This window comes from Talpa europaea (genome assembly GCF_964194135.1).
Source record: "Talpa europaea genome assembly, chromosome: 9".
Classification (NCBI taxonomy): domain Eukaryota; kingdom Metazoa; phylum Chordata; class Mammalia; order Eulipotyphla; family Talpidae; genus Talpa; species Talpa europaea.
In genome coordinates, this window is record NC_140076.1 from 100,319,385 (window position 1) to 100,375,101 (window position 55,717).

General features: G+C 38.8%; 1 protein-coding gene across 1 annotated transcript; it reads left to right on the plus strand.

Moving 5' to 3' along the window:
• Positions 1–6,543: 6,543 nt before the first annotated feature.
• Positions 6,544–50,659, plus strand: PALMD (palmdelphin; the record flags this gene model as incomplete). Its single annotated transcript, XM_084243780.1, has 8 exons — positions 6,544–6,597; positions 19,412–19,492; positions 26,859–26,983; positions 42,576–42,690; positions 42,849–42,882; positions 42,992–43,105; positions 45,422–46,510; positions 50,616–50,659. Exons 1-8 carry the CDS (start codon positions 6,553–6,555, stop codon positions 50,657–50,659), a joined length of 1,647 nt encoding a protein of 548 aa, XP_084099906.1. The 5' UTR covers positions 6,544–6,552.
• Positions 50,660–55,717: the final 5,058 nt, after the last annotated feature.

The following is a 55,717-nucleotide window of genomic DNA, read 5'->3' on the forward strand; positions in this document are numbered from 1 at the left end:
GCAGGAGAGAGGAGAGAAAGATAAGGGGAGGAGAAAATAATGTGGAGAGAGAAGGAAGGAGAGAGAGAAAGAGATGTCAGAAGGAAAAAGGAAAAAGATTCAGAAAATTGAATTGCAACATGATTCAATTTCAAAAAGGCCCTAGAAAAACCTTTTCATAGGTTTTTCATAATAATAATAATAATAATAATAATAATAATAATTACACCCCATCTTAAAGTTCTTTCCATTTCTCCCCAGCCACCATTTTATTTTTCTGTGATTTTCAATCCAAAATCCATAATCTAAGCTTCTATTTTATACTTAACTTGGAACCAATCAAATTCTCATCCTGCTCTCCAATTCCACCCTCTTATTCAAATCTCGTTTGGGTTCCTCCTTTATATGTCATCCCCACTGCACCACCCTTGGGCTCTAGAACATTTGTATTAGTACCAAGAACGCCTGCTGTGCTTAGTCTGTGCTGCTTAGTCTGCCACTTCTTGGTCTCTGGGTTCAGACCTTGACCGTTAGAAAGAGGACCTGAGAGCTTTTTATGGAGAATTGGCAGTTTTTTACACTCTTTCCACAGGCACTCGCATTTCACACTTCCTACCTTCCAAAAATATCTTCCAATTAATATTTTTCTCTTCCTGCATCTTCTGAGACAAGTCGACAGTTTCATTCTCCTGAGATACAGCTTTGATTTTTCATTTCCCCTTCCCTAATTCGCTTTCCCTGGACATCAAATTCTATGTATGGATGTCTATTTCAATCAATTTGTCTAAATTCCAGAGAGGACAATCTCCTTTCTGGTCCTCTAATACATTGTTTCCCTTCCTCCCACACTTAGAATGTCTCCTTTTAAGCTCTGCTTTCTCCTTGCTATAGCATCCCCATAACTCATACTAACCATGATCCCTTCAACTCATTTTGCACTTTGTGCTTGTGTTACACACTATTACTCCTGCACCATAACATCCTACAAATACTACAATAGTTGGGACCGTGTTTTATCAGAATATTATCTTAATCTCCAGTCCTCTAATTGTTTTCAGTATATGTCTTACCTTTTCAACCATGTAGTAAATTTATTTTAGGAAGGGACACTATCTCAGAATCTTTTATATGCCTAATATAATGTGAGGTAATTGGTTGTAAGTTTTAACTCTTGCAATTACATTGCCTTTCAGACAATAAAATGTTTCATTTAGGGCCTCCCTGGTAGTGCAAGCACCACACTATGAAGCAATCCTCAGCCTCTGCAGCATGAGTTTGATCCCCAGCCGGCCAGGGAGCAACCCACATGACGCAGCAGACCTCTCCTGACTCACCTGCTGCTCCCCTCAGCAGTGTATTTCAGTCAGTCTGCCTGTTCTGTTCCCCACTCTGTCTCTGGTGAATCCTCTCACCTCCTGCATCTCTGGCCTGTACCTCAGCTCTTGTATGCATATATAAATCTTAAAAATAAAATAAAATAAAATGTTTCATTTAACAAGATGTGGTAGCGGATAGAGCTCTATTGCATATCTACTTGACAAAGACTGAATTTGGCCATGAATATGTACTTAACATATATATAACAAATGCATTTAAGTAGATAAATTCATAAGCAGATATTTAATGGACCGTAATTGACTAGATTATGCTGCTTTGTGGATTATAAGTCTAGATATTTTGTGACCCTTCTTATTTCCAGAGAAATAATAACTTTGATAAATTCAGCTGAGACTTCTTTCTTGAACTCCAAATTCATATATCTGTCTAATTGTCCACTCACTGTCCCCACATGTAAAACTAATCGACTTGTTCAAAAGTAAGTTCTTGAATTCTTTCCCTAAAAAAAAAAAAAAAATTCTCCAAATTTCATGTCATTTTTTTTATTTTTAAAGTGGATTTTAATTTTTTTTATTTTTTACATCACTGTTCATTTTTAAACAATATTTGCTTCCCCCACCCCCTCAGGTGTAGTCCCTATAGAATTACATTCACCAATGCACCCATGCACCATCACCACAGTCCCCTGTGCTCTGGGAATTTCCTGTCTTAATTGATGCAGTAACTTCCATTTGCTCAGTCCCACAGTCAGTTATTTTTTTTTAAATAATAAATTTTATTTTTATATTCCCCATACAATTGCAACCCCCCCCATTCTGACCCCAATCCCTCCCCTCCCGCCCTCCACCCCCCAAAAAGTGTCTCTGGTTCATAGTTTTTTGTTGATTCTGATTTTCACTTTCTTATAGTTATTCATTTTACTGGTCCCTTATTTAAGTTTTCTAGATTCCTGCTATGAGTGAGACCATCCGGTATTTTTCCTTTTCTTTTTGGCTTATTTCGCTGAGCATGATCCCTTCCCGCGCCATCCATGTTGCTGCAAATTGCATGTGTTTATCTTTTTTGAATGCTGAGTAATATTCCATGGTATATATGTACCACATCTTCTTGATCCAGTCATCTATTTTTGGGCATTTGAGTTGTTCCAAAGCTTAGCTATTGTAAACAGTGCTGCTATAAACATAGGGGTGCAGGTGCTCTTTGGAATTGATGTTTCTGTGTCCTTTGGGTAAATACCTAGGCGTGGAATTGCTGGATCATATGGAAGCTCTATGTTTAGTAGGTCCAGAAATCTCCACACAGCTCTCCATAGTGGTTGGACCAGTTTGCACTCCCACCAGCAGTGCAGAAGAGTTCCTTTTTCTCAGTTATTATTAATCTACTTTTTCTCCCATCAACCTTAGGGCCTATGCACAGGTTTTTCCTGATATGCTCTCCCCAACACTATCTTCATGGTTAACCACCCCCATTCAAGCATTTATTCAAATGCTTCCATTTCAATGCCATTACCTTAGCAGCCCTATTCTAAAGTGCATCCTGCTCTATTTTCTTTCTATAGCTTTTATCAATAGGACCTCCATGAGAATGTGCCTCTTGAACACCCAACTAAAAAGGCATAATCGACTAAGGGTCCCAGCTATTGTACTCTGAGATCCACCCTTGGACTTGCATTAAAACCTTGCCTCTCAAAATAAGGGGGGTGGGAATTGTATGGGGAATATAACCAAGATGAAAAAGCACACATTGTGCAAAAATGAAAAATGATGTAAAAAATATATAAAATAATAAATAAATAAAAAGATGCAGAGAAAGCTTTTGAATAACTGTTCATAATAAGCACTTTCAACAAATCAGGCATGGGAGAAGAATATCTTAGCACAATAAAAGCCCTAAAGATAAAAAAAAAAAAAACCAATCTTGCCTCTCAGACACCACTCGCAGTCAGTGATTGGGTATGGCAGGAATGCTAAGGCAGGGCAGTCCCTGGGAGACACAGAACCTCTCTGATAACTGACTTTGGCATCAGAACTCTCTGATGACCTTGCCATTCTTCCTCAGATTGCACTCTGAATTAAACAATTTCCACCTAACTTTCTCTTTCTTCCTCACTCAGATCAGACTTGCACCATGCCCTCTCATACCTTCCCAGCTTCAGGCTTTTCTGCCCACCTCACCGTTTTCTTTCATACAATTATTCCCTAGCAAAATACAATATATTTAAGCCATCTTGGCATTTGTTTCTCAATTAATATAATCATCCTCTCAGCTACAATATTTTGCATGCTTGTGTCTTTCATTGTATCCTAGAATATAAGAGCCAGGAGAGCCAGAATTTTGTTTGCCAAGGTATCCCATACACAGTGATAACACATCATAGGTGCTTAGTATATAGGTGTGGAATAAATGAATAGCAAATGCTTTAAAATATGAGCAATTACCAGCATTATCAGCTCAATAAATGAACAAACACGTGACAATAGCAATCAGTTGTCACGACTCTGCTTCCTCCTAAATTTCCGGATCTTTCTATTTTATCCAGTCCTCTCCTACACTGGAAAGCCCTTAGGTTTTCCCATTGCAGAAATGAAATCTGAGAGGTAAATTTTTTTTAGGAAAAGATCCAATCTAATAATTGGGTGACTGCCCATCTGTTCTGGGCAGCAAATACACAATTCTGATTGAGATATTTCTCACTACCACGCTCTTTAATTTCAGCCAGGATCTGCAGATAAACAAAATCAAAAGTTTTGCAGGGTTTTTTTTTTTTAAGCTTAAATATCCATCCAATAGTAATGAAACTTGGTACACATATGACCAGTTGTGCTATTCTCTAGCCGCCCAAAATGTGTCTTGGGTATATGGAGCAAGGACAAACTACTCTCAAGTATGATGTCAGATTCTTGAAACTGGTGGGTTTCCTCTTAGCGTTCAATGGTTGGGTAGCTCCAAATGACAATATGGAGAGATCTTCTCTGACTAGGGCCACTAAATTTATACAGAGGGGATTTCCACAGGGTTCTACATGAGGGGTTTGCATACAGCTGCAAGTATTCTCTGAAAAAGATGGAAAGGAAGATGGGAGTCCAATTTGTTCTCATAAAGACTGATCAGCCTTCAGCCTGTATCTTGATTTGCCCTGTTTCCTTGGGCAGGACTTGATGAATGGCTTTTATAAAGTCAGAGCCCACCTTCCAATCTTGGCATTGCTACTTATTAGCTATATAGAAAGTTAATTCTCTGAAGATCAGTTTTCTCATTTTAAAAATAGGGATATTCAAGGGGCCTCCCCAGTGGCGCAGTGGTTGAGCATTGGGTTGCAAAGCTGCCTGCAGTCTCTGCAGCACCAGTTCAATCCCCGGCCACCGGGTGAGGGTCCCACCTGGCGCGCAGACCTCTCCTGCTGCCCACTGCTCCCCTCAGCAGTGTACTTCGGTCCTTCTACCTGTTCTGCTCCCCGCTCTGGCTCTGGTGAATTCTCTCACCCTCCCCCACTTCTGACTGTACCCAGTGCTTGCATAAATAAATAAATAAATAAATAAATAAATAAATAAATCTATCTTTAAAAAATAAATAAATAAAAATAGGGATATTCAGAACAGGGAAGGGGAGAGCACAGAGACTATGATGACAGTTCATGGGTGACTTGTTGGTGGGAATTCTATGGGGATTACAACTGAAAGGAACAACAATATAATATATATATATATAAATAAAAAATAATGAAAATTAAAAATAGGTATATTATATATATGATATGATGAATATTAAATAAACTTATTATGGCAACCATTTCATAAGATATGAATATCATAAGATATCATATCATAAGATATGAATATCAAATCACCTTAAGCTTACACAGGGCTGTATGACAACTTTATCTCAACAAAACTGGATCAACATTGGGATGACAGCACCTTTCAGAGCATTTTAAGATAAATAGGATTCAAAGCCTATAGAAAGTGCTCAGCAAATATTAGCTGTTATTATTACTGACATCAGCAATGTGAAAGAAATTAAACCATATGTTCAGTGTTTGAGTTGTCCTTTTAACCTCTTCAGCTGAATATTGATAGGAAGATACTTGAGAGCATCAAGGACATAACAATGCGGTAATTAGGGTTTACTACATCAAAATTTAATTAAAGAAGTAGTAGAAGAAATAAAACAGAGTCCAGCATTCAGGTTTCCCAACGTCTGCTTTGACCTGCGAGTATCACTGGCCTTGCCTTCTTTTTCCCAAAGAACAAGGGAAGAGCCACACCGTGTCAGGATGTGTGAGTTGTAACTCACTTTCAAAGGCTCGCTCCTTTCTCTTGCATAACTGGTGAGGTCAAAATGGGCACCTTCCTGAAAGCCAAGAGTGTCATTTCTGAACAACGTCCAAGAAAGAACTACATTCCATAGAAAACCCAGACAAGAAATAACAGAGGGTGGCACTTGACATTTAAACCACACTGAACACTGCAGGTGGGCCAGCCTCTTAATAGGGTCATATTAACACCTTTGATTTCTCCATGACCTAAAGATTCCAAAGTTAGTAACAGACCATGGGAGTGGGCGGGAGCAGAGGAGGCAGGACAGCCTGATACAAATTTATCTCTATATTAAGTTCCAAAAGTAACTGAAGAATTTTTTTTTATTATCTAAAGCCAATCAGAGGAAGAAAGGCAAGCAAGTGACCTGGCCTGGTCAAGGTGAGGCTGTCTTTGTAAACTGTGGAGCAGAGTATAGGTAAACTTTGCACACACACACACACACACACACACACTGGGATGGCTGTGTGTGGCTGGAGCCAAGGCTGATTCGCCACTCAGCAAGTGAGCTCCCTGTGCCTCTCCTAGAAAATAAGGAATTGGGGAAGGAACAGTTAATAAGAAAATGTGCCTTGCTAACTGTGCACATTACAACAAAGAGCTGGCAGCTCCTGAAGGAAAAGGGTTTGTGCCGCTGCCGTTCAAACTTGTCAGTCAACTCGTGCCAGCAGCCTCAGCGTCTGCCTCCCCAGCACACCCTCATTACATGTGTCTGTCTGGCCTGATCTGTACATCTGCTCAGAGTCGCTCCTGCCGAGTTGAGTCGAGTCGGGGATTTCTGCATTTCTCACTGGTGCCAACAGCAGATTTCTCTATCTGCTGCTTCTCTGTCACCCCGGCTCTCTCCCCCAAGGAGGCTCTCCGGCTTTTATGATAGCTTTGGACTTCCTACGCTGTCTGCCTGTCCCTGACTTCTAGAATGGAAGAAGCCGAGCTGGTGAAGGAAAGGCTGCAGGCCATCACAGTAAGTGTGCACACAGTTCTCAGTATGGGGGAGGTTGCTGAGGGGAAGGGCAGGCAAGGTGCCGGCTGCCCCTGCTGCTGAGCCCCTCTAAGTGGAAAAACAGAACTGTCATCTTCATGGACATGTCTCTGCGGCTCTCTTAACCCTTGTCAACCTCTGTAAACTCTCAAGCTTCGGAAACTGAGTACAGAGCAAATGTTCCACAACAACTATGCGTATGTTTTAAACAGCAATTAGAAGCTTTTAATTTTGTTGGCTGTCACTCACCTTCTATATATCTCAAAAATGAAGTTTTTCCTTAAATTAATGCTTGACAGACAACAGATCTGAAAACAGATCCCCGATGTGGAAACTTTCTGTAACATTAATATACAAAAAAGTTAAAATCTTCTAAAAGGGGCAGAAAAAAATAAAAGAAATGGCTTCAAACTTTTTTATTTGTAGTGTGGGAATATGTTCCAGAAAGTCTATTAGAATGAAAATGAATGTTGTTGCACTTAAACTAAGCATTAAGCAAGAGAAAAGTAGGTAAAAGCACGTATCAGATTAATTCGAAGGTATCCATTTCCAGCAGAGTCACAAACTGAATAAGATCCTGATAGAGGAATGTAATGCATGCAATGCAAAGGATTTGGAAAATATTTCATTAATACTAGGAAAGAAAATAGTGCAATTTTTTATGTTTGTTTTGGGAAAAAGTCAACGCAAGAAATGAATTACTTTCCTTAAATGATCCAGGCTTTTTTTTTTTTAATTTTGTAAAATCCTCTATTTGGCAGTAACCTAGAAGTCGTTTATCATTAGCTACAAATTATGACATAATTTTTTTTAAGGAAAGAAACTTTGGAAATCAACATTCAATATCTCAACATTTCTGCCACTAAAATGAACTGTACTTTTTAATAACTAATACAAAATGTGGGTAGGATATTTTTCTTTGCTCTTCAAATTCCCATAGCATAAATAATGACACTAGCCCCAATTTAGGATTTTTATTAATGGATACAGTATCACACAGTTCCTTACAGAAAGGATTCAGTAAGTTAAATTATTTTCTCAATCATTTAAAGACAATACTTTTGAAATGTCTAACGTGTACTCAGTACATTTCCTTTCTTCAGAAAACTTTGGTTTGGGTTGTTGTTTGTTTTGCTTTGTTCTTTTTTGTTGTTAAACTGAGACACACTTTCAGCTGTCCTGCTTTAAGGGACAGGAACTCTGTCCTCTCTGTTGTTTTTGGCGTGGGCCTTTTGCAGTCCAGCTGTTGTCTAAAGGTTACTTTATTAAACTGTGTGAACTATGTGGGCACAAGTTCCACTTTTTCTGACACTTCTATCTCCTAATTAACTAAATTAAATCCTGTTATCCAATGAAATACCCAAGCAGCTCCTTGTTTCTCATTTTTCTTGGTTGAATGGGAGCACACCCTTGCGTAAGCCCTATAACCTCCAATATTCCTTGTAACTTGTACTGGACCAGCACATGTTCCTGAGGAGTGACGGCAGAGAGTTATCCATGAAAACTAAAAAATTTTACTGAGGGTTTCATTGGCAAGTAGAGGTAGAACAATAGTTATAATGCCTAACAAGATGACAAGAGAGTAAGAAGGTTCCTAAATACACTGGAGTTTGCTTTTTTAGTGATTAAAAAAACGCTTTTTTTGATTATTCCACTAGCCTAAACATGCCCCATTAGAAATAATTAAGCAAATCTTCAAAGTAAAACCGCAAAGTAAATCTATTTTGAAAGTAGTATATTTGTATAAAAGTTAAAGAAAAAAGTTTATGGGGACAACTTTCCACTGGCTTACACCTCAGCAGCTAAGTCCAGTTACATCTGTCATAACCTAGAGGGAAAATGGAGCAGTGTCAGTGCCTTATCCATGGAAACAACACATCCACTCATCTCTCTCCTGGACACCCTGGGAAATGCCAGCTTTCTCCACCCTTGCTTTACCCAGGAAGCCACCTCAGCTACTCCCTTTCCCTATGGGAAAATGAAAACACGTAGCATATGAAGAGTTTGCAGGAATTATTTCATTTTTAGAAGTGCTGAAATTTTTTGAAATCTCTGACCACGACTAAAACTCAGTGACATTTCATTTTAACTATTTTCCTCCTATTTCCCTACACTAAAAAAAATTTTGTATACATCAAGGGAAAAAAATATAAGACAATTAATTTCCCATTTAATCAAACACAGCAACGCACAGACTTCACTTTGGGGGATGGGAGAGAAAGGGACGCTTTTTACATTCTAAGTCTTATTTGATTTTTATATTAAAAATTGTCCCTTCAATTCCTAGCTATGAAATAAAATAGTCTCCACTGTTATATTTATTTCACCTGGTTTCAAGTGTCCAAAAAGTCATTATACCCAAAGAACGGAATTGAAAAAGCAAATGGATAGACCTGTGACTTGACAGAACCAAGTGCCAGTCTTGTTCCTCTTAAAAAAAAAAAAACAAGATTAAAGAGAATAAGTAGATGGAATGTGGCACTCAGCCTCACAAATTGAAAACTAAAGTACTATAATGGTATCATTCATTTCTCATATCAGTAAATTGAATTTTAGATTACTCTGAAGTCCTCTTAGAGAGGACTTAGAGAGAATAGAGAATAAAGACTTAGAGAGAATAACAATAGAATTACAGAAGTTCACAGAAGAGAGTGTTTAAAAGAAGGTAATTCAGTTTGGAGAGTACAAATAGGGATTCTATTTTGCATATTTACTCCATGTTTCTCCCTGGTTACTTTCCTCAGATACTAACTCTTCCCTGACTCAATGAATGGTCAAAGTAGCTCTTAGCCAAGAGTTCAATTTTCACCTATAACTCAGAAACAGGGCTGCTTCAAACGGATTAAATATTGCATTGTTTTAAAGTCTCTTGAGGATCTTTTCAAGTTAATACATATTTTATTTGAAAGCTGATTTTATACAAAAGGAAAGTCATTGAAGGAGACTAGTAGTTTGAAATTTGCTCTTAATGTTACTGAAACTGACAATAACAATGTCTCCAGTATTCTGGGAAAGAGGGAGCTCAAGGACAGAGAGTGCACCCTGCAGAATTTCTGGAAGTAAATATGGCCACCACTACAGAACAGTGAAAAGGCCCAGGCAAATTCCTTAGGATTAACAATATTCATGTGCTCTTGACAACTTCCTCTACAAGGACACATTGCGGTATCTCCATTTTTACCATGGCATTAAGAAAGTGCTGTTACTGGCATGAACCTAGACCTCTGAATCAAATACAGTGTTGTACCAGTGTTACCTGCAAGAAAGAAAAAAAAGAAGGAAGGAAGGAAGTATTCTCATCAAGGCTTACTTTTCACCATTAGGAATGTGAGTTACAACTCATTCTGTCATTTTCTTTATTTAATTCATCATTGGGGAGCACCTACTATGTGCCAAGCTTTGTGCACTCTAGAGAAAAGTAGTGACGGGAATCAGCAGTATGAGGAGTAGGGTGTGAGTGGGTTGCAATTGGTAACAGAGTGGTCCAAATGGATCTCATGGAGAGGTTGACTTCTGAGCATAGAAGGGAAGGAGGTAGCTCTGTCAAAAGCTAAACAATAGTCATAATCACAAGAACAAGCACCTGCTTGGGACTGACTCTCCTTGGAAACAAGCCATATAAAGTCCTGACACTGGAATTTAAGCAACGAGCCAGATTTGCCAGCCAAAGCTGCTTGTGACGCAAAATAATAAGGAGTTCTCACATTTCCCGTGATCCACCCCCTGTTTCTTTCCACTTCTAAAGAATTTTTCTAGACTTGTAAACATCAAGATTTAGGAGGCAAAAAGTTCTCCACATAAAACAGAAATCTACCCAATAGAAAGACCAATTTTAAAGCAAAAACAAAAACACACACAGGTTTAAGTTATTCCTGTAACACAATTTGGTTACTACTGGATACCCATCTCATCTTTTCCCTTTTTTTCCCCCAATATTTGGGATCTTCTTACAGTTACATGACCTCAAAGGAGGACATGCTACATAATTTTTGAACCCCAGTACACATTGAAAACGTGTTTTCCTTTGCTCAGGAAGTATGCAAAATTTCAAGATGGTAACAGCAAAGCATTAAACTACATTCTGGGTCCTTCTAAGCATTGAGTGACTTCACAGGTCACATGTCCAAGAAGCCGGCCCTACTTCTATTTCCCAGGTTGGCCATTTACATATTTCCCCCCTATTTATTCTACCTATACAAACGAGACACTGAAGACAGTAGCAAGCCAGCTTGGGTGTTGACTACATGTATGTTACAACATTTAGCTTGATCATTGTATTATCTAAAATTCTAAGGACTCTTAAAATAAAGAATGTATAATGCACCATTGTTCCAGCAATCTACCTTGTGGTTAAGGCAAAGTTACAGGAAGAACTTCCAATTTGTCATGAGCATCCAAAGACATTCACGTAACGATGGTGCAAGGAGATATAAGAATCCCCTAAATAAAGAAGTCCTGTGCCAGAATCTTCAAACAATAAAGCCTCCACACAATTTTCCACAGTGCTGTACTGAGATTACAGGTTTCTTCCAGATAGGGAAAGATTTCTTCAAACAAATGTGCAATGCCACATTTCTTTGCCAAACATAATAGCCCACCCACAAAGAAGTCCATGTGATGAGGTATAATAATTATGATAGCTTATTAAGGAAACTGCTTTCTGATAACAGGGAAAGGTTTTCCAGTCTGCTACAGAATGATAATGTTACTCAGCAAGCCCTCTTCTGACCCCGTGAACTTTCTGGACATTACTGGATGGTCAAAGGAAAAGCTGCTTCATTAGAAAACTGATTGAAACAATCAGCATATGTAAGGACCTAACTAGAGTCTAAAGTGCAGCACAATTCAGAGCTAAAACTGAAACAAGATGTCCCCTACTAATCTCCAGTTGCAAATTTCCTAGGTGCTTTTAACATGATTATTATTTTAATTTGTTTAAATGGAAATGGTGTCACTTAGGGAGATGTCCCCCTGAAAATTTACTGCACAAGAAGTTCCCTCAGCAGCCTAATGATGTGGACTTTCCTAAGCCACCATAGCAACAGATTGAATGAGCATTGTACTTAACATTTGTATGGAAAGCACCAGTGCTGAGTGCATTCAATTAAACCATTTAAGACACACACAGCCAGGTTATCTTCTGAAGCTCTATATAGAGCCAGTTTCCATAACTGGCTCCACCCTAAGCCTCAAGGTTTTATGTGTAACCCATCAGTAACTTAAGGTGATATGACACATTGAAGAGATCTACAACAGTTCTTCAAAATCAACCTATACTAACAAATCTAGAAGAAAGGATCTCTGGGGCCTCCCTGGTGGCGCAGCCAGTTGAGCGCAGTGCTATGAAACTGTCTGCAGCCTCTGCAGTGCCAGTTCCATCCCCACCGCATCAGAGCAACCAACATGGCAAGCAGACATCTCCTGTCTCGCCCGCAGCTCCCCTCAACAGTGTATTTCGTCAGTCTGCCTGTTCTGTTCCCCGCTCTGGCTCTGGTAAATCCTCTCACCCTCCCGCGCATCTGGCCTGTACCCTGGCTCTTGTAAAAATAAAATAAATCTCTAAAAAAAAGTGTTAAGCAAAAGAATTCTGAGATAAAAAGTAATAACAGCACCTCTTCTAAGGTTGAGGCTTCTGATTCACTGTCTCATTTGACCAATCAGTCCTGTGATGGTTTTCAGAAGCAGATGTGACCACCATCCCCATTGTAAATAGAAAAAAAAAACATAGGGCCTCCCCGGTGGCGCAGCGGTTGAGCGCTGGGTTGCGAAGCTGCCCGCAGCCTCTGCAGCGCCGGTTCAATCCCTGGCTGATGGGCGAGGGCCCCACATGGCGCGCAGACCTCTCCTGCCGCCCGCTGCTCCCCTCAGCAGTGTACTTCGGTCCTTCTGCCTGCTCTGCTCCCCGCTCTGGCTCTGGTGAATTCTCTCACCCTCCCGCGCTTCTGACTGTACCCAGTGCTTGTATAAATAAATAAATCTTTAAAAAAAATAGAAAAAAGTAAAGCTAAGGAACTAGTTAAACAGTAGAGCTTGAATCTATTCCTCTACTTGTCAGATTCTCTCACAACATCACAATAAATTCTAACCAAAACCACAACCTCGCCCCGTTCAGAACTTCCTCTGTTATTCACTTTAGGAATCAAGTGCAGTAAGATAACAAAACCGCTGGAAGTTCTCCTTCACTTAAGCACATTTTCTCACCCAAACCAAGTTTTCATCCCTTGCAGTCTGCCAGGAGTAGAAGAGGGAAAGTCAAGAATGCAATGCCATTTTTAGAAAATTTGTGATTTTTAAGGAACCCCATTAGTTTTTTTCTGTGTGTGTGGTAACACACCTAATCCCCATGGTAAATGTAAGAATTTGGGTATTTCAAAACTACATGCAGAAATAATTATAGAACCAGGAGAATGTTAGAGAATTCCTTGTCCATATTCCCAACCTCTTACACACCATGTTTAAGAGATGCTGTGTAGTAAAGTACATTTGGAGAGGTATGAACCTATACCTCTGAATCAACAGTGGTGTGCCAGCATCACCTCAACAAAAAAGTATATATATAATTTCTTAAAATTAAATATATTTATTGCCATAAAAGATTAAAACTAATTTAAAAATTAGTTATGAAAAAGAAGGGATGTTTACCTAGCTTCTCCTTAAACACTTGCAATAGTGGGTGGATCAATACCTCCCAAACACTGTATTTCATCTGAGAACAGCTCTTCCTGTTGGATTTATATAACAAAATTTTACTAAGCAATATTATGTCTGTGACTGAGAAGGCACATGATTCCTTGAGGTGAAATCTGGATTAAAAAAGCTATTTTACCTATGTTTTTAAGTTTCCAATTTTATTTTAAGTTTCATGTAATTTAATTTTAAGTTCAATTTTTTAAGTTTAGTGCAATTCCAATCAAAGTGTCTAAGGAATTGTATTTATTCCTGTGCTAAAACAGGAAAATTTGGCAATGGGTATAGGAAAATTCAAGAACTCATTTATCCTTTGACCTGAATTTCACTAACAAGACTTATAGAATAAGTGATGCAGACAAGGATAGAATCCCGAATTAGGGATTTGGATAAAATCCAAATAAATTGATACATTTATGTGCGTTAAGTTGTTCTTGACATGCAAAAAGTGCTGGGAAATGTTTCTTATTGTTAGGACCATCATAATCTCCATCATCTACAGATATTGAAAAATTCAGCAAAAGAAAAAAAGCTAGATTTAATGTTTTTAATAATTGCTTGCTGTCTCTTACATATTCCTGGTGCAAATACAATAAGGTTTTCTAATTCATTTTACAACTCTGCCAGAGATTAACCAATAAAATCACCAATCTTTAAATAGCCGTAATTCACCTTTTTCCCTCTTCGAAAACTAAGGCGTTTTCACTCTCAGCCTTCTGAGAGCTCTTCAATTCACCCAAGATTCCAAGATTACCTATAAATTTTTCCACTTCCTACTTTAGCCTATCAAGAGTTCAAGTCTTGAATGTCTCAGTCTTGGCTGCAATATTTCCTCTTGGCCTTTCATGTCCCTTTATACATATTTATTCTAGCCTTCCTGGATCAAGACTATTCTCCTTAATCAAAAATATGGAAGCAAACAGGAGTAGAATAGCTCTACTTTGTCTCTGCCATATAAATATCACACTATGTATCTCAGCAGTCATTTAAGTATTGCCTTTATCTTTTTGCTCTCAACATAACTTAAATATGTACTTACTGATACACACATGCTTTTTGAGGCCTTGCTGTTTTTGTTTCACATCTTCACATCACCCTAGATTTTACCTTACATACACATTTTTAAAGGTACTACTTATTTATCTGTATTCTTGGTTGCATGAACTCTTTGGGAAGCTCCTAGTGACATTAATTCATTTGGTTTGATTTTGTTTATAATAGTTCACTATTCTTAGCTGAACTGACATCATTTTTTGTTATGTATCCATGTTTCCTTTGGTAAATTGCACAAGCCTTAGAACTTATCCTCCCTCTTGAAATGTTTGTCACTTTTTCAAGGATTTTCTAAGGAATTTTTCTAGAGTTTTTAAAATATGCTTTCTTTGAAATCTAGCAAATTGTACCCAAGAGTCTTCTAGGAATATTATGTTAACACATTCTTTCTTTCAGAGTTATCATATTTGCATATCATGAGGCAGCTCTGCATTGTTGGCAATATTTAAATTCAGATAAGTAGCTTCTATTATTGTCCTTTTAGAGACCTAAAACATTAACAGTCTCAGCAAAGCTAGTCATGAAGTTATAAGATACTCAGTTTCTAAGAGAACAAATTTGAAAACATTTGACTAGTTGACTTGGCCCAATTCACCAATTTCTATCGTAAGTAACACCTGATTGATTCCAAAATGAACTTCCATATAGATTCCATCCCTCTGTACTCTTTAAATGATCTGCCCTTAGTGTCCTATTTCTTTTCAAAATATGTTTCCTGTAGTACTCTGATTTCCTCTCCTGGCTTCAGCTATCTCTTCCAAAACTCCAAACTCTGTCTCTAGCTCTGACTCCTCTTCTGATCCGACTATTCAGCTTTCCAATTGCCTAGTAGATAACTCCACCTGGTTTTCCAAAGACACCTCCAACTTGGTATGAATCCATCATCTTCCCTCCCAAACTCATTCTTGCTTCTCCTGAATTTCCTGTTTCTGTTAGGGATTCTGCTTTCCTCACAGTTAAGAGCCTTGGACTTCATTTGGCCTCTTTCTCTCCTGTATCCACATGTCATCAGTTGTCAAGTTCTGCCAATTGTAACTCCCTGGTATCTGTGACCTATACACCCATTGCTATTTCTTAATCCAACTGTGAGTCTTCTGTATGAATTGTGCTCTCATTTTCCCCAAGCTCTCCCCCTTCAATATCTGCTAGGCAATGAAGCTCCATTAAAGTTCTTCAAACATGGTTTTATCATTCCTTCTCCCTGAAAACCTTTCATTATGCCCTATTTCGATATATACATAAATTCCAAACCCAGTGTTCTGCCATTCAGCACCCTTATTGAGGATCTATCCTCATCCTTATCTTATTCCCACTATTTCTTGTATAGCAACTTAGATGCTAGACTTACTGCTCCAAATAATGTCTGATTTTCTACATCCAGATTTTGCTTACAGTCTTTGACCTGAATGTCCTTTCTTCCTACTCCTGAGTCTCCAAGCAACTATTCAAAATACTCTAGTAAGATGCTACTTCAAAACCTCTCCTTAGAGATAGATGATAGATGATAGATGACTTTTTAACAAAGTTAAAAAGCCTCTCCTAATCATATCAGCTAGACCTCTCCAAATCTCCCCCCAATTCTTATACTACATTATTTGTGCATTTATTATTATATTTATCACTTCATTTCATGACTCTCGTTACAAATGGTTTTTTCTTTATGAGAATGTAAATTCTCATAAATGTATCTTTGCAATACATTTCACAAATGTATCTACTTTTGAATAATTTTTTAAGATTTATTTATTTATACAAGAACTGGGGTACAGGCCAGATGTGTGAGAGGTGAGGATTCACCAGAGACAGAGCAGGGAACAGAACAGGCAAACTGAAGAAATACACTGCTGAGGGGAGCAGCGGGCGAGACAGGAGAGGTCTACCATGACATGTGGGACCCTCGCCGGCAGGCTGGGATCAAACCGGCGCTGCAGAGGCTGCAGACAGCTTCACAGCACTGAGCTCAACCACCTGCGCCACCAGGGGAGGCCCTATTTTTGAATAATTTTTAAACATTGCACAACTCCTAACATCATCTTCAATGTAGCATTTGTACATAAGTACGTAAATATTAGATAAATTAATATTAAATAGCTTGAGATCAATCCTGCCTTCTTGACAGATTCAGGCATGTTAAAATATTAGCTAATTATTAATCAATAATATCTCTAGAATACTCACACTCCTAAGTGTTGTGCCTACCTTTATCAAGTATGTAATTGCAGAAATATCACTGACTCATAGTCACAACAGTTTATAGCTGCACAGGTAAATAAATGTTTTCAAAATAATTAGGAGGTAGCCTTCTACAGAATTGGAATTTATGGATGTCCATTGCTGAAATATTCCCAATAGGCTAAAAATCTAGGCAATTGTTCACTGAACATAGTGTTTTATTAGATGAACACCGAAGAAGCAAACAGGAATATAAGTTATTCACTGTGGTTAAGATTAACAAATATTTGATATGTGAGGTTACACAGGTGTTTAACCACAGAGATGATTAAGCTTTTGAGGAAATTTTGGGAAGAACATGGCATTTCACATCTATTTGGTCCAACTAATTTGGAAGGAATTAACTGGCTATGAAAATGTCTGGTACACTAATAATAAAGCTAGCTATACAACTTAAAGTTGACTTAAAGTTTATTCAGTCATAAAGAAACTAAATTTTTACCATATTATTCTTTTGTAGTGCTTATAGGTTATGAAATTTGAAAAAGGATAACTTGCTGATGATGAATATCTTATGAGGAAAATGCACTCCTATCTTATAATTATCCCTCCTCCATTATAAAATTCCCTTCTTAACTACCTAGACTGATATGAGGAAGGCATCACATTACCGCTGACAGACAAAATATTGGTATTCCTTAGCAACCGTCCATAAGCTTGGTGTTGCCAAAACACTTCAGACGCCTGCCTCTGCCCATGGCTTTCGTTACCTTATTATTAATCCCAAGATAAAACCAGTTCAAACAGGCTGTCCACAGGGTGGGGAAGCGTGGCTGGCTTCGGCTTCCCTGACACCCATGCACAATGTCCACTTCTAGGAGGAATGTCCGTGGAGAGGCAGATGGTGACACGCTGCAGACGGGAGGGTAAAGACGAACTCCTGTCACAAGGCCTGCTCCAGTTGCTGGCTGTGCTGGTTCTGCCTCCAGGCCACAGTATTCATGATGGAGAGGACAATGAGGGAAGCTGTGAAAAGTTGGCCTAATTTCCCAGTCAGGGAAATGGTAAAGTAAATTGCCTATGGTGTGGAGGCTGAACTCAGATCGCCCGGGGTTCAATTCCTGGTTCTGCCACTTATTAGTTGCAAGAACTTGGATTAGCTAGCTAATCTCCCTAAACTTCCATTTCCTCTTCTGTAAAATGAAATTTATTACCATATCTCTTTGCTATTATGACTACTAAGCAAAATATTATATCTCTTTGTTATTATGACTATTAACTGAAAAGAATGCCTGGAAAATAGCTACCAAAGTGTTTGACACAATAAAAAAAAACTTAAAATATTACTAATATTTGCTCAGTAACAGCCTATAGATATTATGGAGAATTGGCTCACAGAGGTTTTCATAGTTTTTGTTCCTAATCAGCAGATGTCATCCAAAGAAAAGTGATTTTGAAGACCCAGGCTTGCTGCTGGGCTATTTGTTTTCCAACAGCTTATGAAATTTAAAAAGCAATACTGGTGAAGTCATGCCTTCTTATACACAAAGGAGACATGACACAGAGCTGAAGAGCAACGTGTTGTTTTTATTCAACAAATGTACCTGAACTTACACATCAAACAGGAGTTTTTATCTTCAAAGGAGTCACATCAGGAAACCATGTACTTATTTCAATAATGCTGCCAAATATTTTTGGAAGTCTTCCTTCTAAATTACCTCTGAGCCTCCTTCAAGTTCTTTTAGATGTCTCCATTGGCCCAAAAAAAAAAAAATCCTTTGGGAGTTTTCAATTTTGAAAGCAAATATAAAGCCAACTCTTACAAATAATATAGAGGTAATGGCACCACAAAGAGAGGCCTTTTGTACAGTTTATAAAATATCTCAATTTCAGACAAAGAATCAATAAAACTTTTCACACCAATGAAAGCATCATCAGAATTAGTGTATTGCTTTCTGCATGATTAAAAAGTTACATGTTTATTTGCTTTGTTAAATAACAGCACTATGTGTTAAGCACATTTCTATGAACTTTTTACCTAAACTCATTTAATACTCATATCTTATGATATAAACACCCTTCTTATCCCCATTTTACAGATGAGGTAGTCATTGAGGCACAGAGCGGTAAAGAATTTTGTCCAAGGACATAATAAGTGATAGAGTCAGAAACTGAACCCACACGGTCTCTATAGTATATACGTGGTATTTTCTAAAAAGTACCTCTGTGCATTAATTGTTATGCTCTCTGGGTTTTTTGAGATGATTTTATTTAAACTTGGTGAAAGATACTTTAACTGTCTATAAATTACTTAAACTCCCATTAAAAGCCCTTTTAGCATTAGCAAGAATTATCTGACCCCCTTATGCATCTTCCCATAGCAAGTTACACAACCAGGAAGCAATTCTACTTGCTAGCTTACTGCTGTTTCTGAAATCTGTAGGCTATTTTCCCCACCTAAACAGATCTTTTACCCAGCAGTTTCTTCAGCCTCATGCCAGGAACAGTGTCTCATCTCAAAATGTTTCCTCATGCCTGTTTCAAAATTCCCTCCTTAAATAAATTTAGTTTTTCCATTGCATCACTTAGTAGCTCATTCTTGCTAGACAAATGGGGTGTTGGAGAAGTGGAGTAGGGAAGAAAAGACATTAAAATATTTTTAAGTTCTCTTTGAAAAAGCACATTTTATTACTTTCCGTCAGCAAAAGGCCTTGAATGTCTCATTTTGCTCTCCTTTGCTTTGAAATATGAGTTTCCAAAGCAACTTCACACAATGCCAAGCGCATACCCTGGCCAGTCATTCGATGATGACAACAACCCCAGGAAAACATATTTTAGCAAATTGGAAAAATAGATTATTCTGGAACATTTTTTTTTATTTCAGGATAAAAGAAAAATACAGGAAGAAATCTCAGAGAAACGTTTGAAAATAGAGGAAGAAAAACTAAGGCACCAGCATTTGAAGGTAACTTATGATTTTAATTTCATTTCAATGATTTTGTATACAAATATTCTAATGACACTCAAATTTCAATAGTAAAGGGAGGGAAAATTTGCGACGTAATTCTACTAACACCTTAATAAGCATTGAGGAGGCCAAAAACAAGTAATATTTACATATAAGATTAATACTATCTGGCAAATATGGAACATGGAAAACATGGTTTTATTACTTTTACCCTTTCTTGCTGAATTTCCTCATTTTCTTGGGTAACCTTGAGAGCTCAGCCTTGACAATTTGCCCCTGAACACAGTCTTGCTTAGCATCCCTAGGGAGCAGACCCAGCTGGGAAGTCCCTTTTGAAATCAATGAAAGGCCAGCCTTTCCCCAGGGGCGCAGAGCAGACGCTGTCTGGTCCCATCAAGGATGCTTGTATTTAAAAGCTCAGAGCAATGAAATCCAATGTTGTTTGAGTGTGTTTTGGGTTTTGCTTCATTCTGTTTCAACAGAACATGAGATCATAACCAGAAATAAACCTCCATTTTTAAAATCAGACTTTACATCTTTCACGGGTGTGGTCATTTTGTAATTAAAGCACATTGAGTTTCAACATTTTATTGCGTAGCTTAGTCACAGGATGCAACCAAATGACAAACAGGAGCTCCTTGTGAACAGGCCCAAGCAGGAAACTACTTATCTGGCAGGGCTGCTATCAATAGATTTAATGAATCCTTCAATGAAACAATGCCTCGTGTTCCTGGGGTCTATAAACCTAACTTACCTAATTCAGCAAAATCCATCTTTCTGATGGACAAAGTAACCACTAAAAATAAACATAATATAAGATCCAATTAGTCACAGTTCTCTGGATTCTGTTTGCTTCTTTACTCCTATATAAATGGACATTTGCTATGTTGGATGGAAAATGTCAAAGCATAGTTAGCCTGCTATCTTCACAGTATGTCATGCTGAATTTTCGTTAAGGAGTTCACATAACCAGGAAATGAGTGTCGACTCATTCATAGAAGAAAACCAAAGAAATGATAACAGATATTACTAAGTTTGCCAGGCAAATGTCATAACCACTACACTACAGAAACCTGCTTAGTTTTTTCAGTGCGACTTGAAGTCAAAAGTCAAATCTATTTTGTTCCCTTATATAAGACATCAATGTAAAAAAAATAACAGTACAAAACACAACAGAGCAAAAACGGACAATTATAAATCAGAGACATCCTGCAGGGGAGGAGGAGGGAGAGGGATCAGAGGGAGGGAGGGACACAGGGGACTGAGGTGATGGTGCACAGGTGCCTTAGGGAAGGAAACTCTATGGGGACTCCACCTGAGGGGGTGGGGGGGAAGCAAATATTGTTCAAAAATGAACAACGATGTAAAAAAATTAAAATTTTATTAAAAAATTAAAAAATGATAAAAAACTCAAATTGATAACAGTTTTGAGATAGGCCATTTCTAACTCCATAACCAGTATTTGTCCCCTCCCTAGCCCCATCCTCTTTTATCGGTCCTTCCCTTTAACATCTCTCACTCCATTTCTCTTTTTTCACACACAAATTATATAGAATTTGGGTCTCAGAAGAACAAAGTTCTGCTTCTGAGCTCTTAAGGACTAAGCAAGCGATATCATCCTTGCAAACTGGAATAACTGAACAACAGCAGAGTTCACAGTAGAAACGTTTAATTTTTTTTAAAGATTTATTTTTATTCATGCATACAAGAACTGGGGTACAGGCTAGACATGGGTGGGGTCACGGGGAGCTGAGAGGATTCACCAGAGCCTGAGTGGGGAGAAGAACAGGCAGATCTACTGAAATACACTGCTGAGGGGAGCAGCGGGCAAGACAGGAAAGGTCTGCTGTGTCATGTTGGTTAGCTCCCTGGTGGGGGATTGAACTCAGGCCACAGTGGCTGGTGATAGCTTGACAGCACTAAGACTTTAACCCCTGTACCACCAGGGAGGCTCAGAAGAGTTCAAATAGCATCTCTGATCATTCCAGAAAGAAAGTTTCACAAAGGAAAGTTCTGGCTCGTTGAAAGGCCCATTTCTGAAGTGGGACCTCATTTTCAACACTTGCCAAATATAGTCCAAAAAGTAATATATGATCTTCCCAATAGGTTTGTTCTCTGGAACTCAGGAGCTCTCCTCTAACCCTGTCCAATCAAAACATGTGTTATGTTCCGGACTGCTGTACACAGTTGTGCAGGTTGTGTGCTGCACAAAGATGCCTAAGAGTGGTGCAAAAATCCTGCCCTTACTGCCTTGGAACCATGCACCGTGGTATGGGGCTGCTTCTCTCTGGAGGAAGAAGTTTCTTTTTCTCTTCAGAAAGGTGTTATCCACCTTCCTAAGCTGTGCACTGGCCCAAAGGGGTGGGATGGGGAAATGTATCTCTTCCTAATCTACATATTTATGCCATAGAGACTAGTTGTGGTCCTGGAGTGTTGTAGCCCTTCGGCCTGCAAGCTAGTGGGAAATTCAATATTAAATAAGAAATGATTATTTTTAATATGGTATAAGCAGTAATTCTTTGGGTGGTTAAAGAAGTCTCTAATATTAAAGATGTGCGATTTAAGTGGAATTTTATCAGATCAGTAGAATTTATACAGGTATACATTTAAAGAAATAGGGCATTTAAGTCAATAAATATTAAGTATCTATTATGTGCAATGCAATAATGGATTAAGAATATAAAGGTTGATCTGTGCCCTTAAAAAGGTAACTGAAGCAAACTCATAGTGACAGTTACAGGGTGATGAACACTATATGCAAGGCTTTAACTGCAAAGGAAATAGAGTAAAAAGTAGCTGTTTCAAAAAAGCACTATTCTGCCAAGCTTTTCAGAAAATAGTTGACTGCACTAAACAGCAATAGTTCTATTTCCAAAACAGTTCAAAAATGTGCAGAAGTATTTTAAAAATCGATTCCAGTTACGTTCCCTTCTCACCACTTTTCTAATTGCAAACTATTTCATTATACTTTTATGACCCACTTTAAACAACATAACATACATTTACAAAGTGGTCTCTCTGTATCAATAGTGCACATATTTTAAAGTTGCTGTAGGGATACACTCTAATATTCCTTAGCTCCAGAAACTGACACTCATACTGATGAGGTGCTGGAAAGAGAGCCCTTACGACAGAGTTAGCATCCTAATATTCCAACATGTCTGAGATTTGTGCATTATGGATTTCCTTGCCTGGTGACATGACTATTATCTGATGTCACCAAGAAACACAAAATTCACTCAAACTAGAAAATGTCTTTCCTGCAAGTCCATTTAATTGAAGGTATGAAAAATTAACTTTTTCATAAAGTCTACTCTAACTGCTGTGTACAAGATACAAGTATTTCAGAAAAACCCCGTCCCTAAAAACTGCCAAAATCTCTATTACCCATATGTCACTTATATCTATTTACTTAATATCATTTTGAACTATTTGTGAAATAGATTTTATTATATTCATTAGCCATACATACATAAAGCACAAGTCTCGGGTCTGGTGTGATGAACACTATATGAAACTCTACACCTAAAACATACACTGTTATAAACAATGTCACCTCAATAAACAAGTTTAACAAAAAAGCACAAGTGTATACTGTGAATTATGTTTTAATTATTATGTGGTTGTATGTGTCATTTTTGTTGCACGTCCAAATTGTATATTTTATATCTAGATGCAAAAAGTTCTCACTCAGATTTCAGCAACTATTCATGAATTATGAACAAAATTATAAAGGCTAAAATTAAAATTATTCCCATTCCTAACTGGACAAAGTTCAAAGACCCTACTCCCTGATCACTTAACTTGATCTTATCACTTGAATCATCTGCCCTCTGCTACTCAACATTGTAAAACCATACCAGCTGAGTGTTTTACAGTGATATGGACATAATTGACTGGAACTACCCTTGTAGGTGGTTTATAAGGGCTGTAATTTACTTTGATAGTTGTCATCTGTCTTCTTTAGTATGATTATCATCCTAGTCCATCAAATAAAAAATAAATTAAAAATCAAGGTAAATTCTTAAAATGCTGATATACTTAGATTTTATTGGCATCTTTGACCTCAGGAACTAAAGCTTGACCTCTGTTAATAATATTTACTGTACTGTGGGAAAATATTTTTACAACAGCTGAATAGCTGTAATTAAGGGGTGTGAAGAAACAATCTCTGGCTACAAACTGAAGCAACAAAAACCCCTCTTTTTGTGGTGTTGTCCACCAGCAAATGCTTGAGATTCAGAAAAGGCCAGCACAGATGATGACATGGGGTGAGGCTGTTACTTACTCTAGTGGTTTTGTTAGGGGGAAAAGGATGTCCCAAAGCAAATTCCATATAGGCTTTGTGGACTCCACCCCCACCCCAGGTCAAAGCCAAAGACACTGGGAACCCCAAATCCCATCACCACCAAAGGGAAGGTGGCTGGGACCTGAGGGTGGGGTTAAGCAGCCAGGTGGATACAAAAGGCAGACACGTGGGCTTTGGGGGGCTCTCCATTTTGGGCTCTCGGCCAGCTTGCAGCGTCCGGCCAGCTCTGAGAGTGACTTTGGGTTTCCAGGTCGTCGGATCGGGTAGGACGCATTAAAGACTTTATTTCCCTATTTTCTCCCTGAGTTGTACCTTTTCCTTATTTTCTTTTTCTCTTGTAAATAAACCTTTTATTAACCCTTTTGCGTGTGTCTGTAGTAGAGTATTCATAAGTCCCTTTAAAGCGCGCGGGTGAGGACCCACAGCCAGGAACCCGTTTAATATCGGGGCTGCTCTATAACAGTTTGAAATTGTGTTCTGGGAAAATTCAGACTTCCAGGAGCCCTCACTGCTTCCATGAGAGCAGTTTTATCTAGTGTACAAATTATAAATTAATATTGGGTAGAATTTTAATCAGTGTAACATTTTTTAATGGCTTGAAAACCACTGCCTTAGTCAAAATAAACCTTCGTTGGTAATTATTTAGCATCATCAACCTTATTTAATTTTTAAACTCAGAGATATTTATTTCCAGGGATATTCACTAGAATAGCCTTCTAAAAAAGGCCAAAAAAATTCTGACTTGCTCTCATTTTTGTTGCCATGTTAGAGAAATTCCAGAAAATAAAGTTCCCATTTTCCTCTTGCCATTTTATCCATTGACATATTATTGAAGCTATAGCTATTTTTAATACTTTTGTCCTTTAAGTAAAAGACAGTTAGCGGATGGCTTCATTTTTTTTGCAGAATATAAATAACCATAGAAAACAAACTGACAAAACACAACAAAAATAATTCTTAGTCTCTGAAAAATAGTGGTCGCCAGAGGGGAGTAGGGGAGAGGAGAGGAAAGGATATCAACACTGGAGCTTCGGTGCAGGGTGAGTGAAGCTTGTGTTCACATGGAGGGGTGACATGGGGCTCCCAAAGTCACTGTCATGTAGATTGACCCATCAATACTATTTGAGAATAAATGCATCATAAAGACTTTTGTGGGGGGGAGGTGTTGTTTGTTTTTGTTTTTTTTTTTTGCACAGATGAGCTGGGGTGCAGGCCAGAGGCACGGGGATGTGGGGCTCATAGGAACCACCAGAGACAGAGTGGGGAGCAGAACAAAGAGATCTATTGAAATACACTGCTAAGGGGAGTGAGGTGAGACAGGAGAGGTCTGCTGCACATATGTGGGTTAGCTCCCTGGCCGGGGGCTGAACTCAGGCCATAGCTGTGAGGATGGAGAGACAACCCCTAGGCCATGAGGAGCCCCAGTACTTTTGTTCTTTAACCTTTACTATAAAGTAGTTGATCATCATCATGTCACAGCTCCAGGGTTTTCATTTTTTTTTTTTTTAGAGGCATGTTTTTATTTATTTATTTATTATATTTGTTTGTTTGTTTGTTTTGTTTATACATGCACTGGGTATAGTCAGAAGCGCGGGAGGGTGAGAGAATTCACCAGAGCCAGAGCGGGGAGCAGAGCAGGCAGAAGGACCGAAGTACACTGCTGAGGGGAGCAGCGGGCGGCAGGAGAGGTCTGCGCGCCATGTGGGACCCTCCTCCGGTGGTCAGGGAGCAGCCGGGGATCGAACCGGCGCCGCAGAGGCCGCAGGCAGCTTCGCAACCCAGCGCTCAACCGCTGCGCCACCGGGGAGGCCCCAGGGTTTTCATTTTTTTAAAAAACTTATTTATTCATGCATACAAGAACCGGGGTACAGGCCAGATGTGCGGGAGCGTGAGAGGATTCACCAGAGAGAGAGAGCAGGAACAGAACAGGCAGACTGACTGAAATACACTGCTGAGGGGAGTAGCAGGCGAGCCAGGAGATGTCTTCTGTGCCATGTGGGTAGCTCCCTGGCCGGCCAGGAATTGAACCCATGCTACAGAGGCTGCAGACAGCTTCATAGCACTGTGCTCAACCACCTGCACCACCAAGGAAGCCCGTCTCTATGGTTTTCTGAACCTGACTACCCACTTACCTTCTCTGGGGTGCTGTGTTTTCATGCCCTTGGTTAGCATCCTTTGGTTTCAGCTTGAAGAACTTTCAGCATTTCTTGTAAGACGATATAAGCAATGATGAATCCCTCAGTTTCTCACCGTATTAGACACAGTCCATTCCCCGTTGCAAATAATTTGCAATGGCAGAAAGTGACTTTTCTTCAAGTAAAAGAGAAACTCAAACTGAAAATTGCAGTACAGTCATCCTCCTGTTTTCGAAAATTCTAGTTAAGCCACTTTGCTTTCATGAGTGGCCTCAGCAGGCAGCACATGCTGCCACAAAGCAGATGCTTCCACTGTGCTGGCTTTTCAGCTTTTGTCGTAAAGGTAGAAATCATTTTTGCGTTTGTTGCAGGCAGCAAAAACAGCTATCGAAGTAGTCTTAGTGGTGACAAATCCTCTCACTTCTCACCATTTTTCACACAGGCCGTTTCCAGGGAATAATTGGTGAATGAATACTTTGCAAACGCAAATATCAAAGTGGCTTTAAGGAACATTTTACTTTGTTAAGGACACAAGATAGACATCCACCCGTCAAACAAATTACAGTGAAGATCACATGATGAGGGCCCTCTCGCTACAGACAGGCAGTGTGGTGTGTGCAAACACACAGAGCTGCCTAACTGAAGAGTTCTCTGAGGGTCAGGAGAGGGCTGGGGCAGAGGCTGCAAGACAGAGGGCATCATAGAGAAGAAGGGGATTAAACTAGACCTCGAGGACAAAATACAAAGTAGATACATAACTGGCTTTGGAAGGGGGACAACAAAGTCTGGTAAGGCAGTGAGAGAAAGTGATTTCTCTTTACTATATGCACGATTGAAATTCATAAGATTTGAAAGCAGACAGAGATGTTCAAAATTGTTAATTGATATAAGAACTTATCTTTTTGTTTCCTGGTATCAGAAAAAGGCCTTGAGGGAGAAATGGCTTCTAGATGGAATCAGCAGCGGAAATGAACAGGAAGAGATGAAGAAGCAAAATCAACAAGACCACCACCAGATTCAGCTTCTAGAACAAAGTATCCTCAGGTATGGACCTCACAGATACTCCATGTCTACCTTTGCTTTTTGACTTTGTTCCATGTTGTATGTGCAAGACTAATCCTCATTCTGACAGGACAATCAGATCTTCCAGTTGGATTTCTAATAAAGACTGAGGAAATACAGCAGCAGGCAACATCTGAAATTTTACTGTGTCACCTATGCACAGCAACACAAGACTTATTTTTAAAATACATACTGGTGACTTACCTGCAGCTCTCTGATCTTATTTCCTCATCTACGAAATGGTAGTAGCATTATTGATCTTTTAGAGATGAGCAGATTAAATATATATATATATATATATATATATATATATATATATGTTAAGCTGCTAGTACTTACCTGACACCAAACAGTGATTATAAGAGTTCACAACCCCAACCCCACTCGCACTTAGGACAGAAAACAGGTTTTTTTTTTTTTTAAGATTTATTTATTTATGCATACAAGAGCTAGGGTGCAGGCCAGAGATGCAGGGGGTGAGAGGATTCACCAGAGATTGAGTAGGGAACAGAACAGGCAGATTGACTGAAATACACTGCAGAGGGGAGCAGCGGGCGAGTCAGGAGAGGTCTGCTGTGCCATGTGGGTAGCTCCCTGACCTGGGATGGAACTTGTGCTGCAGTGGCTGCCAATAGCTTCATAATGCTGTGTCTTAACCCCTTGTGCCACCATGGAGGCCACCAATTAACAGTTTTAAGGGAATTTTACACCATCACCCCTCTCCCAGGCCCTCCCCAGTCACCACCATGATATTTTGGAAGAGCAGACACTCTAGAAGTACTCCATAACATTCTCCCTCTTCTATTTCCTCTTTGATCACAGTCGTTGCCTTCACTTCTCCATGCCCTTCCCTCCCCATCGTACATAGTAGTCAGCAACTTCTGATATACCCATAAAGTTTTTAAATTGCCTTGACTTAAAATGATGTGACAGACATGGAAAAATTACAAAGTGCAAAGATAAGATGGTATTATTAGTATTATCACAAAATATTGATAGCCTGGAAGAAAGAGATATGGAGAATGTCAGAAGCATTTTGTAACCTATGTAGAAAGAAGATGGAATTTCTGCTGGGACAAATAATGACAATCATTTAAAACATGTATCTTGGAAACACAGTTAACGTTCAAAACCTCACTCCCTGCAAATTTTTATGTTTAGTGAAAATTATAAGAAAGGCCTAGAAGATAAAAATATCCAATCGTGGTGGTAGGACCATATTTTATCTTTACCATATCATACAAACTGATGGCATCAGGCTTAAAATTGACAGGGGGAAAAAAAAAAACTTCCTTTTTTCAAGCAATTTCCATTTTATTTACTTAATTATCTGCACTTCTATATTTAATAGTGAAAAATCATTGACTACTCAGGCTTATTTAGGTGGTTTTTAAGTAATAATTCTTTAAAAGTTCATGTGATATACTTTTACATTTATAAATTTCTCAGTTGTTTGCTCAAAGATTTGAAGTGCTTCTGAATGACAGATACAAACACTCAAAAAATCAACTCTACAATTTGGGAAACTTGATTCTGTTAAGGCCTCCTTTAGCAAGAGCTTTTTACCAACATCTGCCTTAGCCGATTACTTTCCTCATTCCTCAATGCAGAGCTGGTATCTCCGCAGATGTGCTAGACTTAATCCCTGGACTTGCTTCCTTCAAGTCCCCTCCTTAGAGTCTCTCCAAATACTAAACACCTACAACTTTCTCTGTATCTGATGATAATCGAAGTGGCAACATACACTCAAACTCCATTAGAAAGTCTGGGCAGCATTCTGAGTAATCCCACAGAAACCTGGACCTACTGATGACTTTCAGGTCTTGCCTGAATGCTCTAAGGAGCACATGAGCTTCAAGTGGAATTGATAGCAGCTCGCCTAGTTAAAGCTCCTATGTGACACAACAACAACAAAAAAAAAAAAAAAAAAAGGAAGAGAAAGATATTTACTGAGCCATATTACATGCAGGCACTTTATAAACATCATCCCATTTAATCTCCATAACCCTGCAAGGCAACTATTATTATCTTCATTTTCTGCAGAGAGTAAAGAATTCACACAAGGAAGGAGTAACAGATCAGAGACTAATGCATTTGACTGCTCTGTGCTGCCTATTAAATAACCACCCATAGCAACCCCTCTGGACTGAAAAACTCTTAACTCCTAGAGAAAGTCTTGGCAGCAAGTTCTTGGTTCTCTCTTCTCCAAACAGCACACTGCACTTGGTATCTTCTTCCCTGGCCTCCTAATGTCTTTGTTCAATTACCAATTACATGTCTGTTCAATGTGCAAAGTTGTCATCTTACTACCAATTTATTTTATATCTTCAGGATGCCGTTAACCAAATGATTTTAATCCCCAAATGTAAATAATAACAACAATATGGTTCATTTTTTAAATGGCCTAGAGCAATTTACAAGGAACTTGCACTTACATTGTTATTTATCACTCACAGCAGTCCTAGAAAGGAAGCATGACACCTCCATTTCATAAATGAGGCAATAGGCTCAGAGAAGATAAGAGACTTAATTAAGGTCACACAGCCTGTGAAGGGTAGACGTGAGGCTCAAAAGCATGTCAGATTCAATTTTCTCCTGCAGTAAAATTAAAAGATTCCTGCAAGTGTAAATGTTCTGGATATAGTAAAACACCTAACAACAAACTGCTTAGTTTAAGAAATGGTCCAAAAAAGATGTATTTGCAAATAGTAAGGATTTGCATCATTGTGGCCCACAAAGGCATGATTATTTTGTTAAACATGTTCAGGAAACAATGTGCTAAAGCAACATTCAGAGATAAAACATGTCCATGCTTTGTATTAAGCAGCCTCTACTACTGCCCAGCTCTACAGAAATCCCGCAGCCAACATAGCTTTACCTGATAACTGAGCACTTCCTCCCCAGATATTCCTAAAGCTGCTAAATAATCAGTTACACGTTTCTAAATTCAATCTTTGCCCTAAGCAACTACTCACAGTGCTCAAGAAGCTTTTCCTTAGCAGCTCAATACAGTATATTTTCCAGTTAGTTCTGAATAGCAACCAAACCAACTAATGAAGTTGAACCAGGCCAAGCCATCCTTCTTCCCTGAACAGGGAAAGTGATTTATCACTTGACTTTGGTGTCTGCTCAAGAGTGACATTTGCCATCTGCCAGGCCTCTCAGCAAGAGGATAAGGCTTTAATAGGAATATCAAAATAGAAATATTGCTATTACCTCAGAGGCTGCAACAGGGCCAAACTTTCCCTGTGACGTTCCATCCCTTCTACTTCCACAGTTTTGTATGATGAACTGAAAGAGCAAGGCCTTTGGCATTTCAAACCCTGTCTGTCCACCACAGTACTTAAGTTTGGCCATGTTCATCTTTTCAGCCCTTGGTTGGTTTCCTTGTCTGTAGTAGTGGCACAGCTACAGCCACTTCATAGGACTGCTATGTGTACATCAACTTTCATGCCTGACACATGGGAGGTGTTCAAAAACTATTGGATACTACTCCTTATTAAGAATCAAAAATAACTCAAAGAAGGACACTGCCTAAAGCTTTATCCAACAGTCTTCATTAGTTAGCCAAGATCTCTCATTTCTTTATGCCAAGATTTCCTTATTTCTTTGAAGAAACTGAGATCATCATACAACTAAGATACTTTCATTTGAGAATAATCTATGGATTTTCTTTATGGCTTGAAGACCAAAATGCTAATAACAGAGATTAATTTTTACAGAACATTTGTTATTGACCAGACACTGTGCTAAGCACTCCACATATTATTTCATTGAATTCTCATAGCTACCTTCTGAGGTAAACAGCATTTAACAGACGAGAAAATTGACATTGATAGAGGTTAACTTGCCTCAAGTCAGACAGCTAAAAAACTGAGTACCAGGCATTAAAATCAAATTAAAAGTACTAATCATAAAAATAAAATTGTGACTAAAATCCTGCAGAAAAACAGTAGGAAAATTAAATCATATAAATGCTTACAGGATTTTGCAGCATTTTTTACTTCCAATCTATCTTGATTTCACTCTTACAGGCCTCATTTTATCGAGATGTTCATGTCACCATTTTACCACATTAAAAACCACTCAGAGTTTCCCTGACTCACACATAACCTTTAAGTAAAGCAAATGTCCTTATTCATCCTCTCATCTTTTCTTCCAAAGAGAAGGAACATTTCAGAAAATAAGTGGGTTTCCATGGTTTTTGTCCTTGAGTCACATTCTTAGCTTAGGAACAATATTATGGAGTATTTTGCCTGGTTTCCTGATTAATATCTTAGGAGGAAATGTTGCCGGGAGGAAAGCTATATTGAACACCTCCTTCTGAATCACTTTGCTTAAATAGAGTTTCAATTTGCTTCACAAATGAGCCTGCTCTTACCGTGACCACTGAAGCGTTTGCATCCTGACTGTTGGTACACGTGCAAACCCAGCAGCCACTGCTCAGTTCCAACATCCAATGCATACATTTACGGGCTTACTTAGAAATTCTATTCTGTTACTTCCATTGCTTTCCTCCATCCAAAACAACACCCCAAGATCATCAGAAGCATCCCAAGAGCTATGCTGTTCGTTGCCTGGACTCTCCTTCCTATCTAACTGCCCTGCAGTTCTCCATGACTCTCTCTGCCAAACTGCCGTCCATCACACTCCCCTCCAGATACTTGCTACTTCTTGGAATGTTTCCAAAGACCTCTGACTGTAATTGGAGCACTCAGAGAGCCTGACAGAAATGTCATAAGCATAAAACACAAAAGGTTAACTGCCAAGGAGAAAGATACACATACACAGTATTCCCTTCGAGAAGCATTAGCTACATATGATTAAATGTTCTCTAGCAAGGATTTTCTTTTAAGATTCCAAAGCGCCCTTCTGACCCTCAGCCTTCCTGTGACCTTTCATTTGTCTCCAAATATTTACCTATACCTTCTGCCTATGTTGCTAGTGGACAGAGGTGCACACGAAGCATTGGATTTCTTGGTGACTGTCATGAGAAAGTGGAAGAGTAGGCCATAACCACACCTATAACCATCCTACAGAACTTAATGGAAATTCCTGCACAATGGAGATTGCATTCTAGAAAGTACATTCTGACAATCTCCTAGAAAGCCAGGATCTACGCAGTTAACTCAAAAAATAAAGGATGAGATTCAGCTTTAAAAAGGAACCTAAAGCAGTAATGGAAAAATATAAAGGTTTTTTGTTGCTGGTTATAGTTTATCAAAGGTTAGCTCATGATTTCTATTTAATTTTAACCCATTCATAATGCGCTTATATACCTGTGACTTATCAAGCACAAGCTACTCATGGTGCATGAAAATATCACATTCTATTGTCTTCCTGCTCAGACCCAACCAGTCATATCCAACATCACATGGCAGAGAGGTAGACAAGCTGCTCTTTCTTGACAACATAAGACAGAACAGAAAAGAGAAACAGGCAAAATAAGGAAAAAAAACACCATTTGTTTCTTCTTCTTAAATTTGCTGTTGCCTAGAAACAGTCAAGAAATTATTCTGATTCAATTATGAGTTAAAATCATTCCAAGCATGTTTTTCACTCTCCATATTTGACTAATTGGTTAACCAGATTTTCAATAGTTCATCTGTTGTTATTTTTAATTTCCCAGATATTATGACTATTTTTAATTCAGGAGCCTTTTCAATTTAATAAAAGGAGCTCAGTAAACTGCATTTCCATCAATAAAGGAAGAACTCTATTCTCCCCTCAAAAACACAATACCTAATACAACACTTAGGACATAGTAGAAATACTTGTGGATACATTGCTCAGTAAATGAATGAATAAATAATGGAAAATGAGTGATGAATACACAGGTAGATGGATGATTTGAAAATACCACCTATTTCAGGAGACCAACTGAAGATTAAACAATGACTAAAGTACAAATAAATTAAAAAGGAAAGTCTTGAACTTATTTTAAAAATTCCCAGCTATCTGAGTATACCTTGACTCAAAGTCAAGAGCAAATTTAGCTGGCAGTGGCACCCCTGGTTTTTGAAGCAATTGTTGTGGCATGTTCTGACACCTCACCTTACTCTCACCTCTCTCTCTCCTTCATATGCTCTATTCCCTTATCCCCACTTCCAGAGTTTCCTCTTGCTCATACCTAACAATCTCATCTACATCTTAGCAGAAACAAGAGTCAAATGGTTATCCAAAACAAACACTCCCCCCACCACCATAGGCTGGAAGGTAAATTAGATTAACATCTGAGTACCTTCCCAAAACCCCTCCTCAATATAACAGCTACCCTTTATGGAGCTCCTATTATGGACTAAGCATTATTCTGAGTATAATTCTCTGACAGAAGTCTAATCCACCTCCCCTGCTTATTCTTGATTCAGTTCACTAAAAATTGGTTGAGACACTTCCACATGTAAGTAAATCTTTGGTCTTCTAGAGGAGAGTTGAAAATGATAAGCTCCTCAAAGCAAGTTTGTATTTATGTTTATATCTCTTCAGATTCTTCAATTTTTAAAAGTGCTTTTACATTAATTAGCTCATTCAAAACAACATTCTGTAACTTGAAACGCGAATTTAAGACTATTAGCAGTCTTCCATTTTTGGCTCTATTAACATAAGTAAAAGAAGGAAAAAAAGGATTTTTCATCCAGAAAGATGGTTTCACGTATCCATTGTCTAGGTGGTGATCACAAAGGAAGAATGGTCAAGGATAGACTCCTTCATTAGAGAAAGGGACTGTTCTGCCACAGAGCCCAGCCTTCCCCATTCCCCAGGGAAGTGTCCCCTTCCTATAATTAACTTAATCTGCTCAGAAAAATTCCATACCACCTCTTGCAATGCCTCTTTTGTCTGCCAAAGGGAAAGATCACAGAGACCACCCAAGGCTAACTGGTCCATGTGGGTTATTCCACATTATATTAAGGTTGGAATTTATATTTGTTGATCTTCAAATAATAGAGTCTTGTTCTCAGAATTAAAATATGAGCAATTAACATTAGAAGGAAAGCAGAAATACAGAGGATAGAAAGGAGAAAATACAGTGGTTGCTCTATAAGACCGTTAGGGATAAATGCTAAGGGTTACAACACACAAAGCCAGCAAGCCTTTCTGAATGGCTGTATACATCACTGAATGTTTTGCCATTTGATTATATGGTTACAAATCATTTTTTCACTGAAAATATTTTTCCCTTACAACTTTTTTCCTTGGAAAAAAAATGTTTCTCAAACTCATGAATGAACACATCTGCAGTTAACTTGCCATATCCTGGCTACATCGATATTTGAAGATCGTTTAGGAAACTCACCAATGTAGAAGTCAACTTGAATTATTATTAAAATTTCTTAGCTCTTAGTAAGTGCTTGGCATGTACTACAAGGTTTTCTACAGGCCCTAATTAAAACCTTGCACCCAGCTTCTGTCTTGCCAGAGCATTTGAGAAGCCCATGACTAACCAATTTACCATACCACACCAAACTCTAGGGTGTGCATTTATTTGCATTCATTTGAAAATTACATTTGGAATTTGCACAAAAAAAGTGGCAGATACTCTGGAAATCAGTTTGGTTTACATTTCATGGCAAATGATATCCTTAATTTACAAATTATTCTGATGAAAAGGGTTTTTTTTTTTCCTGCTAAATCATTCTCTACTAACATTACCTTATCTACATAGCAGATTCAAATCATCTGCTGCCCATAAGATTATTATTAATATTTACAAAGTTATATTAGGAGATGAGACCCACCCATGCAAAAGCTGCTCCCTTGTAACTATGAATTATTCAGCTTTCTAAACATCTGCTCTGTTCCCAATTACCAGGACAGACTGAAACTTGTTCAGTGTCACTGTTGAGCTAGTTCTCTGCCTCTAGTTATCTTGATGCTACTGTGCTGTGTTGGTCCTTCTATTCTTAAATGCTCAGGATTACAGGCAGTAGATCTGGCTCAAGGCAAACTTAGTGTTTGCTGTATGCCAAATGCCCTTTAATTCTCTGGCAGGCTTACCCATGGCATGTGATTGTTTGCCCTGGTAGGTTAGAGCTCCTTATACACATGCCCTTTGGCAAATGCTGATTATAAGGCAATTTTTGTCTTATGTTTCAGCATAGAAATATTCATCTTTTTTTATATACTTTCATTTGGAATTTGGTAAATAAGACATACAGTAGGTACTTAATAAAAGTTTGTAAAACATTGGATAAAATTACAGGCTTGACTTTCAAATTAAAACCAACAGTCTACCTTCTACTAGTCTGCATACTCTCATTTTTATTGAAGAAATAGAGTTTGACACTACCATTGACAAAATTATCTGTAAAGATAAAATATCCTTAACTGTTGACACAATAGTAGTAATTTTTCTGCCCATAATATATAACCAACTCACTGCAGTTGATATTACCTGATTAAAGTCATCAAATAGGTGGAGTTAATCACATCCACTGCACTGCCAGAAAAGTTATGATTAAAATATAAGAGCAAAAGACCTTTATTTTTTCACTTCAAACCAGCTATTCAATATGATCTAGCTAATATCAACACAAACCATGTTAGATTTGATATATCATTTAGAAACATGTAAACTCCTTAACCACTGGGAGCAAAGACTAATTCATTTGTGATTTTTACTGGCTACCTGAAATATAAGACACAAAGGAGTAATTCTGAAAATCAATAAATGATACAGAAACCTCATAAAATTGGTCATACTAAGATGCATTCCTCACATGGTTATAGAATAGTTAAAATATCGGTTTTTGATACTGTAAAAGACTCAATAATAACAGCGGCTTAAACAATATTTTAAAAAGTTCATTTCTCACCTACACTTAAAATCCTAACTGGGAGACATTTAAGCACAAGGAAACAGCAACATTGCATGAGATGGTCAAGAGACCCTGTTCCCTTCTGTCTGTAGCTTTGCTACCCTTTGAATGATGCCCCCAGCTCTTTGGTTAAAGACAGTTCACATCTCCCACATCTGCATTCCAATTTAGGATGGAGAAGGTAATTGGAGGGCAAACAGCCCTATTTTAAGGATATGGCCTGAAAATTGCAGTAGTCATTTCTGGTTATATCTTACTGGCTACAATTATCACATGGCATCATTTTCATGCAATGGAGTCAGATAAATGTAAACTGTAGCAGGACAATCAGGAAGACACATCAAACTTCTGTCATTGTAAAGAACAGGAGGAATGGTTTTGGGAGGGATTAGCAGGATGTCAAAACAGATTAGCATGTTCTTTCATTCATTAAAAGGACAACATTTATCAAATAAATAACTTGTATTAAATAGACATCATCCCCACAAAATTTATGAAAATCCTAATACTGTAACTCTGTTTGGGATTTTAGTCCAGAACAGTATTTAAGGACAGATGTGCCCCTGAAGCTATGTTAGCACCATGCTTACTCTACTCTAAAATCATTTTTATTAAAGTTGAAGATCAAATCCCCAAAGGGACCCGATAGGATTTCTCTTTCACTGAGGTTATCTGAGATGACTCTCCTCTCCCTGGCTGATTAGGAAGAGAAAGGGGTTACTGATTGTTACTGAGAAACTCCCCCATGTCAAGCTCTGTGCTAGAGGCGTACAGATATTAGCTCATCTACCTTCTTAAAGGAAACCCTTTGTGAATAATATTCTTCTTCCCCAGATGAGAAAACTGCTGCAGTAATTAAGCCAAGTGTGCTGGCTTTGATTTGGGCTCACTTTGTTTCCATGGGTTGAGCCCAGGGAGAAAAGTAGACATTCACACAAAAACTCATAAATTAGGGGCCTCCCTGGTGGCGCAGGGAGTTAAGTCTCAGCACTACGAAGCTATCCGCAGCCACTGTGGCATGAGTTTGATCCCCAGTTAGGGAGCTAACCCACATGGCACAGCAGACCTCTCCTGTCTCGCCCACAGCTCCCCTCAGCAGTGTATTTCAGTCAATCTGCCTGTTCTGTTGCCCACTCTCTCTGGTGAATCCTCTTACCACCACCCCCACCTCTGGCCTGTGCCCCAGATCTTTTATGCATAAATAAATAAATCTTTTTAAAAAACTCAAAATAAAGGTAAACCACAATCTACCTCTTGTTTCCCCAAGATTCAGTGGAGAAGAAAGGAGTATCTAACCCAAGAAAAGAGTTAAGAGTTACAATTACTCACCATGCAAGGCTGAATTCAACTCTAAAGAAGGAGCGAAATATAGCCTTTATATGTAGTGAGTCAGCACCTTTATGTGTTGTGCGTTCCAAAAACACACTGGATCATTCCTTTTCTTTGTCTAATTGGAGGTGGGACGGGGAAAGTGCTCCTAGCACTTCCATCAATTACTCTCTACTATTGAATAGCACAGCCTGACTCTAAGACCTCTGATTCAGACCATGCCAGAGCAGCAAACACCAGACACTCTTGGGTGTAGTCCTCACTTTTAATTAGAGAGTTTAGGCTACCAAGACACAAGTAATTCATCAGTCCTTTCAAAACCAGTCATAAATTAATTTCAAACATAGCATTGGGGATTACATTCAAGCTGCAGTATTACAATCAAGTTGCATTCACCAGCTTTATACTTAAGACCTAAAGCCTCCATTACTTTCAACAGTCTACATGCAAGCAAAGAAAATTTCACTATAAAGTGGCACTTGCTTAGGAAACCCCAAACTCTTAACAAGACTGTTCTAAGAACTCAAGAACTCCTACCAAAAGTCAAACTCAAGCAGCCAAAGCAAAAATAAACAAATAAAATAGCAAAGTCTGCGCTTTAATCCTGGTGAGAATGACTATCCAGGAAGCAGGGAAATTCCCAGTACAACAAAATCACTCCAAAGGAGGTTAGGACCGAAATATTACCTTTATATGTAATGAGTCAGCACCTTTACATGTTGATGGACCCCTGCTAGGCTTTCAATCTTCACTGTCTTTATTACCCTAGAAAGGAAGAAATCCTTCAGTATACTACTGAGCAAGATAATGTGTGTCAGTTCCCAAAAACCATTTTGAAAAGTTTTGCTCCCACAGTAGCTAATTAGAAGGGAGTTCAATTTACAATAGCTAAGCTTTGGAAACAGCCCAAATGCCCAAAAATAGATGACTGGATCAAGAAGATGTGGTGCATATACACCATGGAATATTACTCAGCATTCAAAAAAGATAAACACATGCCATTTGCAGCAACATGGATGGTGCTGGAAGGGATCATGCTCAGCGAAATAAGCCAAAAAGAAAAAGAAAAATACCGGATGGTCTCACTCATAGCAGGAATCTAGAAAACTTAAATAAGGGACCAGGAAAATGAATAACTATAAGAAAGTGAAAATCAAAATCAACAAAAACTATGAACCAGAGACACTCTATGGGGGGTGGGGGGTGGGGAGGGGAAGGATTGGGGTCAGAATGGGGGGGTTGCAATTATATGGGGAATATAAAAATAAAATTTATTATTTAAAAAAAAAAAGAAGAAGAAGGGATTTCAAAGCTTAGGCTCTGTCTCAGACTGAATTTCAAAGTCTGTCTCTCCAGAGGTTACCTGTCCACCTCTGGCCAGATGCCTTTCTAGATGCCCAGCTTGTTCATCTGTCCAATGGAACTGGTAACAGTCCTCATGGGTGTTGTTGTGAAGACACAGTAATCTAATGCCTGTATATGGTAAATACTTAATATATGTGAAATGTTACAGTTGTAACAGTGAAGTGCTACAAAAGGGACATACACTTTTAATATTTCTTATTCTCCTGAGTTCCAGTCTGTTTAGCTCTTATTGGCAAATTCCATCATATTGTTAGTCCTTGTTAACGCCACCCAAAACTGAAAGAAATAAATGGACCCTTCCCAGCAGAAAAATTGCCTTCTGAAATAACCCCTTTTGGTGCTCCCAGCATTTATGTGCTGCTGTCCTTTTTCTAAGACAAAAAATTGCATGTTGAAATTGGATGGGAGACATTATCTCGTGACGATTAAGGGAGGTTATTACTAGAACAGTACATGAAGTGAAAGCTACCTGCTTTCACCCAGGGAATACTGGAAAATAACCTCTTTTCCCCCAGCAAATAGGCAAGGAGAAGAAAGATCCGAATAATGGATAGCATTACAAATCCTTTTCCATGTACTCTGCTTATCTAAATTGGCACAGGCTGCCTGCCCACCATCTCTCCTAAATTATGAGAAATACCAACCCACCCATCAGGCCCCACCTAATAACCCAGGAGGCACCAAGAAGGTTATTTCTCTTTCTCTGCCACCTGTTTCTCACCAAACTGAATCAGCAATTCTTAGAGCTCAATTCCCATTACGAAAGGTAATAGCTTCTAAAGATGGGGATGGCAGAGCTTATGGAAATTCTACCCCATCAGCTGAGAGATAAGCAGGTGAAGTTTAGAGAATTAGCCCCCAGCAACCTCCTCAAAAGTTTTCCAGGGAGAAAAAATTTAGTTTTGCATGTCTATGTGAAACTAAAATTGTATGTCCATATATAGATAGATATTTATCTCCATGGATAAGTCTATATGAATGTGTAAATATATGTGTGACTACATAAATTTAGCCAGTATAAGTGAAGAATTGGGGAAACATATGTATGTACACAATATGTCATACTAAATGCTACATCTTTCTCTTCACCCAAAAACCTTCAAAAAAGGACTCCCTATGAACTCCTATTTTAAGCCCTATATTTTTTGAACTTGGAATGAGAGTGGAGTATCCTTTTAGCTATGACCACTGAGACAGAAAAAACGAAATCAAGGGAGAAAGAGACTTGAAAAGCAATATAACCAGAAAAGTAATTTTCAGTTAAAATAGGCATGATTAAATTCTATCCAACAAACAGTAAATTTGGATTCTATATTATGATAAGTGGGGGGGAGAAAATAATTAGGAAGAAGTATCAGAGAGATGGATTTTATTTTATTATTTTTAAATGATTTATTTATGCATACAAGAACTGGGGTGTAGACCAGAAGTAGGGGGGGGATTCACCAGAGAGAGTGGAGAGCAGAACAGGTGGATCTACTGAAATATACTGCTGAGGGGATCAGCGGGTGAGACAGGAGAGGTTCTGCTGCACCATGTGAGTCAGCTCCCCGGCTTGCTGGGGATTGAACTTGTGCTACAGTGGCTGGCGATATTTTGATAGTGCTGTCTTTAACCCCTGTGCCACCAGGGAGGCCCGAGATGGATTTTTGAAACTTCCCTATAAAGCATGTCTCCAGCACCTGCACTATACCAGGCAGTGCCAGAGATGCCCAGTGTTCCTCAACTTCAGCACTACTGACATTGGGACCAGATAAGCAGGTGGGGTGCACCAGCCTGTGCAATGGAAGGTGTCGAGCAGCCTTCCTAGCTTGTACCTGCTAGATACCAGTAGTGTTCCTCAGGTTGTGACAAACACAAATGCCTCCAGCTATTTATATCCTTGGGTAGAGCAGGAGGAAGGGGCTGCAGAGGACCAGTTGAGACTTACCCTGCTAGATACACAAAGGTCTGTAGCACCAGCAAGGCAAAGAGCAGGTTCTCTATGGATCCCACCAGAGGTGTAGAGTCCTGGAGCCCTCAGTGGCTTTTTCAGGCTTTGCCATTTGTAGTAAGGCCACCAGGAACAGGCAGGAGGGCCAGCGGGGGCAGGAGGCTGGGAGGCCTCCTAGTCCCCAGCAAATCTTCACTCTCTCTGGGCTCGCTTTGATGTTCTTCGTGGTCTCTCCACTGCTGTCTACCCTCTGTGATGCCCTTATATACTGTCTCTAAGCCCAGGTGTGCCCACTTACGCATGCCCACACCATACTCCAGGTGTCCACCATCAGGCCTGCATGCCCCGAGCCCATGCTCCCAAGTGGCTCCTGCATTCAAAGCCTCGGTGATAGCCACAGAGGCCAATGGTGCAAAAGCCTGAGTAATCTTTTACCCTACAGGTCATAGCTGCAATTTTTCTTTTACATTCCTTGAAAAGAGTCAGTCATCAAAAAACATGGTGCATTATCTGGTTGGAGGTTTTCAGACCCCCCTCTCTCTGCTGGGCTAATATTGTGCCCACTGAGTTCTGACCTGTAGATGAAGGAGTCTGGGTAGAAGTCAGTTCATTATCCTCAAAAGCTATTGCTGGGATCGCATTACTGTCACTGGTATTCCGATCTTATAAAAATATTTTTCTAAGACAACAAATATCTAACATGTACCTCTTCATGATATTTTTAGTGTCTATAAATAATACACAGAAGTATCGAATAACACATAAAAATAGGATACTGCGTTTTGCATTGAAGTGGGAATTTTAAGAAATGCTCTGTATCAGTAAGCATCTCCTGTCAGAGGTTTGTGAGTCTAGGTAATTAGCACCAAGATGCTTCCTTATTAGCCTATTTAACTGAGAGTTGGCTGTAGCTAAGTGACAAAGAACAAAAAGGGGGTGTTTGTTTTCTATTTGATTTTCACAAACATGTCATGAAGTGTCATTTGACTGTAGCTCATATTAATGCAGTTTTCACCCAGGGATTTCAAAAACCTTCAAAAACATTCATTAGCAGACACCTTGATGAGGTTAACAGACTTTAAATCTCATATTCTTATTATCCTAAAGGCACTGATGAGAATCACATGGTATTCCATTAGCAGTGGGTCTCTCTAAAGAGAGGAGCAGGCCTCCCTGGTGGCACAAGGGGTTAAGACGCAACCTGTGAATCTATCCACAGCCACTCCAGCATGAGTTCAATCCCTGGCCAGGGAGTTATCCACATGGCGCAGCAGACCTCTCCTGACTTGCCCGCTGCTCCCCTCAGCAGTGTATTTCAGTCAGTCTGCCTGTTCTGTTCCCCACCCTGTCTCTGGTGAATCAGCTCATCCTCCCGCACATCTGGCCTACACCCCAGCTCTTGTATGCATAAATAAATAAATCTTAAAAAAAAAGAGGGGGGCAACTACAGAGCCAGTGCCCTCCCTAATTCCCTGAAATGTAATCACCCAAGAACTCTAGCTCTGTGTCTCAGGAATAGGAAGCTACAGTCAAATGACACTTCATGACATGTTTGTGAAAATCAAATAGAAAGGGCACAGACAGGAGAATACTAGAATTTTCTGAGAGTTCATGATTTCTTTTATTCTTTATTAAACCTTATAAATTAACATTATATCAAGTTGAATAATTATGACTGTAAGTTATTGACTGGCTAGAAAAATTATTATAGTATTACAGTATTGCAATATTTTCTCCAGTTATTACATATGAAGACTTGGGTAAGAAAAGTCATAAACTACATAGTAACTTTGGATGTGCTATTCCTTTTGGTTCAGTATTAAACTTAAATCTCTTTATAAAAGAACTCATGCTATTTCATTTTTACGTAATATTACTAACTGTAATGAAGAAAATGGGGCAAGGGTCAGTTTACCCAAAAATTCCCTTTGTCAAAAAAATGTAGAACTTAAATTGAAAATTATTATATCAGAGTCAATTGTTGGGTACCTATTAAGTACTAAATGTAAATGTTTAGTTGTGGCAATATTCTTAGAAAGTATCTGGATACTTACAAGCGATATTCCACAGAAAGTCTTGGAAACTGCATTTATACTGGCTTAATCGGTAAAAGGTATCTTTTTATTGTCAGACTAGAGAAAGAAATCCACAATCTCGAAAAGGCGGAACTACAAATCTCAACCAATGAAGAGGCAATTTTAAAGAAATTGAAATCAGTTGAGAGAACAACAGAAGACATAATAAGGGTGAGCAACAATTAATTAATTAATAATAATTAATTTGAAGGTTATGATTCCCTCCCAAAATGAGTCCACAAAAAAATCTATAATTCTTCAAAGTGCATCCACATTTAGAATTCTTTTTCAAACTATATTAATCACAGAGAATTTCTTTTTTCTTATAGTCTGTGAAGGTAGAAAAGGAAGAACCATTAGAAGGTATGTTTTGAGCAGTTTATTCAATGTCTTTTATTATAAACCCACTGAAATTCTCCCCATTGTTATAAACATATTCTAAATGTATTTTATATTAATGTAAATTTTACAGCATCAATTGAAGACATCTATGCTAATATCCCTGACCTTCCAAAGTCCTACATACCCACCAGGTTAAGGAAGGAAAGAAATGAAGGAATAGAAGATGATGAGCAAAACAGAAAAGGTATAAAGCAATCTGTGTTCAATAGCAGGTTCTCAAATTCAACTTACAGGTTAAGTAATGGTCCATTTTACAAAGTTCCATGAGTTGTGAGTCACTTGTATAGGGAAAGATAATGAAGTTACAGTCCTTTTTATTTGCATTTCATTTCCTAGCAAACAAGTTGAGGACAGAGACAATAAAAGCCTGAAAGTAACAGATGCTGTCAAAAGCAAAGCTTCCTACTCAAAAATCTTTCTCCCAATATAGTCCATCTGGTAGGTAGTCTCTTGGGTTACCAAGGTCCTTTTGGACAGTGAAAATCTTTCCCTTGGAAAGGTTAGGCATAATTTACCCCAATGGGGGAATAATTTTCATAAAACGTTATACTTCAAAACCTCTAGGAAAAATTGACAGTTTATATGGGAGTAGACAGAGAACCTTTGAATTTTAGATTCAAAAGAAAATCTATATCTATAGATAGCAGTCATTCACTCATTCAGAAATATTTAGTGAACGCCTATGCCAAGGTCAGTTCTCACAGTAAGAATCCAATAAATAAGTAAAATAGCAAAAATTTCTACTCTCATAGAGCTGACATTCTGAGAAAATAAGCCCCAAAACAGAGAAAAAATAAAATATATCATGTTAGGAAATAAAAATGCTAAAGAAAAGAACAAAGGAGGGACGGGGTCTAGGGAGAGTGTGGATAAGCATGTCGCAGTTGTAGCTGGGTAAGCAGTGAAGGCCCAGAACTATCCGGCTGTCAAGGAGAGTTGCAAAACAAGATAGTTTCAAAAAGGGAGGTGGGGCACCATGTGGGTAGCTCCCTGGGTGGCCTGGGATCAAACTCCTGCTACAGAGACTGCAGATAGCTTCTTCTGTTCCCCACTCTGTCTTGGCAAATCCTCTCCCACCCTGCACCTCTGGCTTGTACCCTAGTTCTTGTATCATAAATTTTTTTTTTTTTTTAAAGGAAGGGGCCTCCCCTGGTGGTGCAGCAGTTGAGCGCTGGGCTGCGAAGCTGCCCGTAGCCTCTGCAGCGCCGGTTCGATCCCCCACCGCTGGCGAGGGTCCCACATGGCACGCAGACCTCTCCTGCTGTGCCCGCTGCTCCCCTCAGCAGTGTGTTTCGTCAGTCTGCCTGTTTTGCTCCCCGCTCTGGCCCTGGTGAATTCTCTCACCCTCCCACACTTCTGACTATACCCAGTGCTTGTATAAATAAATGAATGAATGAATGAATGAATGAATAAATAAATATTTTTTAAAAGGAAGGTGGAAAGACATGTCAAAAGAAGCACTGCCACATTGTAATTGTGCCCAGAGCCTCTTAGCTATTGTACGAGCTAAATTTCCGGCCATGGGATCTTACCTGGGGCATGAAGCAGACTTCAGCTTCCCCCAAATCAACCAGTTCTCGCCACACCAGTTGTTTCAGGACAAGTAACTCCCCTCTATGGTTAGCCCTACCCCTACTTGAAAATTCAAAGGAGAAAGGCAAAATGAGAATTCCTGCGATTCTAGCCTTCACCATCCCTCTTCAATACCAGTTCTGCCTTAAAACAACCTCCTTGTTGTGAAAATTTCTCAGTAATTTCCACAGACTGCTGGGCTGTGAAACTTAATAAAATAGACTGTGGAGGCCTCTTACCTACTATAATGTGTGTTGTGACATATCCTTTCTAACTAAAGAAGAGTTCTGATTCATCCCATTGAGTAAAGTATATAAATCTGTCTGGTTGGAATTATTAATTAGAAATAGGATGTTTTTGGTTCCCTGATGAAAATTTTTACTTGTTGGAACCCTCAGTTTCTCTTTTTCAATCTTTCCCATTTTTCAGTCATTTCATATATATCCTTACATTGAAACCAATGCCATTACGGTGTTGGTCGTTATATAATTGATAAATAAATCAGAATTGTAAAAACTAGACAACCACATTGCCATTAAAAATAAATCAAAGGGTATACTTAACAACCATGGTGAGACAGGCTGGTTTACAAGAGAAAATGTTAATGAAATCAAAGCTTAAATTTTTTCTCTTAAAGGGCCTCCCTGGTGGCGCAAGGGGTTGAGAGCTGCACTGTGAAGCTGTCTGCAGCTTCTGTAGCACAAGTTTGGTCCCCCGGCTGGTTAGGGAGCTACCCACATGGCGCAGCAGACCTCTCCTGACTCGCCCACTGCTCCCCCAGCAGTGTATTTCAGTTGATCTACCTGTCCTGTTCCCCGCTGTCTCTGGTGAATCCTCTCAACACCCCCCACCCTGCCACACCTCTGGCCTGTTCTCCAGTTCTTGTATGCATAAATAATCTTTTTTTTTTTAACTTGTCTTTCAACAGCTTTGTATGCCATGGAAATTAAGGTTGAAAAAGACTTGAAGACCGGAGAAAGTACAGTTCTGTCTTCAATACCTCTCCCATCCGATGACTTTAAAGGTACAGGAATCAAAGTATATGATGATGGGCGAAAGTCTGTATACGCAGTCAGCTCCAATCAGAGGGTGGCACACAATGGCGCCGATGGCCTGGCAACAGTTGAGGTAGAGGAACTTCTACGACAAGCTTCTGAGAGAAACTCTCAATCCCCAACGGAGTATCACGAGCCTGTATATGCCAATCCCTTTTACAGGCCAACCACTCCACAGAGAGACAAATTACCCCCTGGACCAAACTTTCAAGAAAGGATAAAGATGAAAGCTAATGGACTAGGAAATGATGTGAATGAATCCGTACACAGTATGAACAATGGACTTTCAGAGGAGGGTGGCACCAGCTTCAATCATATCGGTGCCAGTCAGCCAATTCCTCGTCCCCGATCGATGACTCACCAAGCACAGGAGACATCCTACACCCTACAGAAGGGGCAGACGACGCCTTGGGAAGAACCGAATGTGATGCAAGACAAGTATTCACCTTCTCCAAAGACAAGACAGAATCCCAGTGAAGCCCTAGTTGGGAAGTCAGAACCCCAAGGTGCTTCTCCTACTTCCCAGGAGGAAGAAGATGTTAGATACAATATTGTTCATTCCCTGCCATCTGACATGAAAGATAGAGAACCTGTGACAATGATTTTCATGGGCTATCAGCAGGCAGAAGACAACGAAGAAGAAAAGAAACTTCTGACCGGGTATGACGGGATCATCCATGCTGAGCTGGTGGTGATTGATGATGAGGAGGAGGGTGAGGGAGATGAGGAGCCTTCCTACCACCCCGTAGCTCCTTATAGTCAGGTTTACCAGCCTGTTAAACCAACACCACTTCCCAGGAAGAGATCAGAAGTTAAACCCCATGAAAACACAAACCACAGATCTCCACACAAAAATTCCATGTCCCTAAAAGAGCAAGAAGAAAACTTAGGCAGCCCTATCCAGAATTCTCCACTTGAAGTTCAGCTAGCTGGTGATGGGACTGAGGATCCGACCTTAACAGGTAATAAGCATGACAAAGCTTGCCACTGCTGTGTAGTCATGTGACAATCTTCTCTTTGAGTTAACAAATCCTCTTGCTTTCAGCTTTTTGGACCACCTCATAGACTAATACACTCTAAGGTTTGTGTTAATGTTGATCTGAGTTATTGTCACCATAAGTAAAGTGATTATGTCATTTCAAAAAATAAGGAAAATTAAAAAATAATAGTTGCCTTATTTGTATGTTGCACTCATAGACCTTTGTGGCTTGAAATTCACCTGTCGTGGTGTAGTACTGTGTGTCAACGTCTTTGAATCATTAATATGTTGGCTCATCAATATCTCATATTTTCCCACCAGAATCTGATACCAGCTACATTTGGGGCTGTGATTTAAACTTTTGGCATAAGTTAATTGCCTTAATTTTGAAAAAAAAATCCCGTATCTTGTTTCTCTTCCTTTCTAGTTTTATTAATTTTATTTCCTTAATTTTTCTACATTTTAAAATAAAATGTCAGTTTATTTTACATTATCTATAACAATTCATTTTGCAAAGTCTTCCCTAACTTAGAAAATTTATTTTTTATATATTTGCATTCATCACTATCAAGTTTTATAGCTATCTGGCTTTTTAGCATTGACTAGAAATTAACACTTTTCTACAAAAGTGGTCGTTCATCAATTTTAGATTCCTTCTTATCACTTGAATATTATATTCTGGGTATCAAGTATAAAGAATAAGTAAGAATCAGACAAAATCAGTTATAATAGTGGTACTTTTACTTTGGCTAACCAAATTATATATAGGCGCTGCGTAGTGAAAGGGACAGCAAATTTAAATGTCTTTAATGGAATAATTCTTATTAAAAAGCAATAACTACCAAGTCCAAGTTAATCCAGCAAACAGAATCTGATTATTCTATAGAAGTGGAGTAATAACTGCACAATTCAAGAAGGATTTTTTTCCATAGCACCCTGTAAACCCAATTTTAGGTGCCAATAATACAACAGAATAAATCTCTTCCATTTTCCAAATAGTGAAATTAGGCACACCAGTTGTAAATTTAATTATCTGAAGAATTTCTAAACTCTTGCTAAGTGTACACTTATATTATCTTCCTAAGTCAGGGTTGAATGGTGTATCTCCACAATGGAAGCCTGTTGAAACCAAAAGTCCCTCTTTGTTTTAAGAATGAGCTTTGTTTGTTAATCAAACTTTGCATCTTAAATTCATTTTTAAAACAACAACACAGAAAACTTAAAAATAGAGCAACACACTCTTTCTGATCAAGAGCACTGATATTACCCACTAAGGACCTCCTGTTTTTGAACTGGATGCAAGCCAGCTCCTCCTGCAGACCCTTATTCCCTCTCCCCTACCATGTCCACACATTTACCCCATAGAAAAAGACAGGAAGTGACTAAAGTTTCCAGACAACACTAATCATGTCACTGAACAAAAATAATGAAAACAGGAAGACCTATTCCAGACAAAGCAACAATACAAAGTTCTGTACTATCAATCAAAGCATCTTATAAACAGAATGCTCCAAATTCCTTCCCTTCCATCATGATATTGTTTCACATTTCTGTTTTCTAATTCAGCACATGGATTATAGAGTTGATAGGGCTTTTTTTGATGGGCTTTAAAAATCAGAATATCATGTCAAAGTATGTCCTGATTCATTAATATGTTGGATAAACACCCACGTACAGAGAATATGTAACTGACTATGCACTTAAGTTCCACAACACCAAGGAGATTGAGCTCCTTCCTTACCCACTCCCCAATAAATGCTTATTGATACTTGGAAATCCACATTTCAATCAATTCCTTTATTTATGGTATAAGTCCTCTACTAAATATAAATTTCCTGGTTGCTATAAGAGTTAATAATTATCTCTTTCCTCTAAATGTAAATATTGTTATCAAAGCCTCATCTGAGAGCAATTTTTAACTTGAAAAAGAGCATGAAGGAGAAAAAAAATGGGAAAGGTAGAGGCTGGAGATCCTAAAGACAACATCTCTTAGTCAAGCCTTTTACAGAGTAAGGTGTGACAAGAAAATTCGGGCAAAGTAATGTCTTACTTTTAATGTAACTCTAACAGGGCCATGCTCTGAGATTGTAAGTAACTCAGTAGCAGACACTTCCACCACCGAGTGGCCCCCCACAAGCTTTCACTGGGACTGACCGCACTACTGTGCCCCCATCTAGACAGTTGACTTCCTTGGTAGTCCTCACCAACCTACTCTTATATTCCTTCTACTCTTTTCTCCCTCTGAGAGATGTCAGTGGCATTTCAGAATGCAGAGGTGAAGAATCTCAGCTGCAGGGATTTTGTATGTTACTGGTGCCAAAATCACCAGCCTGTAGCAACTGTAGCAACTGTGTGGAAGTGAAGAGGAAGGAGACGAGCTCTCCTCCACCAAGTTCAGTCAGCCAACACTATGTGTTTGAAGTGCTATTGGAAGAGGGAGCAGAGATCAGAAAAGAGCAAACAAGAAGTGAAAAGGAGAGCTAACAGCCCAGGCTTCTTAGCAGCGAGATCAAGCAGCCTCCTCAGCAGGCTCAGGTCCCACATATCCACTGAGAATTCACACCATTAGCCATAGCACTAACAAAAAGGGAAAAAAGGAATGGCAGAGGCTAAATCTAGATTTCTTAGTCCTCATAAGAAATGGGACAGTGAGTTACTGGATTCCCCCACCCCTGAGGATGCTAACATCCTGAGGATGGTAAACATTCTTTAAGAGCATTTTTGAATGTCCACAACACATGGGGTGCACCTGATTTACTGAACCTCAAGGTGAGGTGTAACTGTAGAGAGGACAACTTTACCAAAGCCTTAAGAGAGACCTTTTAAAATAAGGTTCCTTAAAATAGACTTTGCCTTCACTCTTTTTTTTTTTTTTTTTGATATGGGCAATGCAGAGGCTCATAAAATCTAAGAGTAGAAACTTTGTAAAGCCTTGCCTTTTGCCTCCAGTTCACCTCCAGTTGTTTAAGTATAGATTTCACCATCCAATGCCCCACAGCAGTAGAGACCCCCTCCTGGCTACAGAGCAAAAAAAATTCTCTTGGTGCTAAAGTCAAAGGAATATTCTTGGCCTCACCATTAGAAATACTTGTTTCTCTTAAGATTCCAAGGATAGCAATGCTCTTTACATCATTTAAATGAAAATTATTACAGATAAGTAGAGTGACAATGAAAATGATCATAAGTGTTTTTAAAATACTGGATTTTCCTTCCTTCTCATATTGTGAATATATCTTAGAGATATGTTCATTTGTTAGCAGTAATATATGGCTGAGAAATGAGGAATTGTGTTTTTTTAATTTTTTTTATCCAACAAAATTCTACAATCAATTAAATTGCTGATTCTTGGGCCATATTACAGATGAATGTAATGATCAGTGCCTTGAAACCATCTCTCAACTTTTGGAACATGACTGAAGCAGCTGCTCGCTGAAGCCCTAAATATTAAGGGCATGATACCAGAAAACCAGAGGACTGTTATGAATTCTAAATCTACATCAAAAAAATGGTTTCTAAATCCATTATACCATGAGAAATGGAATATGTCAGAAAAAAAGATATATTCACCATTGGAAAGTACACTTAATGTTTTCACAAAGATGTGTGAAATCCAGCTCCCAATCACTGATGCATATTGTTTCATTTATAAAGAATTTTTGTCATTCTATATCACCAAGTTTGATGGATTAAAAGATAGCCCAACATGAATTAGAGTTTAAGTGTCTGCTTTTTAAAAGATAGTGCGGAGCTCAGAAATATTCACAAAACAGGCATTGACCTATAGGAACTATGGCTAATAATGGAATTGTGCACTAATCTTATATTTAATCAACTTATGCTGTTTGCTCTACTAATTTTTCTAATCTTTATAGAAATAGGTTCCTATTAGTTCTGAACCTGCTTCTGTCCTAAGTTAACCATAGCTTATTATTTCTACTATCTTTTTGTGCTACTAAAACAATGCTCACATTGTTGGATAAAATCATCTGAGGTATGTTTCAAACTTTCCTGCATTCTATGAAATGGTCATTTAGAGTGAAAATTAAGACTGTTTTCATAACTATCTCTATTTTTTTTTTTATTTGCAGCTTTAAGGATGAGAATGGCAAAGCTGGGAAAAAAGGTTATCTGAGAAGTGTGCCATCTATGTAGACATTCTTTGGAGAAGAAACTAAGAAACTTTGCAAATTTCTTTTCTGGATATTTTGTTTCTTTTTTCTGACATCCAAAAAAAACTATAACTGTACCCATACTAAGCCATGTGAATAAACAGTAGTCATTATTTGTGAAAAATTAAAAAAAAAAAAACGGGAGAACAAATGTTAAACTTTTCCATTTACTGACATGATTCAGTGGGGACGGGAAGGGTATGGGAAGCCATTGTATTTTTATTGTATTGATACCAAAGAATTTCTAATAAGAGCTTGTTAAATTTAAGAATAAAGTTATTTAAAATAGCCTGACTGCAGTCAATTATCTAACATTGTAATTTTGCTATGCAAAGATTGAAAGATCATAGGACACTATGGTACGTCATCACAGAAATATTCACCTTCAACTCTGATGAGCAAACATGTCAACTCAAAACAACTAGATCTTAAGACATCCTCCTGCTAAGGGCCAATTCAATTGATCTGATAGAGACTTCAAACCTTTGCATATATCCAAAACTGCATGCAACTGTTGTCCCACATTTGGAGACTGGATTTGGATTATCTTAATATTGCACACGACTTTACAGGTGATTACAGGCATGTTCCTTCTTGAAATAGTACCTTTTCTTTCACTCAGTTCAATGTGAACCCCGTGGTGCAGTGACCAATTACGACCTAAAGTTGTTGAATGGAAGGGTAACCATAGTCTTAAAAAATACAAATCTGGTCTGATCTTTGGACAAAATCTTGCAAACAAGCTAGAATTCTGACGTTAAAACTAAGAAGAGCACAATGTCTCTTAAAATGAATAATAAAACTACTTTGGATGTGCACAGCATGTAATTCCTAAGTATTCTTGCCAGGATATTAGATTTGAAGAATATTCCCATGTCAATAAATCCTTACCTACTGTACCTTATTGTACTGACCCCTGTCCAACACCCTCAAGGTCCACTCCCACATATGTTCCCGTGGATCACATTACCAAGTGCTGCAAAGTCTTTCTTTTGGCACATGGTCTGTCTCCTCCCAGCATAGGATCCGAATTTCCCTGGTGGGACTATGGTAGGACCTTATCTTAGTTACCGGTGTGGGGGTGAGAGGTAAAAGAAGCAGATCCTGCTAGGACAAAGATTAACCTGTGAAGTTTCAACCTCGAAGGAGCTGTTTACAAAAGGCAGTTGTTCTCTGAAAGAAAGCTCCTCTGCTGACCTGGAATGTTCTGGGAAATACATAGATTCAAATTTCAGAGGTGCCTTCATACAAACAGCCCAATACCTGGGCACAGGAATCTATTCCTTCCCTTTCATGCTCTGACTAGAACTTAAGTAACTTGCCAGACCTGCACATTGTTTGGTAGTTCTTTTTTGTGATTAAAGCATTGATACTGGTTTTGAGGGGTTGTTGAACACAAATGCTTACTGGAACATTATGTGACACCTAGTGAGTAATCAAAAATAGGATGGATGGATGGATGGGGAAAAGATGGAATCTGTGAAGGAGGCTGTGCAACATCAGAGGAAACATGACCAGCCTCTGGCTGGTGGATCAGCCAGCCCCTTGACAAAGAACCAGGGCTGGTGCACAAAAGTGGTTCGGCGTGGCCAGCAGGTGCTAGGGGCTAGGGCTGAGGTTACTGGGGAAATGGCTGCCAGGCAGGCAGAGTGGGGCCTCAGGACAAAACCATAAGTGATCAGGTAGGGTTGCTGAGATAAGACTGGGCCGTCCACATACCAACCCACTGGCTCCTGTGCTGGATGAAAAGGAAAGTAGGAAAACCCAAGGGAGGTGCCCTCTTGCAGCTTGCAGAAGCCCAGAATTGTCTTGCGGAATCCCTCTAGTGCCCTCTACTGGCAAAGCCCAACATTGCAATAGGAGGCCAGGGAGAGATGTTCACAAGGTCAGGATCACAAAGGCAGGCCAGGAGGGGATATAGAGATGAAGCATTAAATGGACTGGCACAGTCCACACGTTTTAAATTCAGCTTTCTAGTTTATTCTACATTTAGCCTACATTTGAATGTTTGTGCAATCAAAAAACAACTCTATGTCTCTATCTAGTAAGATACAGCTCTGCTTTACACAAAAATCTCAACTCTCTCCCCAAAATGAGGAGACATAAACTCCCGAGAGCTAACTATATTAAACATTATCTTTAAGAACACTTTTACATTGACAAAAAAATTGACATAATGCAAAGTTCCCATGTACCCTACACCCAGGCTCCCCTATGATTAACATTTCACATAAATATGGTGTCCGTGTTAAAATACAATAATGAACATATTACTAACCAAAGTCTCAAGTTTATTCAGATCGCCTTAGTTTTTACCTTAGTTGTCCTGTTTTTGTTCCAGGAGTCCATACAGAAAACCTTATTACTTTGTTGTAAATTCTCCATAGGTTCCTCCAGACTCCAACTGTTCTTCAATTTTCTTGTTTGTTTTTTTTTAAAGATTTATTTATTTATACATACAAGAACTGGGGTACAGGCCAGACCTGTGGGGGAGTGAGAGGACTCACCAGAGACAGAGTGGGGAGCAGAACAGGGAGACTGACTGAAATACACTGGTGAGGGGAGCAGCGAGCGAGTTAGGACAGGTCTGCTGCACCATGTGGGTTGCTCCCTGGACGGCCGGGAATCAAACTCGTGTTGCAGAGGCTGCGGACTGCTTCATAGTGCAGTGCTTAACCCCTTGCGCCACCAGGGAGGCCCAATTTCCTTGTTTTTGATAACCTTAACAGTTTCAAAAACGATTGGTCATGTATTTTGTAGGGTGTCCTCTATTGCAAATGGCCTGGTGTTTCTCTCATGATTAGATTCCAGTCAGGAACTTGGAGAAGGATAACCACAGAGGTAAAGTGCCACTTTGATCACATCACATCAAGGGTACATACTTTCACCATGATTCATCACTGTTGATGTTGGCTTTGATCACCATTGCTATAAAATTATTCTTTGTTTCTTCCTTCTGATAAAGTCCACGTTTGAGTAGGGAGTTAAGCTTTCTTTCTGTTTAAGGTAGAATATCTGCATAAAAAATTACAAATTCTTGCCTCCCCGGTGACTCAAGAGGTTAAGTCGCAGCACTATGAAGCTATTGGTAGCCACTGCAGCATGAATCGATCCCTGGCCAGGGAGCAACCCACATGGCGAGGCAGACCTCTCCTGTCTTGCCCACTGCTCCCCTCAGCAGTGTATTTCAGTCACTCTGCCTTTTCTGTTCCCTACTCTGCCTCTGGTGAATCCTCTCACCCCCAACCCCGCATCTCTGCCCTGCACCCCAGCTCTTGTATGCATAAATTTTTTAAATCTTTTAAAAAGTAAATAAATAAATAAAATCATACAATTGCAGTCCTTTTTATGGTTAGTACTTAGTATGTTTCCAAGGTGGTGAACATAAAATTTTTTATAAAATAAAAAGTATACATTTTATATATAAAAACTATTAAATTTTTGCACTAATAAAAGGCAATGGCATCATCAACCATATGTACACAGCACATTTTACTGCATCATTTAGTCTTTCCTCACAAATGCTCCATTAGATGGACTTGGCAGATGAAAGAAGGAGTTTCAGAAGATGAGTGAATTGCCCAGGGCCATGCAACTTGTAAATTAATGAGCAAATACACACACTCAGGTCTTTCAACTCCACTTCCAAATTCCAGGTGCTTTTTCATTTACGAATCAAGTGCCTCCCAGCTCACTACCAACCCATTCATAAGGATGTCAAGGACAAGAAGAGATGCAAGTTAGAGAGCCGGTCAGGAAAGGCTCCATGGACAAGAAATAATTTGAGTCAGAACTTAATAAACCTACTTTTATTAGGTAGAGAGGAAAAGAAAGGGCATCCCACACAGGTGACCATCAATGACCTGAGTCCAGAGAAGAGCCTGGTGGGGACTGGCCAAGGAGGAAAGCAGCAGGATATGGACAGGGAAAGTATATACCCTAATCTGATTTGAAAACAGCTTAGAAGAATCCTTTCTTTCATCCCCATCTGTAATGGATTATCTGAAACAAGGACCTTTGTTCTTTTTTTTCCTGCTTCACTAGAGTATACAGATAAATAGGATTTTAGCCAAACGTTATATGTGCCCCTAGAGCTTCCTAGTTGGCATCTGCTGCATCTGTCTTTTCTACTGCATCCTGGACAGGGGCAGGATATGGAAGGGATGAATATCACTTAACAACACATTAGAGTCACAGTCCTGATACAATTAAGTAAGTACTAAAGGGAATTTAATTCATTTATTTGATGACATATTATAGGGTCTCAAGATTGATTTCTACAAACCGAAATAGTAAAAACAAAAATGTCATCAATTACGAATGCTATCCCGGTCACAATTTTCTGGAAATTGTTTCATGCTTTTAAAAAAAAATGATTATTTTTATTTTATAGAGGAATCCATCTTTAAGAAAAAACTTACGATTTTGCTCCCTGTTTTTGGCAATACTGCTGATGATAAAAAAGGCATTGAATTTAATAATCCCCTTATCAATAGATACATATTTGAAGCCACCCATATTGTTCATTTCAGAAATAAGAAGAAAAATTAAAAGGGTAAGTAATAGACATTTTCAATCTGCAGGTCTCAAAACTTCAGTTTCTAACCCATAAGCCTGAAACCACCATCAAAAAAAAAAAACCTACAGAAATTTTTAAAAATAAAGATTAAGAGTTGGTGCTAGGAAAGGAAATGCCATCCCATGACATTATTTAAATCCTAAAATGCATCACAGCCAGAGGAATAAAGCTTTATTTTGGTATTATGGCGCCACCCACTGGCTAAGAGTCCTCATAGCAAATATGAGGCCCACGTATAATATAAAAGATAAATTCTTGGAATGGGAAAGAAAACAAAACCGATTAACAATATCAGAACGTCTAACAAATCAATGCCACACATTTTATTTCACAAAGAAAGTAACAGCTGTGTTCACAAGGTAAAGTTTTATTAATTATGAAATGCAAGTCTCCAATATCCATAGACTAGAATTTAACTCTTAAAATCAAAACAACCAACATT